The 72,089-nt window shown below is 37.5% G+C and overlaps 2 protein-coding genes and 1 non-coding gene across 4 annotated transcripts; 1 reads left to right on the top strand and 2 right to left on the bottom strand.

Annotated features, from left to right (window-relative positions):
- Positions 1-30,717: 30,717 nt before the first annotated feature.
- Positions 30,718-30,799, bottom strand: TRNAS-GCU (transfer RNA serine (anticodon GCU)). The gene has a single exon. It is a non-coding gene; the product is annotated as a tRNA-Ser (tRNA).
- Positions 30,800-30,891: 92 nt separating this feature from the next.
- LOC107802730 (G-protein coupled receptor 1) lies at positions 30,892-35,815 on the top strand. Of its 2 annotated transcripts, XR_001651876.2 has the most exons (10): positions 30,892-31,185; positions 32,729-32,760; positions 32,866-33,035; positions 33,147-33,250; positions 33,748-33,849; positions 33,971-34,027; positions 34,160-34,303; positions 34,776-34,846; positions 35,230-35,450; positions 35,620-35,815. XR_001651876.2 is itself a non-coding variant. In XM_016626281.2 (9 exons), the coding sequence occupies exons 1-9, from the start codon at positions 31,003-31,005 to the stop codon at positions 35,330-35,332; spliced, it is 966 nt and encodes a 321-aa protein (XP_016481767.2). In that variant the 5' UTR covers positions 30,892-31,002; the 3' UTR covers positions 35,333-35,815. The 2 variants fall into 2 exon arrangements, 1 of the variants encoding a protein (XP_016481767.2); XM_016626281.2 differs by having other exon boundaries at positions 35,230-35,815.
- A 1,379-nt stretch (positions 35,816-37,194) lies between these two features.
- LOC142162650 (copper transporter 5) lies at positions 37,195-37,647 on the bottom strand. The gene has a single exon (XM_075219047.1). It carries the CDS (start codon positions 37,645-37,647, stop codon positions 37,195-37,197), a length of 453 nt encoding a protein of 150 aa, XP_075075148.1.
- Positions 37,648-72,089: the final 34,442 nt, after the last annotated feature.

Below are 72,089 nucleotides of genomic sequence, written 5' to 3'. Positions count from 1 at the left end.
CGTGATTGCATCAATCTGAAAAATAGAACATTCAGCTTCAAATAATTTATAGTAGCATAGATAATATAAAGTGTTGTTAGAAACTTCCATTTGTACACTAATAAGATATAAATTCTACCTGCTAAAACAGAGTTAGTTAGGAAACTTGACCTTTTCTCTTGATTGAAAGGAACGCTACTCCTTCCTCACAGTTCCCATCTACCCCTCTTCCCCTCACTCTCGAGTCCGAAACTGAAATAATGGATTTTTGGACTCAAAATATGTTTATACAGTTAAAAAAAAAATTACATTTTTAATTAAAACGCAATATTATACTGCGTTTTAGTTTAAAGAAAAGTTAGTCGTTAAAGTAAGACGCATTATAATACTACGTTTTACTAAAAAGTTAATCTTTTTTATAGGAACACACAGTATAGTACTACGTTTTAGGAAAACGTAGTATTATACTGCATTTTCCTATAAAAAAGAAATATAACCCATTCTTCTTCTCCACGACAGAACCACTGGTTCTATTTTAAACCCCCCTTTTGTTCCCCCCCCCCCTCCTCCGATTAAAAAAAAATTTCTTGGGCCCCACCCGTCACACAAAAGTGAAGAGCGTAGGTCCCGCATACAACCCAAGCCTTCGATTGTTGTGGATTCCTTCTTTCGGGCTCAAAATTTTAAATTTCCGACATTTCAAAAAACATAAATCGAGGTATTCCGATTTAGATTATGTCAAAACTCGTAGAGCATATGCATATTTGTTTTCTTGAATGTGTTTCCACGTTGATTTGTATTATGTTTGCGATTAAATTTGTATGTTATTTTTATCCGGATTAAATTATTAGTGTTTTAAAAAAATAGTTAAAAGTTGAGAAATAATTTTTATTGTTAATAAAATTGTTCATAAATATCTTTTACTGTTTTATATGTAATTTCGTGAATGTTATGTTCATATGTTTGTGGTTTTTATTTAGTTTAAATTATTTATTTGCTTAAAGAATAGTGGTCTTTTAGCATAGTAAAATATAGAGTCTTTTAGCATAGTAAAATATAGAGTCTTTTAGCGTAGTAAAATATAGAGCCTTATAGCGTAGTAAAATATAGAGTCTTTTAGCGTAGTAAAATATAGAGCCTTTTAGCGTAGAGTCTCTGTAGTTTAAGTATCTACTAACTACAAATTTATCCAATTACACTTTACAAAATTAATTATTTAATTTATAAAACAAACTTACAGAACTAACAAATTAATATGTGTTGTCAAATTAAATATCAAGTATGGAACTCATAGTTATATACCCTGTCCAATTAAAAATTAATTATTTAATTTATAAAACTAACAAAATTTTAAAAATATTAAAAGTGACATACATAAGAATTCAGGATAACTTGGTGCTACTGGGTCTCAAATATCGAGCCTGGAACCCATAGATATTTACTCTGTCCAATTAAATAATTAATTATTTGATTTTTTAAACTAACAAATTCTAAATTTTTTGAAATTGACACACATAAGAATTCAGGATAGGTTGGTGCTACTGGGCCTCAAATATCGAGCCTGAAACCCATAGATATTTTTCTGTCCAATTAAATAATTAATTATTTGATTTATTAAACTAACAAAATTCTAAATTTTTTGAAATTGACACAGATAAGAATTCAAGATAGCTTGGTGCTACTAGGCCTCAAATATCGAGCGTGCAATCCATAGATATTTACTCTGTCAAATTAACTAATTAATTATTTAATTTATTAAACTAACAAAATTCTAAAAATTTTGAAATTGACACACATAATAATTAAGGATAGCTTGGTACTACCGGGCCTCAAATATCGAGCCTGGAACCTATAGTTATATATTTTGTCCAATTAAAAATTAATTATTTAATTTATTAAACTAACAAAAATTTAAAAATATTGAAATTGTCACACACAAACACACAATTAATATTATTTAATTTACAGTAGACGACATGGACTTGCCGCATGTGCATCCTGGACCAGCCTCGGATCAGATATTAGTATTACAGGGAGACCATAGGTCCACCACGTATGGGAGGGACATCTATTGGATCAGAGTCTCCGCGCCAGGAAACCGGACGACTTGTGGGACTTTTTGAGGCAGAGAGATTTACATCCCCGCGTAGTCCATCGCATGCGTGCTACGAGCTTCCTTAGGATTTTTGAGATTGGGCGGCTACAGCTCGACTGGTCTTTCATCATGGCGTTGATAGAGCGGTTGTGACCTGAGACGCACACTTTTCACCTGCCCTAGAGAGGCCACCATCACACTTCAGGATGTTCAGGTTTTATATGGGCTGCGTGTTGATAGATTGGCCGTTGCACTGCCCCAGTATATGAGAGTTATGACGCGTGCCCAGTATTTGGATTTGCTGGGGCAGTATACTAGTTTCAGGCCACAGGGTGAGGCTACAGTTAGAGAGCGCAGTCGCATTTCTGTGACAGCTATCAGAGAGCATATGGAGGTATTGCACCCCGACATTACCGGTGAGACAGGGGATCTCCATATTTACCGGTACACGAGGTTGGCGTTGTTTCTTCTTTTGGGGGGGTGTCTTGTTCCCGAATACTTCGGGAAATCTAGTGAGTATGCGCTTTCTACATCATCTCTAGTAGCTAGATGAGTTATCCCAATACAGCTGGGGTGCTGCTATTCTCGCCTACCTGTACAGGAATATGTGCCAGGCTAGCATGGGCTCCTACGTGGACATATGTGATTTTCTGCCGCTTCTACAGGTGACAACATATTCGAATACTCTGTTCATTATTTTGAATTCTATATAGTCAAAATGACTCTTAAATTTTATGTCAACCTTTTATCTTAGGTTTGGGCCTGGCAGCGGATCCTGCCGTTGCAGCCACCTCTACCACCATTAGAGTCAGGTGTAGCACCTCTGTTTCTCCCTCTAGCTAGGAAGTGGGTTCTACGGCATGGGAACTACCGAGGCACTAATGCTCATCATAATCTCCCCCTTATCAGGGATGTCTTGGATATGCTAGAGGCCGGATAGGTAAATACGTACCTAAACTTACTTGTTATAAATTCACTTGTGTTACGCATACTCACTTTTATGTTATTATTTTATAGTTCATCTGGACGCCATACAGCGACGAGTTGCTAGCTGATCTGCCCGATTATTGCTCGGTCGACCGACTGCTTTGGAGCACTTCCGTCCCAATGATGTGCCTCGATGTTGTGGAGCATCATACCACAGAGCGTGTACTTCGCCAGTTTGATCGTCCCCAGACTATATCGAGGGAACCTGCATGGGTGGTTAATAAAGGATGTCTTGATTTTATAGGTTTTTTTTAATTTTTAGATGGTCTTCTTTAATAACACCAATAAGTTGAATATTTGAACCACCATATCAGCATCCTAATTCAAAAGGCCATGTTAAAAAATAAGATGTAACAAGATTGTGGAACATAATTTTATTTGATAGATATTGCAACATACAAAAGTACAGAAACGTATTACAAAAAACAATACAAAAACAAAAGACAAGGTATATCCTTGATAGTTGGGAATATTCGACGAACTTGCACCAAGAGCTGGATTACCACCGCCACGCACACCACCTGAAGGACATTTACTACGGTTGTGTCCTGTTTGCGAGCATATGCCACATTTACGCGCATAAACGGTGTCACCAGCATCCATTTGGTTCCATATACGCGTTCTCTTTTACACTTGCAGCTTGTGCAAATAGTCCTTGTTACACACCATTTTAAAAGGTTCCGACGGCCAATAATGCTCAGCACCCAATGGCTGCAACTGCCCACTATACGTGTCTACGTATGCAGCAATATTGTATTGCCTATCAATATAGTTGGTTGCCCCTAAACCAACTTGTTGAAAGCATTTCAAGGCATGTGCGTAGGGCATGTGGTAGATGGTCCATTTCCTACAAGAACACATCATGCTGGCTTCATTCACCGTCTGTAGATTATTCCTCCAGTGTCCGCGGATAGCAGTCTTAACTTCAAAAACACCCTGGTCGTGATCGTACTATAAAAATGAATACCAATGTGCTCGCCTCATGTAATTTTCAAATCTTCTCATCGATATTGGCATAAATTGAATACTCATGTCCATCAATACCGATGTAGCTCTATGCCTTTCAACAAACCTCTCCGCAATCTGTTTGAATGTCATCTGGACCATGGCAATGACAGGCAATCCACAGGCAGACTTCAACAAGCCGTTGAATGACTCTGACACATTTGTAGTCAGGGCTCCCCACCGTCTGCCACCATCAGCATGCAATGTACACATGTGAAGCTCATGTCCCATCAGCCAAGTATAGGCTCGTGGATCTAACTACCGGATCGCTTTCATGCGCCTCATAAATTTGCACTACTGGTGCTCAGTTGCAGCCATCCATATTAAATCATGTAAGGCCTTGTCGTGATATTTTTTCTGGAAATTGGCCTTCAGGTGCCTCACACAGTAATGGTGGTATGCATAGGGTTCCTGCCATTCAGGCAAATGCCGTACATAACATATAATACTACCATGTCAATCAGATATTAGGCAAATACCTGAACGTTGTTTGACAATGTGCTGCTTCAAGTGGTTAAAAAAAACGTCCACGTCTCTTCGCTTTCGTTGGCACAAATGGAAAAAGCTAGTGGAAAGATTTGTCCAATGGCATCTACTGCAACTGCAATCAAAAGCTTAATATCATACTTTCCATAGACATGAGTACCTTCTATGGAAATTACAGGACGACAATGCACAAAACCATCAATTGTTGGTTTAAATGACCAGAACACATAGTTGAAAATATATTCCGGTCTGTCCGGACTCCGCTCATGCCTCCATTCAACAATAGTCCCGGGGTTAAAGTGTTACAGTGCGGCCATGTACATGGGCAGAGATGAAAAAGACTTATCCCAATCACCATAAATAAGTTCAAAGGCACGTTTGCGCCCGACATATGCCTTTCTTTTGATTATAGTACAACCATACTCCTGGTGGACGGCTGTAATATACTCTTTAATCTTAAATCTAATGGACACTTCCAAATATGGAATCAAGACAAGAGAAATCAAGTCTACATCTAGGTTGAAGTGATTCTCATTGAATGTGTTCATTTCACATTTGTGGGTGCTAATATATTTACCCACTTTCCACAACCCTGATTTCTTCTTGCTGGCACGCAACATCAAGTGACAACCCATAAAGTCTCTACGGCATACAACCTTGTACACCTCCGTAGTTGAATCTCTTATCGTCATCTCACTGCACTCTCTTACGCTGTAGATTTTTACAGCCATGATTAGGCGAGCTTTATCGGGGAAATACATGCCCTTTGTCAGCACCGCTGGTCTTGACTCATCCCATATTGCTGACCGAATTTCTTCATCATCCCTTGTTAGGGCATCCACGTCCGGCATACTTGGAAAATTATCAAAGTAGGGAATGTGAGCACGTGATTTTTCCCTCATGAAAACTACTCCAAAATAAATCAAAAAATAAAATAAATTTCTTTTAGTATGCAATTTTTGAGTTTGCGTGGTGTGTGTTAAATATTTGTGTCATATCCGTAAATGTTTACTTCGTCATAACAAAATGAAAATTAAAATAAAAATATATGTTTCATGCATATCTAGGATTTAATTATGCATTTAATAATTGATTCAAAATAAAATCACAAAATGCGCATTTGTTCTATTTTAAATATTTCACTGTGTGATTAATGTTTGGTTTGTGTGTTAAATAATTGTTAAAAGGTAATTAATATCTTTGGAAGGGTAATTTTTGTTTTTATAATTTTAATTAAGATTTTAATGATTAATAATAAAATTAGAAAATAAAAATATAAGTTGTAAAATGAAACTCGGACCTGGATTAAAATCCAGGCCCAAAACCAAGTTACCGTTACCCCCCTCAGCCCAATCCAGGCAACCCAGGACCGGTCCAATTCAAGGCCAAGACCAAACGACGACGTTTGGTCACATTTTATCAAGGACCGTTGGATCAAAGCCAACCAACGGCTGAGATCCTACGAACCTAACCCATAATCTTTACCCGACCCTTTGACCCGATCCAGCCTGACCCCGAATTTCAACCAAACGACAACGTTTGGTTAAGTGGATTGATCTCAACCGTGCATCTTAATTGATCCGACGGATGAGATCAATCCACCCCACCCCTATATAAGGCCCAAACCCTTACCCCGGCCCCTAACTGAACACCCCCCTCCTCTCTACTGTTCATCATCCCTTCCGAAACCAAACCCCTAACCCTAGCCGCCCTTATTCCCCACCGCCTGAAACCCGGCGGCATCAACGCCGCCGGTCACCACCTTAACACCCCAGAACCCTCTGAACACCCTCTATCCGAATATGTTATCCGCTTGGCTCGAATCTCCCTGAAGGTTCTCGAATCTTCATTTGAAGATTCGAGCCAAACTCAGATCCAAACCAAACAACCCCTAGTTAACACCAAATCACCCCTAGACTTCCCTCACCCTTGTGTCGTCTTTGTTTCCCTTCGAATCTACCCGAAAATGTTCGTATTTAAAATCCAAGATCCGAAACCCTAAATTTCCAATCTTGGAATCTTTTTCAATACAAATGAAGGATTGAGGTTTAATCGACCTTAGTCAAAGTATTTTCAGTTGAAAATACTTCGACTAAGGTCTGTTTGATTTCAAAAAAAAGTCAAGTGGAATTCTAGTCTGAATAAATTTGAAGGATTCAGAGGTATTTTTCTATTTCTTTTGTGTATTCTACGTGTATTTTTGTTTGTTTTAATAACCTGTTAATTTTTCATATTTTTGTTTGATTAATTATGTCATTTTTGTCTCATACCCGTATGTCTGATCAAATAAATGAATTGTTTCTGTTGGTTATGTTTGTTCACAATGTGTGTAATCGACTCGATTAATTCGTCAATTAGTTACATTATGAATTCCCGTTTGTGATAATACTGATTGAAATAATCTGTTTCTATAGACTGTTTGTTGACAATTGTTGAAGATAATCAGTTTGATTAATACTCATCAGATTAAATCATCCTCGATTATATTTCAATAAGTCTGTCAAAAGAATGCTGCGTGTATGTTGAATTTTAAACCAGTTGGTTCCAGGGCATTGTCAGTATATTGACAATGCTCCTGTATTTGTTTGCTTTTTAGTTCAGTTTTGAATTTCAGTTGAAATAATCCTGCATGTTCTGTGTAATGTTAGTGTGTTTTATTCAGGTTCAGTATTCAATTGAGAATCCTCTGTTTAAATTCAATTCTTGTGAATAAATGTGATATACTGTCTCAAATCATAGGATTGGTTATAGCTGTGAGAACAGATTGTAGAATCTGTTCTGATTTTTTCGTATAAAGACAGTAAAAAACAGTAGGTCAGGGGCATTTCTGGGAATGAAACAGTAAAAACAGTGTGTTAGTGCTAGTGTATTATAATGAAATGTTAGTGGCTATAGTTTAAGATAATAATGGGGAACAAGGGATAATGGGGCTGCTTAAAATCAGGATAAGATCATTTAAAGTATTCAAAAACAGTTTTTAATGGAACTTTCTGATTTTAAAAGAAGAAGGGGGTCCAAGAAGCACTAAAAGGAAATAGGACAGACCTGTATAAGTACAGGGACTGGAAATTTGAAAAGAGATCAGATTTTAAGAGGGAATTTGGAGAGAGAGAAATCAGTTTTCAGACAGAGATTTTAGAGATCAGTTTTCAGAGAGATTTAAGGAGATTTAGATCAGATTTTGAGAGAGATTTTAAGAAAAAATACACCTAGAGTGAGATAAAAAGAAAGAGAATCAAGCAGAAAATCAGAAATGAAAATCTGAAGAGGAAGAAGAAATATAAAAGAAACCAAAAGAGAACATTCACACACACACACACAATCTGACACAGATACAACAGCAGAAACAGAAAAATCAGAAATAGGAATTTGAAACAGAAAAGAAACTGAAATCTGAAATATTGTTCTTTCGTTGAATCTGTTCGGATTTATTTGATTCCATTGTTCAGTTAAAATCTGAAGTTTTTTTAAAAATACTGTTACTGTGCATCTTGGTTCCTCGGGTCTTATTATTGCTCAAATCTGTGGAAGTACTGATATTCTGCCAGTATTTTGTTACTGCTGCAACTGCTGAAATTTACTTCTTCTACCTTCATTTCCAGGTACTTATCTTTTAAATTCTATGTTGGAAAGAGATTCAGCATGACAAATCAATGAAGCTTGAATTGCAATTCTATTTTTCCATTTATCTAAGTTTGTTATTATAAATTTCAGTTTTGTTTCATGTTGTTTAATATAGTAGTATGCTTGACATGTTAATTATCAGCTGATCATTCTCTTTTGAAATTCATATAAGTGTTGTAATAATATTATCTATTCCAGAATTTCATTAAAGTATAGTTATGATTGAATTGTCAAGATAGGAAATATGGCATGAAGTTGGCTATTAATTAAGTTTTACGACATTGTTAGGAGGTATAAAGTATTCTGGGAATATCAAGAAAATGCGTGGTTAGTGTATTTCGATTATTTGGTTGTGGATTAAGGCTAGATGATGATTGGTTGCATTTTATCCATATATGGCGTAATAGTGATTATGGTTAACATCAATAGTCGAAAGTGGCATTAGTATATTCCGCTATGTTTGCAAACGTCAAAATATGACGAATAATGTTGTATGCAATATCATCTTATTAAGTCAATTATGTGGATTTGTTCTCTCTCTTAATAACAAATGGTCTGGGAATTTTACAATGCGAATGTTAGTGTTTAGCAATGATTCACATAAATTGAGAATCAAATCGGTTAGATTATATATATACCTTACGTTCAACCATAAGCAGAATTAACAAAATAATTAGGCCTATTAGATTAAAAGCAAGTATATGAGAATAAGATGAGATGTACAAGCACAAATTGCAACACTTTATATCAATGGTAATTAGAAATAGAATTTGCACTAAATAAATAATGAAAAATTGTTCAAAAATACTTCTTCCCTTCATAAATCATTTTTGTTAGTTTCATATACAATTCATTCTTTGGCATATATATATGTTGTATTTGCTAAAAATCATATTTTTATTCTTTTCTTTGAATTTGAATAGTTGGGATGAATATAATTTATACTCAAAAATTATAATCGACGGGCAACATTTAATAAATTGTGAATTCTTTTAAAAGAATTTAAAGGCATCCCTTAAATGTGAATTTCTCAGGAATTTCTTATAAAATGTGTAGATATAATAAACAATTCGTGGAAAACCCATAATACCATTAAGAATATTTGGCGTAATTAGGGATACGTTCGCGTAACCTGATTATATTGATAAAAGCAATTCGAATTATGCGTACGCGCAATTTCGAGCGAATATTTAATAAAAGGGATTTCTTCGAGGATGTAAAAATAATTTCATATAACCCGGGATGTGCAGTTCACGGTTTAAATATAAGGGTGGTGACGTTCTTAATTCTATTTTAAATCACGAACATATGAATTTGTAATAAAGGATATAATATGATCAATTATATTGTGTACATGTATGCATGACATGATCCCCGTAATTATGAAAGGTATATAATACGAATATACGTACGCGTAATTCGTTTATATAATTGTAAACAATAAGTAAAAGCGGTAGTAAAATCATGCAATAAAAACGTATTTAGTAAAAATCAAGATAATTAAGCCAATAATAAAAACAGTTGAGCGACCGTGCTAGAACCACGGAATTCGGAAATGCCTAACACCTTCTTCCGGATTAACAGAATTCCTTACTCAGGATTTCTGGTTCGCAGAATAATAAACAGAGTCCTATTCTCCTCGATTCAGGGATTAAAACCGGTGACTTGGGACGCCTTAAAATTCCCAGGTGGCGACTCTGAAATAATTAAAACCCCGTTTCGACTGTCCTTCAATTGGAGAAAACTCCTTACGCGCCTCGCGGGCGCGGAAAAAGGAGGTGCGACAGCTCTGGCGACTCTGCTGGGGACGTAAAACCCAGAATCTCTGGTTCAGGGTTTAAAGAATTCAAGCTTAAAATAACTGTTATAATTGGCTTTATTTATTGTCTGATTTTTACATGATATATGCTCAATATGCTAAATGAAATTTTTACTGCTTTAATATTATTTGAATTATGCATATACAATTGCTACGAAACCTCCTTCTTTCTGAGTCTTCTAAATTTATGGTGCACACGTGCGCGTGGCCCACCTTTCTATTAAAGTCATACCAAATAAGACGAAGTTGGGACAAGTAACTAGGTCGGGTAGACTTTCGTGCTCCCGGTACGTTGTCCCCGCTTCAGCTCAAACTGTTCGTTTGGGTAAGCCAGGTTTAGAACAATCAACCTCAGGTTTTTCACCTAGAATAACTCAGCCATGTACAGGATCCCTAGTAGGAACGTTTATTTGCATCATGTACATTTGGCCTTGGAGACTTAACACAGGGGTTGGGTCTGTCTAGGACAGGTGAACCCGAAACAAAAAGACCATCATGATGCATCCTACTTGCTACTTGTGCATTCATTTGCCTTGAACATGCTTGTTGACCAGCTTAAATGAAATCATGGTGAGAACCAAGGAATAAAATGGGTTGTTTTAAAAATTTCCAAAAAATAGTTTTAAATCTTGAAATAAAGGTTTTAATAAATAAAAAATTTTGAAAATGATTTTTTAGTGTATATTTTCAAAATGAGTCTTGACTTTATTAAATTAAATTTCAGATACAAAATGAGCACCACGCAAATCCCCCCATCCACGAATACAGAAGAGTTTCTATTTCAGCTTCAAATGTGGTGGTATGATTTAGGCGAAGATGGTCAAAAATGGGTCGTCAAGCATTTGGGAAATCTCACGGATATTATGAAAGTTAAACCCCGTGATGATCTGATTGCGGTGTTAGTAACTTTTTGGGACCCTGTTCACAATGTCTTTCGTTTCTCTAACTTCGAGCTTACTCCTACATTAGAGGAGATAGCTGGATATGCTGGTTTTGACGGAAGTCTAAGAAATCAAAGCTTGATATTCACAAAGGCTCCTTCGGTACATCGATTCTTCGGTCTTCTGAACATCAGCAGTCAAATCAGGAAAAGCAATGTCATCAATGGATGTTGTTCCTTCAACTTTTTGTATTCAAGGTTCGGAAAGTTAGATGGGTTCGAAATTCATGAGAAAGGCCTTACTAACAAGCAAAACAAAGACACTTGGCAGATTCACCGTCGCTTTGCCTTCATGGTGGCTTTGCTAGGAATCATGATCTTCCCAAACAAAGAGCAAACAATTGATATCCGCACCGCGAAAGTTGTGCAAATCCTCACCACCAAAGAAAATCACACCCTTGTCCCCATCATTCTCTCAGACATTTATCGGGCTTTGACTTTATGTAAATCAGGAGCAAAAGTCTTCGAAGGATGCAAAATTTTATTGCAAATGTGGGTGATTGAACATCTCCAACAACAGCCCAAGATCATACAGTATGGGTCAAACAATGATAATTGCATCGAGAATTATGAGGAAAGAATAAAAAATTATCAGGCTCCAGAAGGGATAGAAGCATGGGTATCTCATCTAAAGGCTTTAACGGCAAATCAGATTGAATGGACTTTGGGATGGCTCCCGATGAGGGAAGTGATACACATGTCAACCTCAAATAGTTATCTGCTACTATTGGGATTGAGAAGCATCCAGTCGTATGCGCCACTAAGAGTCCTAAGACAACTAGGGAGATATCAAGTAGTTCCTGATGATGAAGATTTGAGTATGCAAGTAATCGAATTACACCCAGAAGCCATTATTCCCGAGGCTCTACTTCAGCAGATGTGGAATGGATGTCGATACTTGAAAAGTGATACTCAAGTCCCAGACACTACAAAGGGTGAGATAAATCCTGGATATGCAAGGTGGTTTGAAAAACGGTCTCGCGTGGATGATGCACCAGAGCCTGAGCTAAGAAGGCCAACAAAAAGACCCCATGTTCAAAACTTCAATGATAAAATCCAAGAGCGGTTGATCTGGGGAGAAAAGGAAAAAGGGTACAAAGCAACTATCCATGCCCTAAAAGAAAATCTGAGAAGCCTCAGTTTGGAGAAAGATTTGCAAGCACAAGAAGCCGAAGGCGAGAAGAAGAGTCTAACTTGTGAGAATGAAAATCTTCATGCTCGATTTCAAAAAATGAAAAGAGTTTCTGAGACACCAAAGAGGAGCTGGAAGGATCAAAAAACCATCGCCAATCTTTTTGAAAGAATGCAAGATTATGATTCCATTCTTGCGGAAAACGAAAGGGGCGTTGAGCAAAGCAAAAGAAAGGATCCAACAATTAAATGAAGAGGCCAGATCTAATAAGGAACGCCAAGTAAGGCAATCCGAAGAAGACAGGGCACAATTCAAGAAGGAAAAAGACCATTGGATACGATCAGAAGATCAGCTTCGTGCACAACTAGAAGAGGCAAGAAGATGCAACAGAGAACATCAACAAGCAGACATCGACAGGGAAAGAGCGCATGCAAGATTAGAGCAGGCCAGACTCCGAGCTCTATTAGAGTCAGCTCTAGATCGTGAAAACCGTGTCAGAGATATAGCCACCACTCGCCAGTAGCAATTGCAGGACCAAGACCAACGTCTCCAAGATTTCAGGACACAAATCCACGACCTGGCGGTCTACACCTCTCAAAGTTACGTAAACTGCCAAGGAATAGATTATGAAAGGTTTACAGAGCATGCACCCATTTTTGCCCGTCATCTAGCAATGGAGTTGGAAAGGATGTATCGTACGCTGGGAGGTCATCCAGGTCAAGCCCCACATTGAGCAAATAATCTATTAATTTACAACACAAGTGGAAAGTGGGGCACGTTGTGAGATGTTAAGAATTGTATCTTTTATTTTGATTTAAGTGTGTGTGTTTCAAGCCATTTTCTTACAAAGTTTTCAAATGTAATGTCTGTTCATCTTTGTATAATGAATAAAAGTGTTTGCCTCATGTCCGAACTGCGCAAGGTCTGATTCATACGGGGACATGATACGATTCGACCACCACAATAAGGAATATAATAAATAAAGTAAAAGTGAGTAACAATAAAAATTTCAAGAAAGCTGGGACGACACAAGCAGCCGAGCAAATGCATAATAGAAAGGGGATATTTGTCTAGGAGCATTGCATCTCAACGTGTAATTATATATGTGTTAAACTCTCAAGACTAACAAGTTTGTTCATTTCCAGAATTCAAGCAGTTAGTTTCTCTAAAGAGTATACTGGCATATTATCATTATCACACGAGATCAAAAGGACCAATACCCGAAAGTATGTCTATCCCAGATGTTGACACAGGTATTGAGCTAGAGGAGATGGATGTCGGGAAAATGAAAGAAGAGATGTTTAAACTCAAGCAGCAAATGGCTGAGATGTACCAAGCCTGGTCTACAGGACAGTTACCCCCATCTTACCCAAATAACCCTGCTCCATCAATGACCCAAACTCAGGATAATATTACCACTGAATTATCCCCAAACTTCCCCATTTACCAGCATTACCGAGGCACCACCTCTCAGACACCACAGTCTCCACCTCCAAAACCAGTTTCATACTTTCCTCCACCTGTGACTCCTGTTTTCGTAGCACCTCCCCCGGCTACATTCCACAAATCTCCTAGTGAGCCTACATTCCAGGCCCAAGACAACCAATATTACCCCCGGAGCCCACCCTCAAAGCCTCCGAAATCCATTCAACTGCTCCTCGTTTTGATCTCCCAACCGAAATTGACAAGCCAGCCAAAAATGCTGAACAAGATGAGATGTTCAGGAAGGTCAAGAGTCTAGAACAATCGTTCAGAGACATGCGAGGATTAGGTGGGCAAGTCAGTGTAGCATACAAAGATTTGTGCTTATTCCCCAATGTACAATTACCAGTTGGCTTCAAGATGCCCAAATTTGACCTATACAACGGGCACGGCGACCCAGTAGCCCACTTAAGGGGTTTCTGTAGCAAGATGCGAGGAGCTGGGGGAAAGGACGAATTATTGATTGCTTATTTCAGTCAAAGTTTAAGCGGATCAGCTTTGGAATGGTATACACGCCAGTACCATGGGAGATGGTACACCTGGGATGACCTGGCACAGGCATTCGCATACCATTTCCAATACAATCTGGAAATCATCCCAGATCGACTATCTTTGACAAAGTTTGAGAAGAAACACAATGAAAGTTTCAGAGAGTATGGCTTTCGGTGGAGAGAACAGGCAGCAAGAGTAGATCCTCCTATGAAGGAGAGTGAAATGGTAGACTACTTCCTCCAAGCCTTGGAACCAACTTACTATGCCCATTTGGTTTCAGCGGTTGGGAAATCATTCAACGAAGTAGTAAAGATGGGAGGTATGGTGGAAGAAGGCCTCAAGACAAATAAAATCATGAGCTATTCTGCGATTAAGGCGACTACTCAAGCTATTCAAGGCGGGGTAGGAGGAATCGGAAGAAAGAAGAGGGAAGAGGCAGCAGTAGTTGATTCAGGAATTTGGTCAGGACCAAGAGGTTCACCGCCTTACTATAATCAACATCGACCTCACCAATCAACTCACCACCACAATTCATCTCAACACTACTATCACCCTTTGGAGCCTCATTTTTCCATTAACCATGCTCAAACATACAATCAGCCACTTGTTCACGCCAATTGGCGTGCTCCTGCCATACCAAGTACTTACCCACGAGCCTACCCCGGACCAGGTTTCAGGCCTAGGCCAGCATTCAGGGGAGAAAGGGAACAGAAAAAGAAAACTTACACCCCATTGGGAGAGTCATACACCAGTCTGTTCCACAGGCTGAGACAGCTAGACATGCTAAGACCAATACAATCCAAGCTACCCAATCCTCCTCCAAAGAATCTGGATTACACCATTAGCTGTGAGTATTGCTCCGGTACACCAGGCCATGATACGGAGAAATGCTGGCATTTGAAAAATGCAATACAAGAGCTGATTGATACTAATAAAATCGAGGTTCAAACCCCCGAAGCTCCCAATATCAATAGAAATCCAATGCCAGCCCATCAAGAGGCCAATATGATAGAAATCATACAAGCTGATGGGGAGACAAAGAAGCCGTCACAAACTGTCATGATGATCAAGTCTCATGAAGCCAAGTCAGATAAGCAGTTAACAGAGGAGAAGCCGGTACCTAAGCAGAGCAGAAATGGTGATGAACCATCTCTGATAGACAAGAAGGGGTCTTCGAGCAAGGTTGCCACAAAGCAAGAAAGGTTGAAAGTGATAGTACCAGGGGTGGTCAGTAAACCCATTGTAGTCGTGGAAGGAGTCCGTGTAGATCGGGTTATTATCACACTTGTAACCCAGCTACCAGTGATCAACAACAAGGCCATTCCATGGAACTATGAACGGGTGACTGTAATGTACAAGGGAAAAGAAGTCAAGGAAGAAGTGTGTGAGGTGCAAGGCTTGACTCGTTCGGGAAGATGTTTTACTCCCGAAGAGTTAAGAAAAACTAAAAATAATCCAACACCAATAAAGAAAGTTGTGATGGAAGAAGAAGCGGAAGAGTTTTTAAGAAAAATGAAGCTCCATGATTATTCTGTTGTGGATCAACTAAAAAAGACGCCCGCTCAAATTTCATTATTGTCATTACTGATCCATTCAGAGGAGCACCGTCTGGCTTTGATGAAAATCCTGAATGAAGCTCATGTTCTTGAGAAAATCTCTGTAAATCATTTGGGAAGAATAGCCAACAGAATCTTTGAGGCAAACAGAATTACATTTTCTGATGATGAATTGCCTATGGAAGGTACTGAGCACAACAGAGCTCTTTACCTCACCGTGAAATGTGAAAACTCCGTAGTAACCCGGGTATTGGTTGACAACGGGTCAAGTGCAAACATCTGCCCTCTCTCCACTTTAAGCAAATTAAAAATTAAAGAGGAGAGGATCCAGAAGAATAGCATCTGCGTAAGGGGGTTTGACGGTGGAAGCAGAGATTCATTTGGTGACATAGTGTTGGAACTAACAATAGGGCCAGTTGAATTCACAATGGAATTTCAAGTGTTAGACATAACTGTTTCTTACAACTTGTTGTTGGGTCGACCATGGATCCATGCTGCTAAAGCAGTCCCGTCAACACTACATCAGGCTGTCAAGTTTGAATGGGATCATCAAGAAATAGTTGTGCATGGGGAAGAAAGTTTAAATGCTCGCAGCAGTGCCATTGTACCGGTCGAGGGAATAGAAAATGACCAGGGACCATGGGTATACCAAGTGTCCGATACAGTGTCGGTAGAGAAAATTCCAGAAGGGAAGTACCTTCCGAATCCAAAGATAACCTCTGCTTCAGTCATGGTAGCTTATGAAATGTTAAAAAATGGTTTTATACCCGGCAAAGGTCTGGGCTCATCTTTGCAAGGAATTATACAACCAGTATCTCTCCCCGAGAACTGGGGAACATTTGGTTTGGGATTTATACCCACTATCACCGATGTGAAAAAGGCCAGAAAGCTGAAACACAAGGCATGGGATCTTCCAAAACCAGTCCCACCTCTATCAAAGTCTTTTGTCAAGACCGGTGCTAAAAATCGCCCGACAACAACAATTCCTAAATCCCGGGTCAATCCTGAGGAGGAATTGATTGAAAGATTCGAGAAATTGTTTGATGATGTGAATATGTTGGAAAGCGGAGAAGGGTGTAGCAACGCAGAAGTTCAATTCATTGGGCCAGAAACAAAGCTTAATAATTGGAAAGCCACTCCTCTCCCCATTCGAAAGGAGTCTTGGTAGTTTATTTTGATTTTCTTTCAGTTTGTTTGGGTTACCTCAGGGTTGTAATCCCAATGCTTATCTTACAGTTTGTTTGAAGTGTGCAAACCTTGTTATCTTTCATCATCCAATAAAAGCAGTTTCCTTTTTAGTATCATTCCTGATAGTTTTCTTTTCTTTTTCTTCTTTCTTGTACAGTTCTTTTTACGCTGGCTCTAGTGATATGGTATGCATGAGGAATCCTCAGCCCAGTCTTAAAAATCAATCTAGTTCCGAAGTAATAATTCAAGAAATATATTGTGATTATGAATCGGAATATGATGAAGATGAGATTTTTGAAGAGATTAGTAAAGAGTTGATTCATTTTGAGGAAAAAACCAAACCTAACTTGAGTGATACCGAAGACATCAATATAGGGGACACGAGTAATGTCCAGGAAACTAAAATAAGTGTCCATCTCGAACCAGAGATCCGAGAAGAGTTAATTAAAGCACTCATAGAATTCAAAGATGTTTTTGCATGGTCATATGACGACATGCCGGGCCTGAGCACTGATTTAGTGGTTCACAAATTGCCCACCGATCCAACGGTGCCTCCTGTCAAGCAGAGACTGAGAAAATTTAAGCCTGATATGAGTATGAGAATTAAGGAAGAAATTACCAAACAGTTGGAAGCGAAGGTCATTCGAGTCACTCGATATCCTGTTTGGTTAGCTAATATCGTTCCTGTACCAAAGAAAGACGGCAAAATTAGAGTATGCGTCGATTACCGCAATCTCAACAAAGCAAGTCCGAAGGATAATTTCCCATTACCCAATATCCATATTTTGATCGATAATTGTGCCAAGCATGATATAGGATCTTTCGTGGATTGTTATGCTGGGTATCATCAAATTCTAATGGATGAAGAAGACGCAGAAAAGACGGCATTCATCACACCATGGGGAACTTATTGCTACCGGGTAATGCCATTTGGTTTGAAGAATGCCGGAGCCACCTACATGAGAGCAATGACCACAGTGTTTCATGATATGATACACAAGGAGATTGAGGTATACGTGGACATGTGATCATAAAATCAAAGCATCAGGTCGACCACGTTGGGGATTTGAGGAAGTTCTTCTTAAGACTTCGCAGGTACAACCTCAAGCTTAACCCTGCCAAATGCGCATTTGGAGTTCCATCTGGAAAGTTGCTGGGATTCATAGTCAGTCGGTGAGGCATCGAGCTAGACCCATCAAAAATCAAAGCCATCCAAGAATTGCCACCTCCAAGGAACAAAACTGAAGTAAGGAGTTTGCTAGGAAGGTTAAATTACATCAGCAGGTTTATTGCTCAGCTCACAACAACCTGTGAGCCAATTTTCAAATTGTTGAAAAAGGATGCTGCGGTCAAATGGACTGATGAGTGTCAAGAAGCGTTCGATAAGATAAAAGGGTACTTGTCGAACCCACCCGTGTTGGTCCCGCCAGAGCCAGGAAGACCTTTGATTCTTTACTTGACGGTCTTGGAAAATTCATTTGGTTGTGTATTGGGGCAACATGACCTCACTGGCAGAAAAGAACAGGCCATCTACTACCTTAGCAAGAAGTTCACAGCTTATGAGGTCAAGTATACTCATCTGGAAAAGACATGTTGCGCCCTAACATGGGTGGCTCAGAAGTTGAAACACTATTTGTCGTCCTACACTACTTACCTCATTTCGCGTTTGGATCCATTGAAATATATTTTTCAAAAGCCTATGCCAATGGGAAGACTTGAAAAGTGGCAGATTTTGCTCACAGAGTTTGACATCATCTATGTGACTCGGACTGCAATGAAAGCCCAAGCACTGGCCGATCATTTAGCCGAAAACCCGGTCGATGAGGAATACGAGCCGTTGAAAACCTATTTTCCTGATGAAAAAATAATGCATATCGACGAGGTGGAGCGAATTGAAAAACCTGGCTGGAAACTTTTCTTTGATGGAGCCGCTAACATGAAAGGAGTCGGGATAGGAGCTGTAATCATCTCTGAAACAGGGCATCACTATCCTGTTACGGCTCAACTGCGATTTTATTGCACCAATAATATGGCTGAATATGAAGCTTGTATTATGGGTTTAAGGCTAGCCGCAGACATGGGTATCCAAGAAATCTTAGTCATGGGAGATTCGGATCTTCTGGTACATCAAATTCAAGGAGAATGGGAAACCCGAGACTTAAAGCTCATACCATACCGACAATGTCTACATGATCTTCGTCAGCGGTTTCAATCAGTGGAGTTTCGGCACATTCCAAGGATTTATAATGAGGTTGCCGATGCATTAGCTACTTTGGCATCAATGTTGCACCATCCAGACAAAGCTTATATGGATCCCCTACATATTCGAGTCCACGATCAACACGCTTATTGCAATATGGTTGAAGAGGAATTGGACGGTGAACCGTGGTTTCACGACATCAAGGAGTATATCAGAATGGGGATATATCCCACACAAGCCACAGGAGATCAAAAGAGGACCATTAGGCGATTGGCAAATGGATTCTTCTTAAGCGGAGGAGTTTTGTATAAAAGAATACCAGATCTTGGATTATTAAGATGCATAGATGCCAGACAAGCTACAGCTGTCATGTCTGAAGTACATTCGGGAGTTTGCGGACCCCACATGAGTGGATATGTGTTGGCAAAGAAAATCCTCCGAGCTGGTTACTATTGGCTTACCATGGAGCGAGATTGTATCAGTTTTGTGCGCAAGTGTCATCAATGCCAGATACACGGAGATTTGATTCATTCTCCACCATCCGAGTTGCACACAATGTCGGCACCATGGCCCTTCGTTGCCTGGGGCATGGATGTGATTGGAACAATTGAGCAGGCAGCATCCAATGGGCACAGGTTCATTCTGGTAGCCATTGATTATTTTACCAAATGGGTTGAGGCCAAGACATTCAAATCGGTGACCAAGAAAGCTGTGGTCGATTTTGTCCACTCAAATATCATATGTCGATTCGGAATCCCAAAGGTGATCATCACAGATAACGGTGCTAATCTTAACAGCAACTTAATGAAGGAAGTATGTCAACAGTTTAAGATTACACATCGCAACTCTACCCCATATCGGCCCAAGGCGAATGGAGCAGTCGAGGCAGCCAACAAAAACATAAAGAAGATACTTCGGAAAATGGTAGAAGGTTCAAGACAATGGCATGAAAAATTACCATTTGCATTATTGGGATACCGCACTACTGTTCGCACTTCAGTAGGAGCAACTCCTTATTTGTTGGTATATGGCACTGAAGCAGTAATTCCTGCAGAAGTTGAGATTCCTTCCCTTCGGATCATCGCCGAAGCAAAGATTGATGATGATGAATGGGTCAAAACCCGTCTAGAACAGTTAAACTTGATTGATGAAAAACGATTGGCCGTAGTATGTCATGGTCAATTATATCAAAGAAGAATAGCAAGAGCATACAATAAAAAGGTGCGTCCACGGAAGTTCGAAGTGGGTCAACATGTGCTGAAACATATTCTTCCACATCAGGTTGAGGCAAAAGGCAAATTTGCCCCGAATTGGCAAGGACCATTCATTGTGACCAGAGTATTATCGAATGGTGCACTATGCTTAACAGATATTGAAGGCAAATACATAGACATGGCGATCAATTCTGACGCGGTAAAGAGATATTATGCATAATTCTTTGAATGTTTGTATTTAGCATTATTTCGAAGATTGGAATGACAAAGACAATTTATTCTGCTATCCAAACACTATACCCTTTGCTTTCCCTTTTTGAGCCATATTTGTTTCTTTCCTACCCTCTCTTGGAATCAATGAAAATCAAATATGAAATAATATTAATAAAAAAAATCATCACTATTATTTGGTGAACTACGTTTGACCTGATTCCTCAAAGAAGGATACGTAGGCGCCTCACGGCTCGGTCATAGGGTGCACAATATGCATAATGTGCACAAAAAGAAACATCAAGAGACCCCAAATCAAGAATCTGGGGCAAAGAATTGTATTGGAAATAAGAAAAAGATTCCAAGAGTTGTAATTTTAAACCCATACCAAAGCTATTTAGCTTTTAATACCTTTTCCATTTCTAACCACATACCAAAAAGACCTTTCGATCAATCTTAGAAAAATGTTGAGTCAAGCAAATGAAGATGGTTCATAACACTCTGGTACAAACAAGAAAAGAAAGTAAAAATGAGAGAGTCTTATAGGTGAAAACCCACACGGGCACCATAAGGCGACGAAAGTTGAGAGAAAGTAAAATGAGAGAGTCTTATTGGTGAAAACCTCTATAGGCACCATAAGGCAAAAAGGAAGCAAGAAATGAACAAATGAGGAAAGTTTGTCGGTGAAAACTCTTTGAGATATTGCAAGTCCAACAGGTCTGTAAAATGAAAAATGAAGTTGGATTACGGAAATTTTGGGGAAAACAAAAATGAGACAATTAAGAGAAGATTGATTAAAAGACCGGGTTGATTAATCCGAAATGCATACGTTGATCATTGGCGCCAGTAACTCCAATCAGATAAGTTTTTATTCTTTCTCCAACAGTCATCCAAACTTGGGTTTTTCTTTTCATTCTATAATTGTCGAAATCAGCGCGTTTCGTCACTAATAATCTTACTTTTCTAAAGCTTTGAGATAAGTTTTATTCCAAACAAATAAGAAGGAATGTCAGGGTATACTACCAAGATTCAGGATTACATGAAAGGCAAAAAAAAAACGGCCATGAAAAGAGGGAGATAAAAATAATAAGATATGGGAGGAAGAAAAGTGAAATCAAAAGTGGATCAGCAATGTCAGGAGAGACATATGATTACGGTTAAAAGGGTTTGAAGGAAAACATACAGAGGGGAATCCTATAGTCAAGGATCAATTACAAGGACAAAACAGTCTTTTTCAACCATTCCAAGGCAATAAAACAAGACGAAGAAGAAGCCCCACCATCGGCAAGAATACCCCAGTTAACCACCATGCTTTAAACTAACGAAGTTTTCTTTGATTTAAAACAGGGGCAAAAACAACATTTGTGTCAGGAAACACTTGGTAGAGGATGAAGAATTGAAGAAGTCAGGCGTCCACCTGGAGAATGAGGATGAGAATTAAAGAAGTCAGGCGTCCACCTGGAGAATGAGGATAAGAATTGAAGAAATCAGGCGTCCACCTGGAGAATAAGGATGAAGAAGTTAAGAAGAAATCAGGCGTCCACCTGGAGAATGAGGATGAAAAGAATTAAAGAAGAAATCAGGCGTCCACCTGGAGAATGAGGACAAAGAATTGAAGAAATCAGGCGTCCACCTGGAGAACGAGGATGAGAATTAAAGAAGGAATCAGGAAAAACCCTATGAGAAGAATTAAAGAAGGAATCAGGCGTCCACCTGGAGAACGAGGATGAGAATTAAAGAAGGAATCAGGCGTCCACCTGGAGAACGAGGATGAGAATTAAAGAAGTCAGGCGTCCACCTGGAGAATGAGGATGAGAATTAAAGAAGTCAGGCGTCCACCTGGAGAACGAGGATGAAGAATTAAAGAAGGAATCAGGCGTCCACCTGGAGAACGAGGATGAGAATTAAAGAAGTCAGGCGTCCACCTGGAGAATGAGGATGAGAATTAAAGAAGTCAGGCGTCCACCTGGAGAATGAGGATGAGAATTAAAGAAGTCAGGCGTCCACCTGGAGAATGAGGATGAGAATTAAAGAAATCAAGCGTCCACCTGGAGAATGAGGATGAGAAAAGAAGAAGTCAGGCGTCCACCTGGAGAACGAGGATGAAGAATTAAAGAAGGAATCAGGCTTCCACCTGGAGAACGAGGATGAGAATTAGAGAAGTCAAGCGTCCACCTGGAGAATGAGGATGAGAATTAAAGAAGTCAGGCGTCCACCTGGAGAATGAGGATGAGAATTAAAGAAGTCAGGCGTCCACCTGGAGAATGAGGATAAGAATTGAAGAAATCAGGCGTCCACCTGGAGAATGAGGATGAAGAATTAAAGAAGAAATCAGGCGTCCAACTAGAGAATGAGGATGAGAAAAGAAGCAGTCAGGCGCCCACCTGGAGAACAAGAGAATACAATTAAAGCAGACAGAAGTCAGGCACCCACCTGGAGAACAAGGGAATACAATTGAAGTATTGAAATCAAAAGCCCGCTCATATGAGAAAGGATCACATTTAGAGTCAATAAAGCAGAGGAGTCCAACAAAGTCCCCAGCAGGAAACGACAAGAGTCCCAAAAGATGAAGAAAATACGGGACACAATGAAAAGGAATACGGAATAAGCCAAATGCCCAAGAGTCACCAAGACATCAAGACAACAAGGAACGCAGGGCATGATCTAGATAAGATTTTATAATTCATGTACCATAGTCTAGTTTAGTTTTTCTTTGTATTACCTTTGAAGCATGGTGTAATAAGGAGGTCAGCAAGCAGTAAAAGCAGCACAAAACAGCAGTAACATCACAGTCCCACGGTAGTCCCAGCTACCCAAAACTTCCCGAACTACATTGACCTGATTCCTTTATAGCCAAGGATATGTAGGAAACCTTTGAAGCAGGGGTTCAGTCAAATCTTTCAAAAAATGCTTCCCACGGAGTATTTGAACGGGAAAAAATCGCTCGTATCCGCTCACTTTATCTTTGCACGAAAACTCTTCGAGTTTCCGCACAAAGAGGGGCAGCTGTGAGCACGTGATTTTTGCCTCACGAAAACTACTCCAAAATAAATCAAAAAATAAAATAAATTTCTTTTAGTATGCAATTTTTGAGTTTGCGTGGTGTTTGTTAAATATTTGTGTCATATCCGTAAATGTTTACTTCGTCATAACAAAATGAAAATAAAAATAAAAATATATGTTTCATGCATATCTAGGATTTAATTATGCATTTAATAATTGATTCAAAATAAAATCACAAAATGCGCATTTGTTCTATTTTAAATATTTCACTGTGTGATTAATGTTTGGTTTGTGTGTTAAATAATTGTTAAAAGGTAATTAATATCTTTGGAAGGGTAATTTTTGTTTTTATAATTTTAATTAAGATTTTAATGATTAATAATAAAATTAGAAAATAAAAATATAAGTTGTAAAATGAAAATCGGACCTGGATTAAAATCCAGGCCCAAAACCAAGTTACCCCCCCCCCAGCCCAATCCAGGCAACCCAGGACCGGTCCAATTCAAGGCCAAGACCAAACGACGACGTTTGGTCACATTTTATCAAGGACCGTTGGATCAAAGCCAACCAACGGCTGAGATCCTACGAACCTAACCCATAATCTTTACCCGACCCTTTGACCCGATCCAGCCTGACCCCGAATTTCAACCAAACGACAACGTTTGGTTAAGTGGATTGATCTCAACCGTGCATCTTAATTGATCCGACGGATGAGATCAATCCACCCCACCCCTATATAAGGCCCAAACCCTTACCCCGGCCCCTAACTGAACACCCCCCTCCTCTCTACTGTTCATCATCCCTTCCGAAACCAAACCCCTAACCCTAGCCGCCCTTATTCCCCACCGCCTGAAACCCGGCGGCATCAACGCCGCCGGTCACCACCTTAACACCCCAGAACCCCCTGAACACCCTCTATCCGAATATGTTATCCGTTTGGCTCGAATCTCCCTGAAGGTTCTCGAATCTTCATTTGAAGATTCGAGCCAAACTCAGATCCAAACCAAACAACCCCTAGTTAACACCAAATCACCCCTAGACTTCCCTCACCCTTGTGTCGTCTTTGTTTCCCTTCGAATCTACCCGAAAATGTTCGTATTTAAAATCCAAGATCCGAAACCCTAAATTTCCAATCTTGGAATCTTTTTCAATACAAATGAAGGATTGAGGTTTAATCGACCTTAGTCAAAGTATTTTCAGTTGAAAATACTTCGACTAAGGTCTGTTTGATTTCAAAAAAAAGTCAAGTGGAATTCTAGTCTGAATAAATTTGAAGGATTCAGAGGTATTTTTCTATTTCTTTTGTGTATTCTACGTGTATTTTTGTTTGTTTTAATAACCTGTTAATTTTTCATATTTTTGTTTGATTAATTATGTCATTTTTGTCTCATACCCGTATGTCTGATCAAATAAATGAATTGTTTCTGTTGGTTATGTTTGTTCACAATGTGTGTAATCGACTCGATTAATTCGTCAATTAGTTACATTATGAATTCCCGTTTGTGATAATACTGATTGAAATAATCTGTTTCTATAGACTGTTTGTTGACAATTGTTGAAGATAATCAGTTTGATTAATACTCATCAGATTAAATCATCCTCGATTATATTTCAATAAGTCTGTCAAAAGAATGCTGCATGTATGTTGAATTTTAAACCAGTTGGTTCCAGGGCATTGTCAGTATATTGACAATGCTCCTGTATTTGTTTGCTTTTTAGTTCAGTTTTGAATTTCAGTTGAAATAATCCTGCATGTTCTGTGTAATGTTAGTGTGTTTTATTCAGGTTCAGTATTCAATTGAGAATCCTCTGTTTAAATTCAATTCTTGTGAATAAATGTGATATACTGTCTCAAATCATAGGATTGGTTATAGCTGTGAGAACAGATTGTAGAATCTGTTCTGATTTTTTCGTATAAAGACAGTAAAAAACAGTAGGTCAGGGGCATTTCTGGGAATGAAACAGTAAAAACAGTGTGTTAGTGCTAGTGTATTATAATGAAATGTTAGTGGCTATAGTTTAAGATAATAATGGGGAACAAGGGATAATGGGGCTGCTTAAAATCAGGATAAGATCATTTAAAGTATTCAAAAGCAGTTTTTAATGGAACTTTCTGATTTTAAAAGAAGAAGGGGGTCCAAGAAGCACTAAAAGGAAATAGGATAGACTTGTATAAGTACAGGGACTGGAAATTTGAAAAGGGATCAGATTTTAAGAGGGAATTTGGAGAGAGAGAAATCAGTTTTCAGACAGAGATTTTAGAGATCAGTTTTCAGAGAGATTTAAGGAGATTTAGATCAGATTTTGAAAGAGATTTTAAGAAAAAATACACCTAGAGTGAGATAAAAAGAAAGAGAATCAAGCAGAAAATCAGAAATGAAAATCTGAAGAGGAAGAAGAAACAGAAAAGAAACCAAAAGAGAACATTCACACACACACACACAATCTGACACAGATACAACAGCAGAAACAGAAAAATCAGAAATAGGAATTTGAAACAGAAAAGAAACTGAAATTTGAAATATTGTTCTTTCGTTGAATCTGTTCGGATTTATTTGATTCCATTGTTCAGTTAAAATCTGAAGTTTCTTTAAAAATACTGTTACTGTGCATCTTGGTTCCTCGGGTCTTATTATTGCTCAAATCTGTGGAAGTACTGATATTCTGCCAGTATTTTGTTACTGTTGCAACTGCTGAAATTTACTTTTTCTACCTTCATTTCCAGGTACTTATCTTTTAAATTCTATGTTGGAAAGAGATTCAGCATGACAAATCAATGAAGCTTGAATTGCAATTCTATTTTTCCATTTATCTAAGTTTGTTATTATAAATTTCAGTTTTGTTTCATGTTGTTTAATATAGTAGTATGCTTGACATGTTAATTATCAGCTGATCATTCTCTTTTGAAATATAAGTGTTGTAATAATATTATCTATTCCAGAATTTCATTAAAGTATAGTTATGATTGAATTGTCAAGATAGGAAATATGGCATGAAGTTGGCTATTAATTAAGTTTTACGACATTGTTAGGAGGTATAAAGTATTCTGGGAATATCAAGAAAATGTGTGGTTAGTGTATTTCGATTATTTGGTTGTGGATTAAGGCTAGATGATGATTAGTTGCATTTTATCCATATATGGCGTAATAGTGATTATGGTTAACATCAATAGTCGAAAGTGGCATTAGTATATTCCGCTATGTTTGCAAACGTCAAAATATGACGAATAATGTTATATGCAATATCATCTTATTAAGTCAATTATGTGGATTTGTTCTCTCTCTTAATAACAAATGGCCTGGGAATTTTACAATGCGAATGTTAGTGTTTAGCAATGATTCACATAAATTGAGAATCACATAATACCATTAAGAATATTTGGCGTAATTAGGGATACGTTCGCGTAACCTGATTATATTGATAAAAGCAATTCGAATTATGCGTACGCGCAATTTCGAGCGAATATTTAATAAAAGGGATTTCTTCGAGGATGTAAAAATAATTTCATATAACCTGGGATGTGCAGTTCACGGTTTAAATATAAGGGTGGTGACGTTCTTAATTCTATTTTAAATCACGAACATATGAATTTGTAATAAAGGATATAATATGATCAATTATATTGTGTACACGTATGCGTGACATGATCCCCGTAATTATGAAAGGTATATAATACGAATATACGTACGCGTAATTCGTTTATATAATTGTAAACAATAAGTAAAAGTGGTAGTAAAATCATGCAATAAAAACGTATTTAGTAAAAATCAAGATAATTAAGCCAATAATAAAAACAGTTGAGCGACCGTGCTAGAACCACGGAATTCGGAAATGCCTAACACCTTCTTCCGGATTAACAGAATTCCTTACTCAAGATTTCTGGTTCGCAGAATAATAAACAGAGTCATATTCTCCTCGATTCAGGGATTAAAACCGGTGACTTGGGACGCCTTAAAATTCCCAGGTGGCGACTCTGAAATAATTAAAATCTCGTTTCGACTGTTCTTCAATTGGAGAAAACTCCCTACGCGCCTCGCGGGCACGGAAAAAGGAGGTGCGACAGGGAATATTCCGCTCATAAAACGGCACGTGGGACTCGTACACTCTTGGTCTAATGGGAAGTGGAGGAGCATGCTCCCTCGTCATCTCAGGTTCGACATACACTTCCTCCTCGTCATCACCCTCATCAGGGAAGGGTGTGTCATCTCCAGACTCATCGGCATTTGTTGTCATAATCACTATCATCTTCCTGATTCAGCGCATCTGCCAAATCACGAGTCAATATGTCATCTATGGGCAACTGTGTGAGGTCAGGAACATCAAGTTGCTCGTTTTCACTGCACAAAAAGAATAAAATGATAAGCTACTCAACTAGATAAATAATTTACATATAGCTATATCACTTTACTTACAAGTCATACTGTGTTGACGTTCTATGATGGACATTTTCTTGTTGGTGATGACTCCCGGATAGACCACCGTGGTCCAACATGCCAGAACTACGCATAATCCAACTAGGAGCGGGGTCATAACTTGTAAAATTTATATCCGGACGGTACCCCTATGAAAAATATGAGTGTTAATACAAATCCAATTCAAAAGACTTAAAATAAACATCACTAAAGCGTAAAAAAAATGAAGTTTACCAGTCGTCTTGTGAATTATATAAAGTCAAAAAATTATTGTGTGTCTGCTCATTCGCCGATGGTGACAAGTTTAAATCAATGCAAGCTCTTTCATCAGGAATCTGTCCGGCAAAAACTGCTCTAGAATAATCACCCGATGACTGGGGGTTATCCCTACTATGCACACCCTCATTATCGGGAACGTCTTCAACCTTGACGTACATTTCCAACAATTTTATTACAATAAATTCCATGTATTCATCCGGAATCCGCAAAAAATCTCTAAGAGTTTCATCATCTTTGATGTTAAACTCAGAATAATAAGCAAACTCCTGCGGAGTCACAGAATACGGAAATCTACCGGTTACTTTAAGGTTCACCGAACGTTTCTTCACACTCATTTTTTACGTAACAACGATACCAATTTATCGTACTCCATTGTAAGCGGCAATTTAACATGACATTGTGGAGGTGAACTGTACCTCACAGAGTTATTCTCCATTACAACCTCACCCCCCTCCATATAATGAAACCCTTATTTTTGGCTTTTCACACATTATAAAAAAAAATGGTTGATAAGAAGAAGAGAAGTATGAACGAAGGAAAGTTTTGAATGGATTTTCATAAAATGCTAACGCCTTTAAATAAGGTAAGTCCTAGGTTGGGGTGCAGAATTTTTTTTATATAAAATGCATTATAATACCACGTTTTATGTATTTGGATCATTGTTATGTCAGTTATCCGCAGAACACTTATTGGTGGGCCCAAAAATTAGTGTAAAATGCAGTATAATACTACGTTTTACACTAAAAAATAATTATTTATGTCAGTCCTGCAGAACACTTCTTATTGGTAGGCCCAAATTGAAGTAAAATGTAGTACAATACTATGTTTTCCTAAAACGTAGTACTATACTGCGTTTTCCTATAAAAAAAATAATTTTTTAGTAAAATACAGTATTATAATGCGTTTTACTTTAACGGCTAACTTTCTGTTAAACTAAAACGCAGTATAATACTGCGTTTTAGTTAGAAACGTAACTTTTAACGTATTTTGAGTCCAAAAAATCATTATTTCAGTTTCGGACTCCAAAAAGAGAACGTTATACTTTTTGAAGTTAAACCTTGTTTCACTTGTTAGCAAGATGCCGAAAAATTACACTATATATATAAGATAAATTCTAATTTTTATCTTTAAATATTATGTTTTGAATCCCCTTCAAATAGCCCAAAAGCATAGCTTAGTGGTCGAGGGGGTTCAAAATCTTTGTAAGGTTTCAATTCCCACTAGCTACAATTTTGCTTAACTTTTTTTTAACTCCCTTAACGGAATTTCTGCCTCTGCCACTACTTGTTAGATTAGCCCCTCGTATTGTCTTAATTGCAATTCTTTTTGATCTTCAAGTTTGTATTTGACTCCAACATCCTCGAAAACATATATCACAACATTGCAAGAAATCAAGCTAACACTATGTTTGGATCATTGCTACTCATCGTTTTATAATGTATTATATTGTACTATACTGTATTATATTGTATCATTTTATGAATACAACGTTTGAATAGATTGTATCGTTTGCTGTTGTTAAATAATATTTTTGTTGTTTGGTTTAACTGTATCGTATTGTACTGTAACTGATAAGTTCACTAAAAAACCCCCGATTATTTTAATAAAATTTATCAAGAATTACGTATAAAATAATTTAAGACAACCTCTTTCTACTAATTTATCGTTAATAACGTAGCTTGAAAACAAGAGCAAAAACCTGGAAAAGAAAAGGTTAACTAATATTAACAACAACAAAATGATAGAAAGAGACAAAGAATCGAACAGAGACTTGGATAAAAAGAACGAGTGAAACTAACTCTAGAAAAGATGGGAGAAGACAAAGTAGGTCAATAGGTTAGAGATTTGGAGTTAAAATAAAATTTAAAAAATAGAATTATAGAGTAATAAGTAAGGGCATAATTGAAAAAGGAAATAGAAAACGATTCCACCACATTAAATTCGTTGTTTCATAAATGGGGCTTTTGGTTGTTCTGAAACAATGGATTTAACAATACGATACGATTTAATTTTAAATAAATAATCAAAATAAGCATTATTTTGGGATAACAATACAATACGATGCAATGGGTAACAACCATCCAAACAAGCTGTAAGTATTTTCTCACCTCCCATCACATAAACAATTAATTTGGGCCATGCAAAACATAGAATTAATCCAGTTAAAACTTAGTGAAGAATTAAAAGTATGTTTGATGTCCAATCAAATACCGTCATATAACATGAAGGGGATGAAATAATATATATTTAGTTGTGGATTATAACTCGGGTAATGAAATGGATGAAATAGTATGTATTTGTTTGTGGTTTTGTGGATTATAACTCGTTTAGACAAGTCAAAACCACTAAATTTGATAATTTTTTTTGTTACAATTAGGTCAACAAGTTTCTCTCTCTATCCATTTCTCTTGTTCTTTGTTTCTAGTTTTAGCCCAAAATATAAGGTTGAGAATAAACCCAAGAGTTGCACTACTTTAGTCCAGAATTTTGATGGGTCAATTTGTTCATATTTACAACTTATGAGCTACTAATAAATTATTAAAATGATATCATAATCATAAAAAGGGAAATGCTAAAACAAAAACATATAACCCAGAAAAGGCAAAATGAAGGACGTCGCCTGAGAGATTCGAACTCTCGCGGGGAAACCCCATGTACTTAGCAGGCACACGCCTTAACCACTCGGCCAAAGCGACGCTTACTGACATGTAAAGCATATGATTTTATATAATCGTAGCAGTCGTTGAATTGGCATATTCCAGGAAAAGCCCTTGGACTTCATATTGCTTTCCAGCAGAAAACTTCCTTTTGCATTCTTCGATCCCAAGCTTTTACCGATCAACACAACGAATCATAACGCGATATTTGTGGTTTCAAAGTATAATCAGAAGCTTGAAAAATGGCGACAGTTAAAGCAGTGATGGGGAATTTGACGGTGGCAGAACGACAAGTACTGACGGCAGTGAACAGCGGAGCATCAAGTCTATCATTGGTCGGTTCCGGATTCATAGTGCTCTGTTATTTGCTATTCAAAGAGCTCCGCAAGTTCTCCTTCAAGCTTGTCTTCTACCTCGCTTTATCCGTCAGTAAATTTGCTTTCACCTTTTGTCTACTCTCTCTTCTTTCTCAATTCTTAGGGTTAGTTTAATTTTTGATAAATTTACCGAGAGCTAGTCAATTATTGTAAAATTGCATTTTACATTTTTCTTCCTCAAAATGTGGCTATATTTGAAGTAATTTAGTTTACGTTTTTTTTTCATTGAATCGAGTAAAATGTGTAGATGTAGTAGATCAGGAGTTTGATTCAGTGAGCTTGGAGGTTTGGAATGGAAATGCAATTGAATAGTCAAAATACTTCTTCATTTTTAAATAAAGTACCTAATGACGCAAGCTATGGAAAATTTTCTTATCGCGGGTGGGCTTAAATACAAAAGAATAAAACAATGAAACAAAGTACTTGAAAGTACATATAAAAGAAAGAAGGTAAAAAGAAGAGAGAAAGAAGAAAGAACATGAAAGAAGTTGATATCTTTAGTCGAGGTGCACGCAAGCTGCACGGAACACCATGGTTATAAAAAAATAGAAAAAGAAGAAGTTGCTATCCATGTTGGTTCTCTACAATTAGTATTGTGACTGTTCCAATATTGGTACATCTCTCACTGTCCCACCGTGGGTAATTCAATTGTTGGATCAAATGTATGTAGCTCAATTGGATGAGAACTTGCATAGATGAGCTAGTAGCTCTAATGTAAATGCTGTTGACTGTATCTTTTACAAATAGATTGTAACTCCATACAAGTAGTTGTCCCATCTGCTTGGGCTTCTCAAAGCTTTGATACAAGGGATCATTTTATTTGGCAAGTAATGCGGAAGTTTCTTGTAAATGAAAAAGAAAAAAAGATGACGCTTCGCAAAGTTAAAAGAAAATGAAAAAACAAGAAAAAAGTTTATATGCATATTGGTTATTTTGGATTAGTTATTGTGATTTGTGACTGCACTGTTCCCAGAATCTCGTGGTCTCTCTCCCACTGTAGCTACACTGAAATTAATCTGAATTCAATTTAGATCGTTGATCAAATTGATGTAGCTGCAGCGGGGATTAGAATTTTAGTTACTGAGCTAGTAGTTCTAATGGAAATGAAGTTGACTTTGTGTCTTGAAATTGTAGCTTAAACAGCTTAAAATCAATCAAGCTGTTATCTCATATCCCTGGATAATATTATATCTCTGAGCAATTTATTTCGGTAGGAGTCCAGATTAGAGGTTGCTGAATTTACTCTGTTTTAAGTTTAGTTTTTATTTCTTGGTTAATATATTAAAAGGAGATTGTTGCTGTGTTTACTCAAACCGAAGGGCTAATGCGAAGTATTCCAATCAATAGAAGGGAAGAATAGGAAGAAAAAATGCATCTACTATAAGAGCATAAGTGGTAATCATGTGTATGATTTTAGATAATGTATTATTAACTAATGGTGTGTGCCTATCAAGAAGATTGAATACTCAAATGTTCCTTTTTTTATTATGACTTGCAATCTGTCATACGTAGTCGTTGCTTTAGTGATTTCTGCTCTATATGGTTTAAGTTTCTCTCATTTGAAGACTTCTTTTAATTCATTTGAGTGCAGGACATGTGCTGCAGTTTCTTCAGCATAATTGGGTATGGCCACCTCTCTTCTATAAGTTACTTGTAGCAGGCCACAGGGAATTGTCATTCTAAATGGTTCTTCTTCACTGTTAACTGTGAGTTCTTTTGGTCATGTAGGGATCCTTCCAAGGGGTTCTTCTGTTATGCTCAAGGCTATACAACACATTTCTTCTGCCTAGCCTCTTTCTTGTGGACTACAACAATTGCCTTTACTCTTCACCGAACAGTTGTTAGGCATAAGACAGATGTTGAAGATTTGGAGCCTATGTTTCATTTATTCGTTTGGGGTATCTTTTTTATCAGAGACAACAAATTGGCTTCTATAATTGGTTACTATGGTTCCTTTCTCTGTTTCTGAATGCATAAACCATCTTGTTTAATACTGATGCTTCTCCCAGGAACTTCAGGAGTAATGACAGTTATACGATCAATTGCCAATAATCATGAGCATCTAAGTCGGTTAGGCACTTGGTGTTGGGCACAAACAGGACATGCAGGAAAGGCAAGTATTTAGTGGTCATAATCTCTAGGTATCTGCTTTGCATTTTTCATGGTAATGTCTATTGAATTTTATTTGAATGTCATTTCCGTAGTTTATGAGCTTCAAAAATTGTGATAGTTTTGAAATACTGAAAACTTTATGGGATGGATTTCTATTACTTTCATGAATAAAGTTGACATCATAAAGAAATGCACGATGTAATTGATTGTTGATTGGCAAAGGAGTTCTCACATTTAATCACTTATTTTAATTCATTTTCCTTTTAAAGGAATCACAAGATAGGGGTAAAGTCTTCCCGTCTTCGTACATATTACCCTCCACTTGTGGGAACACACTGGGTATGTTGTTGTTGTTGTTCCTTTTTAAGGAAAAAAGACTTCTGATTTTGGTAAAACAGTACAGATAGATGGTCGTATTTCAGTTGTTTGGGCTATTATATTCTCTTTTAGCTTGAAAGAGCTTTTATCAAATTAACTTTGCCATGTTCTTTACTGCAGGTTACCCACTTCATCACATTTTATGCACCTCTTTGGGGTGCCATTCTTTTTAATGGTGTCACCTATTTTCAAGTAATACGGATGCTAAACAACGCAACTCGTGTATGTTACTCGTTGTCTTTGCCCTTAATAATTTATGATTCCTTGTATCGTTCATGAAAAATTGGGTTCTGAAGATAGTTGTTTCATTTCAAGTATGCTGATTCTTCTTCTAATATTCCAGATGGCAGTGGGCATGTCAGAGAGGTCATACCAACCAGATCCTCGGTCAGATAAGAAGGTACACAGAGCTTCCTCTGCTAAGTGAAAGTAAATCAAAATAATATCTTTGAGTATGGGGCAGAGCCGTCTCATTTACTTTTCTTGTTATATGCTCTGTTTATCAACTGTTACGCTGTTGGACATCTTGCAGGCACTAAATCGTTGGGGTTACTATCCCCTCATTCTTATAGGATCATGGTTTTTCGGCACAATCAACCGTATACATGATTTTATTGAACCAGGTCATAAGATATTTTGGCTTTCTGTTCTTGACGTTGTAATGGCTCAGCTCATGGTAAACCCTACTATCTCTTGATGAATTCTCTCTTTTCTCTTCTCTCTCATGTGGTTGTGGAAGCTGTACAGAGGGAACTGTTACACTCCTCAAATGAGTATTTTATGTCCTTATTGTACATCAGATAGATTGCAGGCAGTCATATACCTCTTTGTAAACTAGTACTAACAAACAAATTCTCTCTGGAAAGAATGCTTTAGATCCTCCACTTCCACAATAAACAGAATTTCAAGAGTAATGCCACTAAGTATTTGCTACAACTAGATGGTGAATTTTAAACTGATTATTTTGTTAACCGAAAGCTGATTAGTTTGGTCTGAGTGCCAATGTTTATGAGTTAGGATTCTTGGTGGATATGAAGTTATCTCTGATTTTATGCTGATGTTTAGTTTTGTTCCACTCTTCCTTATAACAAGTTGGACTCGAAGTATTGACATGTTCTTTCTTGACAAATCTTCTATGCTTTGTTTAGGGTCTCTTTAACTCAATAGCATATGGTCTTAACAGCTCAGTCCGTAGAGCAATTTATGAGAGATTGGATCTGTAAGTCCTCCAGTTCTTTCTGTATTATACTATTCGTTTTGCGTTCAGTTTTTTGCAACATTAAATGGTATAGACCCTATTTGCCCCCATACATCTTTGCTTCCCTTTTTTCTTTTTCTCTCTCTTGGGTATTACTGTGTGATGGGGGAACCGAAATGGCAGTACCAAAGCCAGTATGCACTTTTATCTCTTAGTAACATTTGGTTTCAAGAGATTATAACTTGTCAAGATCGTTTGTGTTTTCTGCTCAATATTTTGATAGAGTTTTCCTTGTCTGAAGATGAATATCTACAGTAGTATCTAACTGTATGTTTATTTGCTCAAATCACCTTCATGTGTTTACTCATAGGTTTGTGGTTCAATATGTGTGTGACCTTTTCCAGATTACCAGAATGTTTTCAAAGATGGATTCCAAAGAGCTCGAGGTCAAGAGGCCAACAGCAGGATAGTGAATTAGTCTCACTAAAGATTCAAGATCAGCAATAAGCAATTAGTAGAATTTTGTGCTTGTACATTCATCCCAGTGCTTCTGCCACCACTTCCCTCATTGGACCAGCTTGACAATTGACAATTGCATTGTGACAGCTCCATTGCTCGAACCCAGGTTTTAGGCTCAGAACCTTCCACCAAATCTGCTTGCTCCATTTGCTTAATGCTTGGTCGCTTCTCCCTGATTTCTGAGTCTACATTAGTGCCAAAGTTGTTTTGTTGATAAGTTGGGGAGTATGTATCATTCTTTTAACCTTAATGCTGTCTTCTGATTGTTGCATCAGTAATATACTCCAGGAAATTGACCCAAGCGATTTCAGTATGATCAGCAGAAGACACATGACATATGATTTGCGTATGAAGCCTTCAATTTTAGACAAGGCTGAATATTTGTTTCTGATGTACCCTGAAAGAAAAAGAACTAGTGCTTTGTTATTTACTGCCAATGCTTGTTTTGAAATTACTAATTTCATTTATGAATCTCTTGATGATGTGAACGATGTAGGTCGTGGTTGAGGAATATTAGCAACTTGCCTGACTTGTTGCAATCAAATTCTCAAAGAATTTTTGCATAAAGCCTTTCTTTTTATTCTTCAGCATATAAGTATCGTGTCACTGCAACCAATCGTCAAAAAAAGAATGTCTTTTCAGACTGAAATTTCTAAAAGATATTGGACTTCAATTAGTACAAGATTACTCATTCTAAAAGCAATATGGAGACTGGGAAAGCGAGAGCAATTTGTTTTGATCTGCGGGTAAATATTTATTTCTTAAAATTATACTGTAAATGAACTCTTCTTATTTAGTAACAAAACTAAAAAAATTATAAATTTCTGGTATTTTAAATTTTGAAAACTCGTAATAAAAAACATAATAATAATAATGTGTTGGAGGATTACAACTAACATTTCTTTCTCGTCCAATCTTGAAATATAAAACTGAACCTGTTAGTCATTACTGTTTTCTTCTTATTGGAAAATTATATTCTTTTTATGGGAATTATTCTACTCATATTATAGCCCCACCCCACTCGCCAAGTGGGGTAATATACCCAGAAAAATCACACATCAAAAGTTTGTCCATGCGGTAATTACTAATTACTAACGGGGAAAAGTATTATTTGCAGTTCTGTCATGCTTCTCATTTTTGTCCATCCAAATAAAAATCACTCTACAATTTTTCCATTCAGATCACTTCGCATTGGTGTTAAAAAAAATTCCAGAAGCCAAACAACAGTTGGTTGGTTTGTCATTATTGCTGTTTTTAATATGTATAATGATTGGTTGTATCTCTTTCTCAGTAAATGCACAGAAAATTCAACTGTTATGGCATTATCAAGTAAAATAGCAAAAACAGATTTTACTTATATAGTAACAGAACCTTCAATTCCTATTGAAGCCAGCTAGCGGTGGAGTTTGCCTCAAAATTTTCAAGAATATTTTTAGCAAATATTTTCAAATTTTTTTAGAAACTGTTTTAATAAAAATATTTTTAAATAGTGTTTCGATTTATGCAAAAAGATAAAAACTTTTCTTTCTTAGTAGCTGGTTGAAAACATTTTGCTAAAATTAAAAAAAAAAAAATCAAAATTTTAAAGCAACCACCCCTAAATGAGACAAAAATTTGGGACAACAATAATAATGAAAATGGAGAAATGTAAATTTATAGTATTCAGATCCAGAAATACACAACAACAGAAGGAAATGAAAAAGATCAACAGGTTTACAAACCACAGATCCAACAATCTAAAACCCCAAAAAAAAAAAAAAAAAACATCTCCATTATCATTCTTCCATATAATTTCTATGGGTAAAACAAGAACCAAACCCATTACAAGTAACATTAAAATTCAGAAAGTTTCAAGCACAGGCACATGGATTATCAACGACCACAACATCCTCTTCACCGGTCCTAAAAAGCAAATATCCGATCGACAGACCCAAAACCACGGCAACAAAAACGCCGCCGTTAAATGACATAATAGCTAACATAAGCATATACCCAATCGCCGAATTAATCCCAAATAGAATCGCCGTAGCAAATCTCGCCGAATTCCACACACCGCCGACGGTCGGAAAAGAGTAAAGAAGAGGTGTATTCACGGCGGCGTTGGACGACGGCGGAGGGTAGTTTTTCTTGGAATTTGAAGACAGAATCTTGAATCGCTGACGGCGATCTTCCATGTACTGGTAAAAAACGGAGACGATGAAACAAGCGAGTAAAGCGAGGGCATAGCTTGACCAAGAATCGGTTTTCCAAAAATCGAACAAAAGGGTCACTTTGTTACCCCAGTAAAAGGTCATGTGCATCATTTTTGCTTTGATTTTGAGTTTTTGGAATTGTGATCGGAAGAGAAGGAGTTTTGAGGTGGGGTTTTTTAGGAAGATGATGGGTTGATTTGTTGGAAAAGTATGGACCTTTGAATTTGTTGTTGTTTTTTTGGCGGGGGGGGGGGGGGAGGGCAGGAGGGAGGGTGTTGGAGTGAGAATGATGAGAAGGTGAGGAGATTGGTTTGTTTAGTTTAAATTGTACTATTCATTTGCCTTGTACTGTACGTTTTAGGACAATAGTTTATGTCTATCCTATAAAGTTGTACTACTAGTTATCTTTGTCCCAAGTACGTCTTCGATTTTATATTGAATAAACACTTTCATTTTAAAGTCCAAGAAAAATTGCATTAAAAAATATTGCATTTCTTTTGCATACTTAATATTTTATCGTTTGTCCACAAACAAAACAAAAATAAAGTTAGTTTTTAGTAGTAGTTTACAAGATCTCGAATTCTCACAGTGACCTTTGGATTCTTAAGTAGTGGCAAGGAGGAGCACATAGGAATGCCGACCACTACATAAGTCATTAGTGGCTGAGAGAAAGTGAGCAGCACCTTATATAGATTGGGCGGAGCCAGGGTCAGCTCAACCATAAGGCCACTAAAACAATGACTTAGGGCCCTAATTTTTTGGGGATCTCATTTTTAAAAAAAAATGCATTTTATATATTATTTTTTAAAAAAATTATACATATAAAAATATTTTTGGTTCTTATATACAACAACATCCCAGTAATTTTTGGTTCTTATATAGTGGTAAAAAAAAATAAGATCACTAGATGATGAGAAATTGAAAAGGCATTATCTTAACCTTGAATTTTCTTTAACACATAATAGTTATTCTGATGGTTTAGATTTATTTTTTGAATTAAAAGTATTAAGAGAAATAATAAAAGTAGAAGATAATGATCTAATCAAAATAAATCAAATAAAAAAATAAATTCATTTCCAAATACATATATGGCTTATAGTATAATGTTAACAATTCATGTAATTGTTGCCTCAACTGGAAGAAGTTTTTCAAAACTAAAATTAAATGGATTAGCTATATCATCAATTCAAAAGGAATTAGTAGAACAAATTGATTATAAGATAATAATTAATGATTTTGTATCTAAAAAGGCTAGAAAAGTAGACTTAAATAAAAATATATATGACGATCTTTCCTTTTTTTAATTTTTTTTTAAAAGTTAGGGCCCCTCGATGATGTTTGGCTTTGGCCCCCGATTTTGTTGAGCCGGCCTTGGGCGGAGCTAAAAGAAGCAAGCCCCTATCAGAGAAAGCAATTGTTGGAAGCTAAGCAAAGTCACGAAGCTGGCTGACTACGCTCAAGCAGAGCTTAGACTCGGAGGGGGTGACTGATCTCGCCACAGAGTTCAAGAGCGAGCAAGACTATCTTGGTAAATGTAATAAGAACCGGCTGCGATATGAGAGTTAGCCCGTCGACGACTGGTGATTCGGCAAGCGATTGATTCGGCACATCTAAGTATTCTCTGCTATGAGGATGAGGGAGAGGTGATGCGAATAGTGGAGAAAACTATAATATGGGATATCGTACCACACTGAACAATATTGTGAAAACTTTTTACAATATGAGTGTATTTTTAATTGATTACTGCAAGTTAATTATTTTATTTTTTAGGTTACTAAATTAGAAGTATCATAGAGTTAATTACATGTTGTTACAAGTCATCTTAATCATATGTCTACAAAATATACATTGTGGTCATAAGTTACACTTTTCTTTTTTTACATAACCTTCACAAATTTTAAGAATTCAATTTTATTAATTAAATTACGGAAAAAGGGTCAAAAATATTCCTTTATTATGTGAAAAGGATCACGTATACCCTTCGGTATACTATTGGTCTACTATAGCCCCTGACGTTATAAAATTGGTGCAAAAATACCCTTAGTCCGTTAAATTGTCCACCATGTCAAGCATTATCACACATGACATGATTTTTTGATGATGTAAATGTCACGTGGCAATGTCACTTCACCACTCCAACCTCATTGTACCTCCTCCTACCACTTATTTCTCTCTATAATTGCCTAAACCCTTAAGGATCTATAACAAAAAATTTCCAGAAAATAAATTAGCTAAACATGAATACTAAATTTTCTTTACTTTCTTTTCAATTTTTTAAAGATGACAGCCTTTTACTTAGTATTTTACAAGGGGAGAAACGACTTTTGGAATCAAGAACATAAATTGTTGAAAAATTCATACCAATTAGAGAGAGAAATAAAATTAAGCTGGCTTTTCTAGCCAGTAATTATGAAAAACTTATCACACAAACACTAATTAAATTTCACATGAAAAACACATATCTAGAATCAATCAGACAACTTAATTATGAAACAAACACTAATTCATTACCCATATAATATATACATTTTGAATTTTCACATAAGAATATGACAATAAGTGTAAGATCCCTTTTGGGTTATTCTTACACTTACTTCCGCCAATCTTAAAACTATGAAATTAACAAAGAAAATATTAAAAAGGAAATTAACCCTCTTGTTACTATCAACAAATACCCATAATATTTGACTTCATGATTACTTTGCTATAGATTTTCCTTTAGCAAAGTTTATATTTTTTTACCCCAACCATAGATAAAGAAATTAACCAAAGATTTTTGACCTTTTTCCCAAATATGTCTCTTTATATGTTAACAGCACGAGTAGAAATTCAGTGGCATCTCGCCGCCGGTGATCCGCCGGAGACCATTCTCTCAGTGGCAGTACTAGTTGAAGAAGCTGAAGACTTCATTGAAAATCCGTTATCGGGAGACCCGAATAGATGTATATCCGACATCTCGAACCGACCCGAATCGCCAGGAAATCTCATGTAAGAACCCAACGGCGATTCATTAGTCATTCCGCCTTGTTTAGTATTTTTGTAATCTATTATTGCTTTGTGCATAAATGGAATTAATCTCTCCATTTTTGGGTTATTCATGTTTAGCTAATTTTTTTTGTTATAGATTTTAAGGATTTATGCAACTATGGAGAGGAAGAAGTGGTAGAAGGAGGTAAAATGGGGTTTGGGTGGTGAAGTGGAATTGCCACGTGGCATTTACATAATCAAAAAATCAGGCCATGTGTGATGATGTTGGATATGGTGGACGATTTAACGGACTAAGGGTATTTTTGTATCAATTTTATAACGTCAGGGACTGTAGTAGAGCAATAGTATAATGGAGGGTATATGTAATCCTTTTCACATAGTAAAAGAATATTTTTGACCCTTTTCTGATTAAACTATTTAAATTTTGAATCTAGGTGTGATAGTTTTTATTGAGCTAATTTTTCAATGAATATTTTCTCTTCTTTTTCGAAATATTTCTTCATCTATAATTATATTTATGTATACGCACGGTCGAAATCAGGCTCATCTATTGCATGACAGATTGGGATTAAAACGTAAGAGATTGAAGATCGACCCCGGGTCCCATCGAACCTGGATACGAGGTTAGAACGTCCGACTTCGAAAACATCGAATCCATGACCCCGGAATCGACCCTGACTTCGAATGAGCTCGAGAAAACATTTCCAGTTCGAATAACGGAAGGCCATAATATCTGTAACCTATCGAGTATCATGGCGGGAATCTTGACACATATCAATGAGAAACCAGCTAATTAGCAAATCATGAGATTTTTACCTTTTATAGAATTATACCTAAAGTAGGATTCCCCTACTATATAAAGGAGGTCTGATTATTTGTAAAGCATATTGTAACATCCATTCAGAAGCAATATATTGTTATTTACTCTTTAATTTCCTTTTCAACTATGTCTGTACACTGGTCAAAGTGCTTTCTGCTAAAAGGGTGGTTCTTCCTCGGGGCTGTTATTTTCCAACTCCTGTGGTTTGAATTTACTTTATCATACTTTATTTCTGATCATAATTTAACTTATCGCTTTGCGTCAATTTAATCCACGTATCCTTAAAATCACCTGCAAATTCAATTATTATTGTAAGCACGTGATTTTTGCTTCACGGCCGATCACTCCCAAAGAAAATAAAAATAGGGACAAATGACTTCGCTGTACAATTTTTCGATTTTTCCGTGACATGTGTTGTTTGTGGGTCTGTCCATTTCGCATTCAATCATTATCAAACAAAATACAAAAAAAATATGTGTCATTAAAAGAAAATGCAAAAAATATATATGTGCATCGTCCGTTCTAGGTTGTGATTTAACTTACTTAAACATTTTAATTTGGTGTGATAATTATGTTGAAGTACTACATTGTTGTTGTTTTAATTTCATTTGTTTTATTATTTATTTGTTATTTTTTATTTTTTTAAAATTAGAAAACAAAAAGAAAAGAGTTGAAAATCGGTTTGGACCCAAAAATGAAACAAGAAAACAGGCCCAAACCAAGCACTCAAGTCCAGTCCAAATCAGGGCTGCCCAGGCTCATCCCAAAACGGCGTCGTATAAGGCATCTGATCTGAGCCGTTCAACCACACTAATCCAACGGTCCACCTCAACACCCGTAACCCGACCTGTTTAGCCGGTCCAACCCAACCCACCACTTAAACCCAAACGACCCCGTTTTAATATCAAACGACCGCGTCTCACCCCTCACCATCAGATCCAAGCCGTTGAGATCATCTGATCTAACGGCTCAGATCCAATCCCCTACTCCGTATATAAACCCTCTATCACACCCCACGCCCCCTATCCGAACCCCCCCTTCACTCGTCTCCTTCCCCAAGCTTTGAACCCCCAAACCCTAGTAGCCGCCTTGATATCCCATTCACCAGAACCCGGCGGCACGAACGCCGGTGACCACCCCCTTCACACCCCTGAAACATCCAACCACCCTGAGCACGAATCCACTAACCGTGTACCTCGAATCACCTCCCATCGTCTCGAATCTGGATTTGAAGATTCGAGACAAAACTCGATCTATACCAAACCTCACCATCTTCATACCAGACACTCCCCTGACCCCCCTCGTGACCAAACCAGGTGTGGTTTGGTCCGAATCTACCCACAACTTCTAAAAAACCAGATCTGAAAATCCAAACCCTAGAACATATGAACCTGGGAAATCCGGCCGGTCTTGACAGGGGTTTGAGGTCTAATAGACCTTAATCAAGGTGTTCTCATGTGAGAACACCCTGATTAAAGTTTGTTCGGCCTCAAGGGTTCAAAGTTGAGTCAGATTTGGGTCATTTTGATTTCAAACTTTTTCGGTAAGTTTTCCTTTCTCTTTGTTTTAGTTCTAATTAAGTTGTCAGCATGTTTCGTTGTGTTTGTTTGTTATTTTGGTATTTTTCATTCGAATTTCTTCCATCTCTGTCAAAGGCTTTTTTATTTGGTCAGTTGATTTTCTGTGTGTTCTGAATGTATTCTGTGGTATACATGATCGTCAATTAGATTATTCGTCAAATGAGTTAATTCATATAGGCTCCCAGTAATTGAACAAAAGTTGTCTGATGCCCTTTAGGTCCCTGTATGTATTTGTTTATATGAACGACTGATTGTTACCTGTTATAATTAGTATAGTCGACTCGATAAACATCGTCGATTAGTTCTCTATAACTAATGGATCAAATGAGCTAATAATTTCACATGACTAAATGAACCATGTCACTGACTGAATGCCCGACATTGTTTGAAATGGGTTGGTTTGCATTACAAAACGACTGAAAGGTTCAACCCATGGGCAGTTCTGGATTGGAACCTTTAGAAATTCAAAATACCCTGATGCTACAATGGGTTGGGGCAGTAATAATCAGAGTTTAACAGGGGTAGTCTGGGGTTTGAAAAGAACAAAAAAAAACTTAGTTTAAATGAGCTGACAAGTAGGGTACTAATTTAGGATTAAACTAATGCCAATAGGGAACAAGACACAAGAGTATGGGGTTTAAAATGAATACTTAAATGAGCCCATAACTCTTGATTAAAGAATGAGCCAGGCGTGGGGAACAAATGGCTGGCATCAAAAAGATGCTTAGGCATGGGATTTAATAGGTATGGGCAGTCTGCAAATTGGCAGAATCCGGGCAGCTGAACTGCACTGGTTGTTTGGCTTATAAATAGGCCATTCCAGAACTTAAAAGGGGTTGGAAAAAATTTAGTCTTAGGAGAGGTCTTGTGAGTTAAAGGAAACTGAAAATATAAGGAAATTTCCAGAAATACTGTAACCCAACACTGTCTGAAAACGACAAAGGAATTCACATTGGTCAAGCTGTCTTGGCCAAGTTCTGTTTGTTTGCTCTGGTGGAGCTTCTTGTGATTGTCGAACTGCTGGTGTTGCTGCATTGAATACTCTGTTATTTTTGTTGCTTCACTACTCTTTTCTGGGATTGTTTGTCTGGGGCTCGACCATCTGTTGGTTTTCTTTGTTCTGGAAACTATTGCTGTTTGTCTGTGGACTGTGGAGAACATTTGTGGTTGTTGGTTTGCTGCTGTGTTGTTGTTGTTTGGTTGTTGTTGCTGTTGCTTGTTGCATACTACTCAACTGATTACTCTCCTTCTTCCTTTCCTTTCCTTACTAGGTACACGATTAATACCACCAATGTAACTTGAAAATTTGAGCATGAATGCCAAAGAGAAGACCTGCAGATTGTTTTTATATATACATGGATTGTTGTATTAAATGTCGTGTAGTATATAATAGTTACATTTTCGTTTGGGCAATAGAAGTAGCCTGCATGCTTAGTATATCAATGTAGGTTAGTGAATGCTAGCTCACATATGTATGCTGTTAGATGAAAATATTCCCATTGCAATAAGTTATATCTTAGACTTAGTTTGACTGTGTAGTATATTCTCTAATGTAGGCCAAGTATGAAAACTATCCACTACTAGTTAAGTTCTTTCCCTTCTGTCAAATTGTCGCATATAAATTGATAAACTCAATTTTAGAACAAAGAACCAGTTAAGGGCCTCAACCTCATGAAGGTCGAGCCCAGATCGAAATAGACCAAGCAGGCCCGCATCGGGTAAACAGTGGCCTAAGTCTGGCCCATCTCGCATGAGTTGGGTTCGGGCCCATAATGTTCGATTAGTTGTCCATGGGCGTAATCACGTTTTTTATTATTCTGTAAAAGCATTTTGAATCCTGCTATAAATAAGCCTGCTGTCACACCTCCTTTTTCCGCGCCCGAGGGGCACAGGGGAGTTTTTTCCAATTAAAGGACAATCGAAACGGGATTGGTTTAATTATTTCAGAGTCGCCACTTGGGAGATTTAGGGTGTCCCAAGTCACCAATTTTAATCCCGAATCGAGGAAAATAATGACTCTATATTACAGTCTGCGTACCAGAAATCCGGATAAGGAATTCTGTTAACCCGGGAGAAGGTGTTAGGCATTCCCGAGTTCCGTGGTTCTAGCACGGTCGCTCAACTGTTATATTTGGCTTGATTATCTGATTTTAAATACAATATGAACTTATGTGCAAATTTTATCTTTTAACCGCTTTATTATTATTGTTTTTACGAGAATGTGAACGTCGCTTAAAACACGTCTTTGGACTGCGTCACATGAAATGCACCCACAATCCGGAACGCATTTTATTTGATGTTTTGAGATTTGGATTTGAGTCGCATGAAATGCACACCCGAGTTTAAGAAAATTAAATTATTAAAGGCGCGCCTAAAGCAACTAGCGCATTATTACTTTGCGGAGGCTGTGAAATTCGCTAAACGACCCTCCTGAATTCTAAGTAATTTTAAACAAGTATTTACTGAGGGCCCCACGCTTTGTGTTGTTATTCGGCGAGGCTCATCTCATGCTTATTTTTTAAAAAGAATTTGCAACGTCATGGAAATGCATCTCATACCACGTCACAGTCAATGTACCCGTGATTAGAGGCACATTTTGATTTCGTTGAGATTTGGATTTGGGTCACATAAATGTGCACCCGAGTTTAGGGAGATAACGTCATTAAAGGCGCGCCTAAAGCAACTAGCGCATTATTATTTTTGGGTAGGGCCGTGAAACTTGCTAAACGGCCCGTCCCGGAATCTAAGTATTTAATATATACATTTAGAGGGCCCCGCGGCTTGTGCATTTTTTTTTCTTTTTATTTTTTTTTACTTTTGCGAGGCTCGTCTCATTTTCACTTTTTAAGGGCAAACTTAAAACAACTACGATTTCCTACTAGTGAAGCCATCCGAGATTAAACAAAAAAACGATTCTAACAGGTAATAATATCCATGGTAAAAATGAAAAATAGAATAACCTCGTTCATATGCTCACATTTACTTTGAGCATGCAGTAACTAAACATAAAATACCATTTTTAACACAACAACAAAATTGCATTGTTGACATTCATACATATCGAATATTTTCATTTATTGCCTTGAACCATAATATGCAAAATGAATGAAATGAAACAAAGGATGAAGAACACCAACCTTCGAACCTCGACAATCCTAGAACGACAAACAGTGCTTCCTACGGAACTCGGACCGGACTTCACTGAACAAGGAACAAACAACGAAAACCCCGGAACAAACTCGACGCACCGGACCTCGACTCAACCTTTGGACCTTGGACTGGAACTCGACCTCAACACAAGGTCGAGCAGCTCACCTCCATGAACTCCGGCTCAGCTAGTGGCGTGAAGCTGACGGACTGTTTAGTCGACGATTGCGGGGGTCGACGGGCAGTGTTTAATGGTGACGGGGTGATGGTTGTCGACTGGAAAATGACGAGGGCGTTGGTTGCGACAGTAGGGTGGGTTGTTTGGGCAGTGGTTGACGCGGGGAGCTTAGAGGTGGTAGGCTAGGTAGCGGGCAACAATGGTGTTCGGACGTAGGGTCGACGAAGCTGCTGCTACTCGTCAGACTGGGTAGTGATGATGGTGGAGGAGGGTGGTCCGCGAGGTTGAGTTGGTGGTTTTGTTGGCGATGGAGGTGGTTATGGTCATTTGGTGGTGGCGATGCAGTAGAGTCGACTGGTTTGGGTAGTGGTCGACGGGCTGTTTGGAGGTTGACGACGGGTGAGTAGGGGTTGTTTGGGTGGTGGTGTTGGGCAGAGGTTGACGGAGGGTGGTTGGACGACGGGAGGAGCTGGTGGGTTTTCGTCGAACGTTGGTGGTTATGGCATCGGGGCAGGTGGTCGACGGTAGGGTCGACGGGCCTGTTTGGTTGACGATGGTGGAAGGCGATGAGGAGTTGGGCTGTAGGCATTGGAGGGGACGTCGGGAATGGAGGGTCTTTTTCCTGGTTTTACCGTAGGGTTTTTTTTTGTTTCTTCAGAAAGAAGAAGACGAGGCTACAGTCCTTTTTCCAAATTTTTTTCAAGTCCCTCCTTTAAAAATGTGTTTTGTCCGTATTTTTGTAATACAATGCCCATGAAAATGAGCCCCACGCGTGGTGGGGTTCGAGGCATATGTCCCCCACGCGTGGTGGGGTTCCCCACGTGTCCTGGACACGGTTTATTGTGGGCTAGGTCCGAAAATTAGACCTAAAACCGGGTAGTTTGAACCCGAATATTATTCTTTTGCCCGGACCCGAGAAATAGGAACACGTTGCTTAACTAGTCCTATGCAAGCAAAATAACTACCAAAAATAAGACTAGTATTTAAACAAAACTATATCTTTTTTTTAAATATTTTCAAGATTTAAAATAGCTACAAAATATTAATAAAACTATTTTTTTGTAATTTTTTTTTTTAAATATTAAGATAAAATATGAAGTAATGTTTTTTTTGTATTTTTCAAAGTTAAAATGACTATAGGATATTAATAAAACTACCTTTTTTGTAATTTTCGTTCTTTAATAAAGGTAAAAATATGAAGTAATATTTTTGTATTTTTTCAAAATTATAATGACTGCAAACATTAATAGAACTATATTTTTTTTGTAATTTCCGAATTTATATAAAGTACCAAAATAAAGTACAATTTTTGTATTTTTCAAGTTTATGAGAGATACATAAACTAAAATTTATATATATATTTTTGAAATTTTCTTTTGCAACGAAATAAAGTAAAAATAGTTAAAATAGCTATATTGGACCCAATTTCACATATTCATGCTAAAAATGTGAAAATTCTCGGGGAGGGTCAAAAATCACGTGCTTACAGCTGCCCCTCTTTGACTGGAAACACGAAGAGTTTTCCGACAAAGAACGACTAGACGTGTTTTTGACCCGACCATTACTTGGACGGACTACACTTAAGGAAAGGGAGGGAATGTGACCGAGCCCTGGTATCTGAGCTGCCTACATATCCTTGGTTATACAGGAATCAGGCCACGTGTAGTTCGGGAATGAGAGAGATAGTGAAGTGTACCGAGGTGGAGAGCCGATCGAGGTGCCGTTCCGTCGAGGTTCCGGTCCGCGGTCCTGTCATTACAACAAAAATGAAAACTGAAAAAGACTAACTAAGCCTATCAGCTACTAGTTACAAGGATTCCTATCTCTTAAGTCTTCTGAAACTTGGTCTTGAGTCTTGAATGGTGCTTCATACAGACTTTGGATCTGAACCTTGATACTTGCTAGTTGTAGGTGCTAGTTCTTGAGCAGACCACATTTGTTCTCCACTTCCGTAATTTGGGTTCTTTTTCTTTTTTTCTTTTTTTTCTCTTTTTCTTCTTGTTTTTTTTTTTGTTTTTTGGTGACCAGCTTCTGTTGATCATCCCAGACTGTGGACTTGCATTCTTGGGGCGAGCTTCTTGTTGCTTCTGTCTTGGATTGAGTGCTGGGGATTTTTGTTGTAACCTTCTGCTTTCCAGTGGGTCACTGCTTGATCTTGAAAAATGTTTCCCCGTTCTACAAGCGGACTCCTGACTTCTTCTATCTTCGACACGCAACAACCTCCGTTCTACAGGCGGGTCCCTGACAATCAAAACAAACAAAACAAACAAAATTTCCTAACCCAGTTTGTACTGGGAAGATTTGTGAGTCGTTAGCAAAATCGTAACTCACTTACACTACTGATGCAATGATGAGAGTAAACTAAAGACTAGGCTAGGATGTGCATCTCCTATGAGTAAAACCAAAACTCTTGCTAGCAAATGTGTCTGCTAAAATAAAAACCTCAATGACTCAAACTAGAAAGTGTGTCTTCTATGGTTGAATCGGAATGAGCTAAACTAGGAAGTGCGTCTCCTAAGGGTGAAAACTTCAGTGACTAGAACTAGGAAGTGTGTCTCCTATGAATAAAATCTCGATTAGGAAGTGCGTCTCCTACGGGTAAACTTCAAAAACTGGACTAGGAATTGTGTCTCCTATGGTCGAACTTAAAATGAATCAAACTAGGAAGTGCATCTCCTAGGGGTGAAATCTCAATTCCGGAAGTGCGTCTCCTGAAATAAAATATAATCTAAAAAGCCAAACTCGGGAGTGTGTCCCCTAAAGCAAAAGTATAACCTGAGTGAACCAGACTAAGAAGTGTGTCTCCTAATAATGAAAACTTAATTCAGGAAGTGCGTTTCATGTGCATGGAATTAAACTTAGGAAGTGCGTCTCCTAGGGGTAAAACTAAACTTTAGGAAGTGCGTCTCCTACTGGTGAAACTTTTTAGGAAGTGCGTCTCCTACTTGTGAAACCTTTTAAGAAGTGCGTCTCCTACTTGTGAAACTTAGGTTAGGAAGTGCGTCTCCTATTGGTACAATGGACTTAGGAAGTGCGTCTCCTATTGGTGAAACTGAACTTAAGAAGTGCGTCTCCTATTGGTAAACCTATTCTTAGGAAGTGCGTCTCCTAATGGTAAAACTGAACTTAGGAAGTGCGTCTCCTATTGATGAAACTTGCTTAGGAAGTGTGTCTCCTATTGGTGAAACTTGCTTTAGGAAGTGCGTCTCCTATGGTGAAACTGAACTTTAGGAAGTGCGTCTCCTATGGTGAAACATATCTTAGGAAGTGCGTCTCCTATGGGTGAAATGAACTTAGGAAGTGCGTCTCCTATGGTGAAACTGAACTTTAGGAAGTGTGTCTCCTATGGTGAAACTGACTTAGGAAGTGCGTCTCCTATTGATGAAACTTGCTTAGGAAGTGCGTCTCCTATTGGTGAAACTTGCTTTAGGAAGTGCGTCTCCTATGGTGAAACTGAACTTTAGGAAGTGCGTCTCCTATGGTGAAACATATCTTAGGAAGTGCGTCTCCTATGGGTGAAATGAACTTAGGAAGTGCGTCTCCTATGGTGAAACTGAACTTAGGAAGTGCGTCTCCTACTGGTGAAACTTACTTAGGAAGTGCGTCTCCTATTGGTGAACTATTCTTAGGAAGTGCGTCTCCTACTGGTAAAACTTGCTTAGGAAGTGCGTCTCCTATTGGGTGCGATAAACTTAGGAAGTGCGTCTCCTATTGGAAAAACTGTTCTTAGGAAGTGCGTCTCCTACTGGGTGAAACTATTCTTAGGAAGTGCGTCTCCTATTGGTGAAGCTGAACTTAGGAAGTGCGTCTCCTACTGGTGAAACTTGTCTTAGGAAGTGCGTCTCATACTGGTGAAACTTGCTTAGGAAGTGCGTCTCCTACTGGTGAAATATTTTTAGGAAGTGCGTCTCCTATTGGTGAAACTGCTTAGGAAGTGCGTCTCCTACTGGTGAGATATTTTTAGGAAGTGCGTCTCCTATTGGTGAAACTGAACTTAGGAAGTGCGTCTCCTATGGTAAAACTGAACTTGGGAAGTGCGTCTGTTATCTGGGCGGGCTCCCAATTTCAACACTTAAAAGTAAAGACGTGGAATGTATGCCTCTGTTATCTGGGCGGGCTCCCAATTTCAACACCTGAAATAAAGACTGAATTTATGCCTCTGTTATCTGGGCGGGCTCCCAATTTCAACACTTGACAATAAAAAGACTGAACTTATGCCTCTGTTATCTGGGTGGGCGCCTGGAACATAAAATGCAAATATTGGAATGTATTCCTCTCGTTATTCAGGTGGGCGCCTGGTACATGAAATGCAAATACTGAAATGTATTCCTCTCGTTATTCAGGTGGGCGCCTGTAACTTAAATGTATTCCCGCATTATACTGGTGGGCGACTTAGAACTTAAAAGTATTCCCGCATTATACTGGTGGGCGACCTAGAACTTAAATGTATTCCCGCATTATACTGGTGGGCGACCTAGAACTTAAATGTATTCCCGCATTATACTGGTGGGCGACCTAGAACTTAAATGTATTCCCGCATTATACTGGTGGGCGACCTAGAACTTAAATGTATTCCCGCATTATACTGGTGGGCGACCTAGAACTTAAAAGTATTCCCGCATTATACTAGTGGGCGACCTAGAACTTAAATGTATTCCCGCATTATACTGGTGGGCGACCTAGAACTTAAAAGTATTCCCGCATTATACTGGTGGGCGACCTAGAACTTAAATGTATTCCCGCATTATACTGGTGGGCGACCTAGAACTTAAAAGTATTCCCGCATTATACTGGTGGGCGACCTAGAACTTAAAAGTATTCCCACATTATACTGGTGGGCGACCTAGAACTTAAATGTATTCCCGCATTATACTGGTGGGCGACCTAGAACTTAAAAGTATTCCCGCATTATACTGGTGGGCGACCTAGAACTTAAATGTATTCCCGCATTATACTGGTGGGCGACCTAGAACTTAAATGTATTCCCGCATTATACTGGTGGGCGACCTAGAACTTAAAAGTATTCTCGCATTATACTGGTGGGCGACCTAGAACTTAAAAGTATTCCCGCATTATACTGGTGGGCGACCTAGAACTGAAATGTATTCCCGCATTATACTGGTGGGCGACCTAGAACTGAAATGTATTCCCGCATTATACTGGTGGGCGACCTAGAACTGAAATGTATTCCCGCATTATACTGGTGGGCGACCTAGAACTGAAATGTATTCCCGCATTATACTGGTGGGCGACCTAGAACTGAAATGTATTCCCGCATTATACTGGTGGGCGACCTAGAACTGAAATGTATTCCCGCATTATACTGGTGGGCGACCTAGAACTGAAATGTATTCCCGCATTATACTGGTGGGCGACCTAGAACTGAAATGTATTCCCGCATTATACTGGTGGGCGACCTAGAACTGAAATGTATTCCCGCATTATACTGGTGGGCGACCTAGAACTTAAATGTATTCCCGCATTATACTGGTGGGCGACCTAGAACTTAAAAGTATTCCCGCATTATACTGGTGGGCGACCTAGAACTTAAATGTATTCCCGCATTATACTGGTGGGCGACCTAGAACTTAAATGTATTCCCGCATTATACTGGTGGGCGACCTAGAACTTAAATGTATTCCCGCATTATACTGGTGGGCGACCTAGAACATAAATGTATTCCCGCATTATACTGGTGGGCGACCTAGAACATAAATGTATTCCCGCATTATACTGGTGGGCGACCTAGAACTTAAAAGTATTCCCGCATTATACTGGTGGGCGACCTAGAACATAAAAGTATTCCCGCATTATACTGGTGGGCGACCTAGAACTTAAAAGTATTCCCGCATTATACTGGTGGGCGACCTAGAACTTAAAAGTATTCCCGCATTATACTGGTGGGCGACCTAGAACATAAAAGTATTCCCGCATTATACTGGTGGGCGACCTAGAACTTAAAAGTATTCCCGCATTATACTGGTGGGCGACCTAGAACTTAAAAGTATTCCCGCATTATACTGGTGGGCGACCTAGAACTTAAAAGTATTCCCGCATTATACTGGTGGGCGACCTAGAACTTAAAAGTATTCCCGCATTATACTGGTGGGCGACCTAGAACATAAAAGTATTCCCGCATTATACTGGTGGGCGACCTAGAACATAAAAGTATTCCCGCATTATACTGGTGGGCGACCTAGAACTTAAAAGTATTCCCTTATTATACTGGTGGGCGACCTAGAACTTAAAAGTATTCCCGCATTATACTGGTGGGCGACCTAGAACATAAAAGTATTCCCGCATTATACTGGTGGGAGACCTAGAACTTAAAAGTATTCCCGCATTATACTGGTGGGCGACCTAGAACTTAAAAGTATTCCCGCATTATACTGGTGGGCGACCTAGAACATAAATGTATTGAAATTGCTTCCCCGTTTTTCGAGAAAATTTTCGACAATCGGCAGAAAATTTTCTGCCCCGGTTTTTGGTGACTTCCATGGCGTTGCATCTTGCTGCCATCATCAATTCTTTGCTCTCCTGCAACAGACAAAAGGGTTTAGTCAGTTTTAATCGTGGTGGTAGAGGGTGCCTTTCTGGCGAGCCATTTTTCTCTCTTCCCCTTTTCTTGCTCTTTGTCCCCATAATTGGTTGGCGGGCAAAGTTGCCTGTTGGGGGTCTCTAGCCTGCTGGGGATTGGTTTTCAATTTATCCCCTTTTCTGCTTTCTCTTTAAACACATGATGTGGGAGTCTGCTTCTAACTCCCGAAACCACTCCCTTTTGGAGCTTACTTCTTCCAAAATTTCCGGGCACAATCACTGCATTGCCTGGGACCGGCCTTTAAGACTATTTGTATTATCCTGCATTGGGATGAATTCCCCTTCGGTTTCTGGTAGTAAGCTTTGAAAAATCCTTTCAAGACACATTTTAGGAAAAGAAATAAAAGATATGGAAAGGAGAAAATCTTTCTGAACCAATATTTTTGTGGGAGGAGACAATCAAAAGAACTTATCTGGAGGACACAACTGGTCCCCATGATCATGGCGTGCACCATAGATTCCCGACCCAGTCTATTTGTATCAATTGATTTGCCCGATGGTTTGACTTGCTGGGGATGATAAAGGAGTGTTCATTTCGTTTCGAATGTGGTAGCTTTGCTGATCTGTCTCGTCGCCTCATAGTGCCATTCGAGGGGTTTTCACTAATGAGACTCTCTCTTTTCTCTCATCTCCCGGCGCCTTATGGTGCCTGTGAAGGTTTTCACCAATAAGACTCTCTCATTTCATATCCCTCATCTTACATCGCCTCTCGGTGCCTGTGAAGGTTTTCACCGATAAGACTCTCTCATTTTATTTCTTTCGAGGATTCGGGGTGTTGTAGATACGACCCTCTCTTCTGGGGATTCTTTTGACTATCAACTCATTCCCAGTCTTACGATCCTCTTCTTTGCTGGGGATCAGTGTATTATTCTCGGCCTTATTCGCCGGATTTGGCATCTCTCGAACATCGATCGGGAGGTCTTTTGGATGTTGATGTTGGTTTTGGTGTGGGGTTAAAGAAAGGCTATAAAAATGAAAACAATTTGGAGGGTGATGTGCTACAACTTTTGGAATCAAACCTTTGTTGGAACTTAAAACATAACCTCTGCCCCAGTTTTCTTGCTTGGGGAATTTATTTTTTTACGCTTATGTTGAGCTACGTGCGTTACGCACATTGTGCTATATTGTGCACACTATGTACATTATGCATCCTATATTTGCTATGATGCATATTATGACCGAGCCGTGAGGCGCCTACGTATCCTCTTTGAGGAATCAGGTCAAACGTAGTTCCCACCGAGGGCGGATGAACCCAAAATATCCTATTCGAGGGCAGATGAACCCAAAATATCCTATTTGAGGGCGGATGAACCCGACATATCCTATTTGAGGGCGGATGAACCCAACAGATCCTATTCGAGGGCGGATGAACCCGAAATATCCTATTCGAGGGCGGATGAACCCGAAATATCCTATTCGAGGGCGGATGAACCCGAAATATCCTATTCGAGGGCGGATGAACCCAAAATATCCTATTCGAGGGCGGATGAACCCAAAATATCCTATTCGAGGGCGGATGAACCCAAAATATCCTATTCGAGGGCGGATGAACCCAAAATATCCTATTCGAGGGCGGATGAACCCAACATATCCTATTCGAGGGCGGATGGACCCGAAATATCCTATTTGAGGGCGGATAAACCCAAAAGATCCTATTCGAGGGCGGATGAACCCAACATATCCTATTTGAGGGCGGATGGACCCGAAATATCCCATTCGAGGGCGGATAAACCCAAAAGATCCTATTCGAGGGCAGATGAACCCAAAATATCCTTAAAACTTGAAAATGTCTTACCCCGAATACTTTCTGGGGATTGGGATGGATTTACCTTTCTACCTTCCCCATTTTATTTTTTATTTTTTATTTTTATTTATTTATTTTTATTTTATTTTTTTTAATTCCCCCTTTTTTTGTTTTTGCATAGCTTCTTCCTTCAAAGACTACCTCCCTTGATTTACTTACCTGTTGGGGGGTAAAATGTTATCAGCTGGGGGTACCTGACTTCCAGAAAATTTTCTAAATGGAAGGAAAATTTTCTGCCCCAGTTTGATAATATCCCTTGTGGCACGCAGTTCTGGCATCAATGCCATTTCCTTTACCTGTTTCAAATCAAACAAAATTGTTAGTTTAAAACATGGTGGTTGGTTGTGATACTCCTACTGGGATGGCTTTCCCTTTCTCCTTCCTTGCGCTGTGCTCCACGACTTGTTGGTGATGATATTATGTGCTGGGGATAATCCCTTCCTGCTGGGGATATCCCTCTTCTTTTGTGGCATAGCTTGGAAATGGCATTTCCCCGACCTTTTAGTCTAGTATGGATTTCGCCAAATCATGCGCACTGCTCTCCTTGCTTCGTTTATGGGCCTTGGCCTTGGGATTTATAACCTTTGACTTTGGCAAGGGTATCCCTCTTGACATTTGTCAATCTTTTTGTCAATCTTGCTGGGGATATCTTTATTGACACTGGCCTTGCGCTTGTTCCTTGCTGACTATACCATTTGGATGTACTAGTCAGATCTCATCTTGAAAAGCTGATGGCATATTTGAAGTCATTTCATACTTGTTCTGGCCCAACAGACTCTATTGGGGAAAATTTTATGAAAGGAGAAAGATAAAATATACAAAATAAAAGACAAAGGAAACGATGACTCTTTTACAAAGAAACTATAAATAAAAACCTATCAAACGCAAATACCGACTCTAATGGCCATGACATGCGTATGTGGCCTATCATTTACCGTCAATCATCTTTCAAGATCTTCAATTGGTGATTCCCCATCTGATTCTTGATCTTATTCGACTTGCAGTGCCCGAGGGGTTTTCATTATCAAGTCTCTCTCATTTTTGGCTTTTCTCTCAGCTTTCATCGCCTTATGGTGCCTGTGAAGGTTTTCACCGATAAGACTCTCTCATTTGTATCACTTTCCAGCTGGGGAGTTTGGAGTGTCACCGGTATGACTCTTTCTGTTGGAGATTAGAGTCTTTTCTGCTGTGGAACAGAATGTTATGTTCGCCGGTAAGACTCTCATTTGTCTGACTTGGCATCTTTTGAAGACTGATCGGAAGGTCTTTCTTTGGACCGTAATGTGGGTTTTGGATAGGGCTAGAAAGAAAGGGTATAAAAGGCTAAAAAAAATGCATTAATTTTGGGTTATTAATTACAACCTTCGAAATTAGATTTATTTACAACGGACGCAACCTCTGCCCCAGTTTCTTGCTTGGGGATATCTTAATTAAAAAATTTTCATTTTTCAAAACTATGACCGAGCCGTGAAGCGCCTACGTATCCTCTTTGAGGAATCAGGTCAAACGTAGTTCCCAATTCCTCTTTTTCATTTGACTTTCCTTTTTTTTTTTGTTATCATTTTTCTTTTCTTTTCTTTTCTTTTTTTCGTTTTTTTTTTTATTTTTTTTTTCTTTCTCTCTTTTCCTTTTATTCTTCTTTTTCCATTTTGTTGTTTTCTTTTCTTTCTTTTCTCTTACCTGCCATGCTCGTGTATTTTATTCGTTGCTACTAATTCCGAACGAGGGGTATGAAAGAAAATAAATAAGGCTCAAAAGGGGTAACGAAGGATAAAGTGTTTAGGTAGCAGAACAAAATGCCTTCGTCATTCCAGTCTTCAAAACATGCCAAGTGCAAACAACACAATTTAAATTTGTAGTCTCTTCTGATGGTGCTGGACTTGACAATTATATTCGCATTTGCTTTTTCATTTGTCATTTCTAAAGCACCGTTGGGCGACACGCTCTTTCTCATTATTGTGAACGAACCTCATGCCAATTTGGCGAATCTTGCTTTTAAACGGTTTTCTTTTTGTTTAACCTGCCCCAGTTCTACATGACTCGAGCTCTGAATAATCTCAAACCGTCCTTATTTCTTTAAATGGGTTGATCGCCTCTCTGGGGTTTTATGATTAACTTTAAAGACTAGGCCCAAACTGTGTGCGCAGGTCACGTCCCTAGAATCGGCATGGAATCACAAAATGATAAAAGGACTAAACAAAAAGATGACTGAAAATAAATAGAAGACCGGATTTTGTATTAGAGTACCGGTGAAATGGTTTGAAAAAATAAAAACAAACCGGAATAAAAATCCTAAACAACCTGGACAAAACTTAAACAAACTGATATGACAAAAGGAAAAGATAAGAAGGTTTGACACAGGACAAAATCCACATTACAACCTTAATAATCCGGACAACAGAAATGACAACAGAATAAGCCACCAACTGCTTCTTTCTTGTTAACCAAGGAACGGAGCGTCCTTCCATTTTATCAAACGTGGTATCGTAGCCACTGAGCTTTGCATTAGTATTGCAATGACTTCAATATCATTATCCTTAATCAACAAGTTCCCAATAAGACTCGAATGCTTCTGTCATCAGGCCTGATCCCCGGAGAGTGTGCATCATGAGGTGCAAGTAAAGGATTCCGGGTGTCATTGTCCGGCTTACCACAAACCAACCACCTTAACTTTCTTGCAAAACAAACAGGTTAGAATGGACTCAGTCGGTCCTCATTATTAACAACATCTTTTTTCTTTTTCTTTTTCGATGTTTTTCTTTTTTCTTTTTTTCATTTCTTTTTTTCATTTTCTTTTTTCATTTCTTTTTTTTCCATTTTCTTTTTTCATTTCTTTTTTTTTCATTTCTTTTTTTTTGTTGTGGTCGAATCTTATGGAGATTGCCTATGTATCATGACCCCGCATGAATCAGACCTTGCGTAGTTCGGACCAATAAAAGATAAACAATAATGAACATTTTTTCAATTTTCATATTTGAAACAAACTGGGTTTCAAGGATTTAAAGATGACCCGCAAACTTGAAAATCAAACAAACCGCATGTTCTAATCAAAAGATTGGTAGACTCAAAAACAAAATTCCAGCTCCCTTTCTCTGTTCGACAAATGCAACCAAATGGTTATTTTTTGCAAATGTGGCCCCTTCCAAATTTCACATGAATTTTGAGGCCGGGGAGGATTATTTTATGACACTTTTACAAACTTGTCCGTTCTTTTACGAAAATAACCTTTCGACAACTGAAAGATACTCTAAGGCTATTTCGGCAAGAACGGTTTAAGACGCGACCGAAACTGGCTCGGCTTATTTTATTTTTTCATATTTTTTTTTTGACTAAACATCCAAACGGCACTCACCCGGCCGTTGACTCTTTGTTTTTTTTTTCAAATTATGATAAAAAACTTGGTGTTGCAAAACACGGCCCTTCAGCGTCTCGGGGACGAAGCTTTCTTAAGGCTGTGTGGGTCCATATCTCAGAATGACCCAAAGGTGGCTGTTTATGCCAAGTCAGCCTTCCGGCGTCCCTTTCGGGAACATTCGGCTATGTCTTGATAAAACAGCGTCACCTGATTTCTTTATGACAAAATTGAAATTTTGACATGTTTTTTTTTATTATTATTCATTTGTTTTTTTGGCTTTTTAGCAAAAGAGGGGTTGAACCCGATGAGGGTTGCCTACGTATCTCACATCCAGTGAGAATCAAGCCCGTGTAGTTCGGGCGAATAAACTATTTTTGAGAGGACCCTTTTCCATTTTCTATATTTTTTTTGTTTTTATTATTTTTCCCACAACAATCAAATAGACTATTATTTTTCGTTCATAACAAACAAACAAATTAACGAAAAACATAAAACATTCCTTCTTCTTCTTCTTTTTTTTCTTTTTTTTTTTGAGAAGGTGGGGTTGGACCCGATGAGGGTTGCCTACGTATCTCACATCCGGTGAGAATCAAACCCGCGTAGTTCGGGCAAATAAACTATTTTTGAGAGGACCCTTTTCCATTTTTATTTTTTTTATATTATTATTCTTCTTTCTCAACAATCAAATAGACTATTATTTTTCATTCATAACAAACAAACAAATTAACGAAAAACATAAAACATTCCTTCTTTTTTTTTGAGAAGGTGGGGTTGGACCCGATGAGGGTTGCCTACGTATCTCACATCCGGTGAGAATCAAACCCGCGTAGTTCGGTCGAATAAGAATAAGTAGGCAAATAATAATAAGCAGATGAACTAACCTTTTCTGAATTTTCGTTTAAAAGAACTACTTTAAAAGAAGCAAGGAAATATTATTTTTTTGATTGATTTTCTTTTTAAAAGAAAGACTAATATTTTTTGAATTTTTCGTTTTTTTATTCTAAAGAAAAGAAAAAAAAAATATTTTTGAATTTTGAATTTTCTAAAGAAGAATCAAAATATTTTCGGATTTTTATTTATCTATTTTATCTTTTTGAATTTTGAACTTTCTTTTGAATTTTTTTTTTGGATTATATATATACTTATTTTTGGAACAAATAATAAAATCACTTTCAAAGCCCGACTCTTTTTGTTTTTATTTTTGGCATATTCACAGACAAATAAAATAAAATAAAATAAAACATTTTAAAACCAGACTCTTTTTCATTTTCATTTTCATGGCAAAACAAACTATTTTCTTTTATATATTTTCTGAAAAAAACAAGACAGAACAAAGATGATTTTTTCTCTATTTTTCCTTTGTTTTTAATATAACAAACCAATAAGACATTTCTTTTCATTTTCTCAAAATTTCGGCAGAGTTTCGATACTACTTGGACATTGGTTTTTTCCTTCTAAAAATAAGTAGTTATATCTCCACACTGCCATTTTCTCATCTTTTCACGATTTTCTAATTTGTGGAAAATGATGACAACATACAAAATCTTTTTGAATTTTCCAATGCTTTTATTTATTTGTAATTTTATTTTTTTTATATTTATTCTTCTTTCAAAAATGTGGCATGGGAGACATAACGATTTCCAAGACTTCTTGGATTCCGCAAATGTTCCCCATGCGCTTTTCCCAACATATGAAGCGTGGGGGACATATGGGAATTCCAAGACTTCTTGGATACCACAAATGTTCCCCATGTGCTTTCCCAAAAGCAAGCGTGGGGGACATAGGGAATTCCAAGGCTTCTTGGATTCCACAAATGTTCCACATGCTTTGATTAAAATAACATCATGCTGGAAATGACCAAATGACCCATACGCCCTTGACTAAATACAACATGTAGCACATAGGATGCCGAAAGATTATCTATTATTTTCAGGTTGCTTGTCCTAGACGGACCCAACCCCTATGTTGAGTCCCCTAAGTCAAATGCACATGATGCAAATAAACGTTCCTACTAGGGATCCGGCATGTGGCTTTGTTATGCTAGGTTCAAAAACCTGGGTCGGTGTTCTAGACAGTGTACCCGAGCGGACAACTCGAGCTGAGGAAGGAGCTCCTTTCCGGGAACCAAAAGGCCAGCCGGCTTAGAAACTTTCCGAGCCTCTTTTATTTAGGGTATGACACTAACAGAATAGGGAGTCTCAACCAGTAAGCACATCCCCGGAGGTAAGAAGAGAAATGTTTCGGCACAGTTTATATACAGTTCAAATAATATCAAAGCGGTAAAAGCAGCATTTAGCACATTAGGCTCAAAACATGTAAAAATCAGATAAAGCCAAATATAACAATTTATCTAAGCTCGAATTCTTAACCCTGAACCAGTGGTTCTAGGGATATATCCCCAGCAGAGTCGCCAGAGCTGTCACACCTCCTTTTTCCGCGCCCGAGGGGCGCAGGGGAGTTTTTTCCAATTAAAGGACAATCGAAACGGGATTGGTTTAATTATTTCAGAGTCGCCACTTGGGAGATTTAGGGTGTCCCAAGTCACCAATTTTAATCCCGAATCGAGGAAAATAATGACTCCATATTACAGTTTGCGTACCAGAAATCCGGATAAGGAATTCTGTTAACCCGGGAGAAGGTGTTAGGCATTCCCGAGTTCCGTGGTTCTAGCACGGTCACTCAACTGTTATATTTGGCTTGATTATCTGATTTTAAATACAATATGAACTTATGTGCAAATTTTATCTTTTAACCGCTTTATTATTATTGTTTTTACGAGAATGTGAACGTCGCTTAAAACACGTCTTTGGACTGCGTCACATGAAATGCACCCACAATCCGGAACGCATTTTATTTGATGTTTTGAGATTTGGATTTGAGTCGCATGAAATGCACACCCGAATTTAAGAAAATTAAATTATTAAAGGCGCGCCTAAAGCAACTAGCGCATTATTACTTTGCGGAGGCCGTGAAATTCGCTAAACGACCCTCCTGAATTCTAAGTAATTTTAAACAAGTATTTACTGAGGGCCCCACGCTTTGTGTTGTTATTCGGCGAGGCTCATCTCATGCTTATTTTTTAAAAGGAATTTGCAACGTCATGGAAATGCATCTCATACCACGTCACAGTCAATGTACCCGTGATTAGAGGCACATTTTGATTTCGTTGAGATTTGGATTTGGGTCACATAAATGTGCACCCGAGTTTAGGGAGATAACGTCATTAAAGGCGCGCCTAAAGCAACTAGCGCATTATTATTTTTGGGTAGGGCCGTGAAACTTGCTAAACGGCCCGTCCCGGAATCTAAGTATTTAATATATACATTTAGAGGGCCTCGCGGCTTGTGCATTTTTTTTCTTTTTATTTTTTTTTATTTTTGCGAGGCTCGTCTCATTTTCACTTTTTAAGGGCAAACTTAAAACAACTACGATTTCCTACTAGTGAAGCCATCCGAGATTAAACAAAAAAACGATTCTAACAGGTAATAATATCCATGGTAAAAATGAAAAATAGAATAACCTCGTTCATATGCTCACATTTACTTTGAGCATGCAGTAACTAAACATAAAATACCATTTTTAACACAACAACAAAATTGCATTGTTGACATTCATACATATCGAATATTTTCATTTATTGCCTTGAACCATAATATGCAAAATGAATGAAATGAAACAAAGGATGAAGAACACCAACCTTCGAACCTCGACAATCCTAGAACGACAAACAGTGCTTCCTACGGAACTCGGACCAGACTTCACTGAACAAGGAACAAACAACGAAAACCCCAGAACAAACTCGACGCACCGGACCTCGACTCAACCTTTGGACCTTGGACTGGAACTCGACCTCAACACAAGGTCGAGCAGCTCACCTCCATGAACTCCGGCTCAGCTAGTGGCGTGAAGCTGACGGACTGTTTAGTCGACGATTGTGGGGGTCGACGGGCAGTGTTTAATGGTGACGGGGTGATGGTTGTCGACTGGAAAATGACGAGGGCGTTGGTTGCGACAGTAGGGTGGGTTGTTTGGGCAGTGGTTGACGCGGGGAGCTTAGAGGTGGTAGGCTAGGTAGCGGGCAGCAATGGTGTTCGGACGTAGGGTCGACGAAGGGTGGTGCTACTCGTCGGACTGGGTAGAGATGATGGTGGAGGAGGGTGGTCCGCGAGGTTGAGTTGGTGGTTTTGTTGGCGATGGAGGTGGTTATGGTCGTTTGGTGGTGGCGATGCAGTAGAGTCGACTGGTTTGGGTAGTGGTCGACGGGTTGTTTGGAGGTTGACGACGGGTGAGTAGGGGTTGTTTGGGTGGTGGTGTTGGGCAAAGGTCGACGGAGGGTGGTTGGACGACGGGAGGAGCTGGTGGATTTTCGTCGAACGTTGGTGGTTATGGCGTCGGGGCAGGTGGTCGACGGTAGGGTCGACGGGCCTGTTTGGTTGACGATGGTGGAAGGCGATGAGGAGTTGGGCTGTAGGCGTTGGAGGGGACGTCGGGAATGGAGGGTCTTTTTCCTGGTTTTACCGTAGGGTTTTCTTTTGTTTCTTCAGAAAGAAGAAGACGAGGCTACAGTCCTTTTTCCAAATTTTTTTCAAGTCCCTCCTTTAAAAATGTGTTTTGTCCGTATTTTTGTAATACAATGCCCATGAAAATGAGCCCCACGCGTGGTGGGGTTCGAGGCATATGTCCCCCACGCGTGGTGGGGTTCCCCACGTGTCCTGGACACGGTTTATTGTGGGCTAGGTCCGAAAATTAGGCCTAAAACCGGGTAGTTTGAACCCGAATATTATTCTTTTGCCCGGACCCGAGAAATAGGAACACGTTGCTTAACTAGTCCTATGCAAGCAAAATAACTACCAAGAATAAGACTAGTATTTAAACAAAACTATATCTTTTTTTTAAATATTTTCAAGATTTAAAATAGCTACAAAATATTAATAAAACTATTTTTTTGTAATTTTCGTTTTTAAATATTAAGATAAAATATGAAGTAATGTTTTTTTTTTGTATTTTTCAAAGTTAAAATGACTATAGGATATTAATAAAACTACTTTTTTTGTAATTTTCGTTCTTTAATAAAGGTAAAAATATGAAGTAATATTTTTGTATTTTTTCAAAATTATAATGACTGCAAACATTAATAGAACTATATTTTTTTTGTAATTTCCGAATTTATATAAAGTACCAAAATAAAGTACAATTTTTGTATTTTTCAAGTTTATGAGAGATACATAAACTAAAATTTATATATATATTTTTGAAATTTTCTTTTGCAACGAAATAAAGTAAAAATAGTTAAAATAGCTATATTGGACCCAATTTCACATATTCATGCTAAAAATGTGAAAATTCTCGGGGAGGGTCAAAAATCACGTGCTTACACCTGCAAGCATGTAATTAACTAGGGCTATCTACTGCTTTCAATTAGTAGAGACAAACGCGACAAGAAACGTAGTTGCTATAGGATATCCTTTTAAAATAAGGACGAGATGAGCCTCGACAAAAATAAAGAAAAAAAAACGCACAAGTTGCGGGGCCCTCGTTAAATGTATATATATATTGAAGCACTCAGTCCCTAAGGTGGGTCGTTTAGCAAATCTCACGACCTCCCGGAATAATAACGCGATAGCCTCTTTAAGCGCGTATTTAATAATTTCACCTTCTTAAATTCGGGTGCGCATTTATGTGACCCAAATCCAATTCTCAGCGGATTCGAAATGTATTTCTAATCACGGGCACATTGATTGTGACGTGGCTCGAGGTGCATGTCCATGACGTCGCAAATTCCTTTTAAAAATAGAATGAGACGAGCCTCGACAAACAAAAATGTATAAGCTGCAGGGCCCTCTGAATGCATATATATTAAAATACATAGAATCCGGGACAGGCCGCTTAGTAAATTTTACGTCCTTCCCCAAAATAACAATACGTTTAGTCGTTTTAGGCACGTATTTAATAATTGTATCTTCCTAAACTCGAGTGCACATTTATGTGACCCAAATCTAAATCTCAACAGAGTCAAAGTGTGTCGACGATCACGGGTACATTGATTGTAACGCGGTCAGAGATACATTTTCACAACGTTGCAATTCTTGATAAAAATAATAGTAAATGATCAAAGCGGTTAAAAGATAAAAATTGCACACAAGTTCACATTTGTATAAAATCAGATAATCAAGCCGAATATAACAGTTGAGCGACCGTGCTAGAACCACGGAACTCGGGAATGCCTAACACCTTCTCCCGGGTTAACAGAATTCCTTATCCAGATTTCTGGTACGCAGACTGTAATATAGAGTCATTCTTTTCCTCGATTCGGGATTAAATTGGTGACTTGGGACACCCTAAATCTCCCAAGTGGCGACTCTGAAATAAATAAACCAATCCCGTTTCGATTGTCCTTTAATTGGAAAAAACTCCCTTGCGCCCCCTCGGGTGCGAAAAAAGGAGGTGTGACAATTATCCAATTTTTAGGGTAAAGAATTTATTAAGTCAAATAATTAACATTTTAGACTACGTGACTAATCAATGTAGATGAACATTAAATGAACGAAAAAACAAAGTATAGAAACCTAACTGCAGAAGATTCCGAGTCGAAACACTGATTTGAAATACAGTTTTAGCCATTTTACTCTTTTTGGATAAATAATTTCTGTGTTATAAAATAATAAAAGAAGAATAAGAGTATTGCAGAGAAAAGTAGGGAGAGAGAATTCTTATTGATTTTTGGGATGATTTACAATGGAATAGAACCCTCTATTTATAGGGAGAAAGTTAACTTAGCCACCAAGTAATAAACTCTAGAATCTCTCTAGAATATTGACATTCACCTTAAATAGAATTTTATTTATAATACTCTCTCTTGAATGTCTATTCAACAGATAATGTGCCTCGTTAAAACCTTAACTAAATAAAACCCAATGGGAAAAAAATTCTAGAGAAGGAAAAAGAGTACACATATCTAACAATACGCCTTTTGGTTGCCTCGTTAAAAACCTTGCTAGGAACACTCAGTGGGACAAAACCTTATAAGGGAAAAAGAGTGCAACGCGTATTAACTCCCCCTGATGAGAGCATCAATTAACATCATTGAGCCTTCACATTCCAATCTTGTGCACTAGCTTCTTGAAGGTTGACATCGGCAGAGTTTTGGTGAATAAATCAGCCATATTAACTCCAATGAATATATTGCACCTTGAAAATCCTCACTATCACATTATCATGCTTATAGTTATAGCAAGATACAAATGTGCACAAATTACACTGAGAAAGTGGTACTTAATGATCAAGAATTGTATATGCTTTAAGCAACTTAAATCCTTCATGGATTGTCATAAAAGCCATCTAAAGAGACTTTAGATGTATATCAAGTTTTCATGTCATGCTAGACATATAAGATATCGAAAACTGATTGCACATACCATTGACTTTATACTTTCAAGTATTTGAACAACATAGACAAAATTATATGTCTTTTATATGAAACCAATTCTATTCGAATTGTGTCTCTTCCATTTGGCCAATATTTTTGTGTCTATATTCGATAGACTTAAGATCCTCATCTATACTTAGCGTTATGATAGATGTCGTCGACAAACATTTTATATCGGTTCCAATATTTTTTCATAAAGACATAACATAGAGATCTCTTCATTCATATATTCAGGTACCTGAATCTCTCATAATATTTTATGAAGTATTATGTCATGTGATTTTCTAGATCACTTGCCTCCTTATTATGATCACTTTGATCATTTGCTCATCTTCTTTATCAAGAAGTTCTATTTGAAACCGATTTGTCTATACGCTTTAAGCGTACCACAGACTTTGTCCTTCTAGGACTTAATATGAGCATTTGCAATGAGAATATAATTACTTTCTTTGAGTCAGCAAATGAATTATCCTTTTATGAACTTCAGGTTCATATTATCCTATTCGAGGATCTATATGTATAAATAATAATCCATTCCATGTAATTTTTTTCTCAAGTAATGTATCTTGTCTCCCCCTCATGTTAGAAAAACTAACTTGTTTCCTCAACTTTGAAAATCCATCTTTGTGCATTATGGTGTTAATGAAAATATACACCGCACATGAGTAATAATAAGATGAAATTATTTAGTTCTTGACCCTGATCCACTTGTGAGGGGAGAATGCAATATACTTTCGTATATAACATATATCAAATTGATATATATAACTTTGTTCTCATAAGAAATAGTTTAGCTATTAAGTGGAGGCACTCAATAAATTATTTTGCTAAACCAACTGTGATGTAAACCAACTTATCAAGATGAATTTCTTGAATAGAAAATCTGAAAATTATGCTCGAAATTAAATTACTGAGCAAGTTACCTCGCAAGCACCGGCCAGGTTACGGGTTAATAATAATCGGACATATAACCATCTCATAGATGCATCTTATGTGGTATACATGGCAGGTGAATGGGCTCATATTCACCTTTGATATTTCCAGGATTCATGGGATTCAATCCCAACTTTAGTTGGTCAATTAATTAATGAGAACAAGCAATATAAGAGAATTCGTAAAGAACTTTCTAGTTCTTTAATATTTACCCATGTGAATTCTCTATTATTTTTGCACATCATACTTAAATTGATATGGCATGCCAACTGAATAAATTATCAATATTGATAAGTTCAGGTTTACACCATGACATGTGCAATTATCAATAAACTCCAAGTTTATTATGATATGAGTTTTTATATCAATAAATATCCACTTTAGTGTGGTGTTCTTTTATTTGTGTAGTACAAACTGGAGAATAAAGCGGGTAACTTTTCACATATATATTATCCCGCTACAAGTTGTAGTAATAGAAGGTATTAAATCTTTCTTTTATTTATAGTCTCAATATAATCAACCGTTTTCGCGTGTACTTTGGAAACTGAATAAGTTTCTTTGAGACTTACTACAACACAATAAATTGACATGATAATCAATTGTATTCCTCCAAAATAGTAATAATTAGCTCTTCCAAAGCTCTCAATTAATTTTGTACTACCACAGATTTATCAACATCCATGTGATGAATATCTCTTTTAAAGAAAAAGTTATACCATTGTGGTCATGGTCAAATTATATGCAAGATCTGTTTCTTGCATTACCATTGTCTTTTAATAATCACATTGCCATAATATTTTGGCGTACAATAAGTACATGACCAATGATCATTCATGCCATAATAATGACATTATTTTCTTATTTCATCTCAAACCTCCATCTAGAGGTGAGTGTGGTATATTCACTACCACTAGCACGTTCATATTCTTCCAAGAATGAATATGTATTCATAAATTAGATGTTGTCACATTCACATCATGAATGGACCATAATCATCTATATGTGCTTTATAAAATCTCATGTCAAATCGATGACAAATATTACTTTCGCAGAGTGAAGGATTATTTTGAGAATCCTTATTACTCTCAATATCACAATAATGACGATTATAATTTTGTCTATTATCACGTCACATCCATTGATACATTCATAGTAGTAATTTTGTCTTCTTTCAAACTTATCGCATACTGCTATCACATTCTCTAAAAGGAATGAGAATAGAGCAAATTCAATTGGACGGGTTTTCAATTCTTTGCCCACAATCATACATGAATTTGATCATGGCAATGCATAGAAATTTTACCACTTTGGGTGGTTATAATTTCTTTCAAACTCCATTAGAGTTGCAATCAAAATTTATCGTCTTTGCTTGTATTTAAAATCAAATTATAGAATGTCAAGAATTTGAAAGAGAAAAGTAAAATACTTACCTTAAATCCAGAATTTAATCATGAAGGAAGTTCATCGAACAATTGACAATCATTATGCTCAATCCCAAAGCTTCTACTCAATTGGTTAGAGTCTCGTGCTGATAACGTGTTATAAAATAATAAAAGAAGAATAAGAGTATTGAAGAGAAAAGTAGGGAGAGAGAATTCTTATTGATTTTTGGGATGATTTACAATGGAATAGAACCCTCTATTTACAGGGAGAGAGTAACTTTGCCACCAAGTAATACACCTTAGAATCTCTCTAGAATATAGACATTCACCTTAAATAGAATTCTATTTATAACATTCTGCATTTTGTAAAGAAATAATGAACAATTTCAAATCAAATGGAATAGATATATATAGATGCTTTATCTAACTGACAAACAATTAGTTGGGAAGTAAGATGTAATTATTTCAAATGTTAATTATCTGAACCATTAAGTAAAGTTAAAAGAGTTATACTGCCTTTATCATCTTGGGGTTAGTGAGTTAATCGAAATGTTCATCAACCATTCAAAAAAATACTGTAACTAAAAATGTTGACCAACCAGTCAACAAAATACGTAACTCTTTATGTGGTATACTAAATAATATGGTGATGAACTTATTTTATATGAAGCACTAAGCTATCAATTCATCAACCAACCATAAAAAATACTATTATATACCTAATTGTCTATGGTGGGACTAATGTTCAGATTTAAGAATTTTCCTTCTTAATCAATGAACGATAGTTAAGTCTTTTTCAACTCCCAAAGCAAAGAGACATTTCTCAAGCTTTGTTTTGTTTTCAGTACGTAGGTTATCTACGAAGTAAACTTTAATACTTTCATATCTATTTGGTTTCGTATCTTTCTTTTTGTTGGGTAAGAAAGTCAGAGACGGAGCCAAGATTTGAAGTTTATGGATTCGGAAATTCTAATCCTTTTAAGTTATTGGGTTCTACATGAATAATTTGTACAGATTCAATAGATTTTTAAAGATAAATATAGGGTTCTAACCAAAGCTACTGGGTTCGGTCGACATTGCAAACATGCTGGTTCCGCCCCTGAAGAAAGTATATTTACTTACAGATTTTTACATTTCTATACACTATATGAAACTATATTACCCTCCCTACTCAAGTTTTACTATAATTATATTTTATATACCCAATTACCATTTATGTACATTTTAAGGGAATTAATGATAATAATTAGTGTCCTAAAATTACTCTAACATATCTTCCACTCCCCCACGTTTCTCTCTCCACATCCCCTCCCCCTCCCCCACGTATCTTGCACCCACTCACGATTCCACCATTGACAACCATTAAAAAGCTTTGAAACTTTGAATTCGAATTTGGGTTTTCAAAAAACATTAATTGTTTGAATTGGATGTTGTTGCAAAGAATTGAGAATTCTCTCTATGTCTCTCTCTATCTCTCAATCCCTAATTTCAGTAATGTAAAGCAAAGGAAAAGAGAGCAGCAATTCCACCATTGACAGCCATTAAAAATTTTGAAGCTTTGAATTCGAATTTGGGTTTTAAAAAATCATTATTTGTTTGGATTGGGTGTTGTTGCAAACAATTGGGTTTATAGTTTGAAGTTTATATCTCAATTTTGAGGGGTTTTGGTGAAGAATAGACTTGGTTTTGACTGAATTTCAGATTGAAACTCGAAGAAGACGACATGATATATATTATATTTACGAAATTGTAGTAAAATTGTATTCTGTTGTTTATATATTTTTCTTTTATTTATTTAACTATTGTATGAAAGTTGAATAACATTGTATTAAAATCATATTTAAGTTGTATGATATTGTAGTTGTATATAACTGAGTAGAAATAATGTATGAAAATTATAGATAAGTTATATAATATATAATTAGTTGTATGAAATTTGTTTTTACTATGTATAAATCAGATACAAAATATACAAAAGACATACTGTATAAATTTTATATAAAATTTGTATTTAAGTTGTATATTATTGTAATTGTATTTAATTGGGTAGAAATAATGTGTGAAAGTTGTAGATAAGTTGTAGATGAGTTGTAGATAAATTGTATAATATATAATTAGTTGTATGAAATTTGTTTTTACTATGTATAAATCAGATACAAAATCTACAAAAGACATATTGTATGAAAGTTGTATGTTTAAGAAATCAGATATATATACAAAAAAAATTAAATACATGAAATATTTCTGTGTTTGACCTCTTCATTTTTGTATTTGACAATGCCACTATTTGTGTCATTAGCCATATGGTAGTATTTATTCCTTTTTCAAGCAACCAAGTGAATATTTTGAAATCACAGGTATGGACGTAAGATTGTTGGTTGGAACCTTAATTTCTGAAGTCAATGTGATACAATGTTCAACCATATTTTTATGGCATGACTTGTGTTCATGCCTCTTCAGTTCATCCATTAATGATTGATAATTTTTCTAAGTGGAAGAGATTTATACTCCCTCTGTTTTAATTTATGTGAACTTATTTTTTTTGGTCTGTGCCAAAAAGAATGACTTCTTTCTTTATTTGGAAACAATTTACCTTTATGCAATGATTTATAGTCACACAAAATATATGTGCCTTATTTTACACCACAAGTTCAAAAGTCTTCTCTCTTCTCTTAAATTCCGTGCCCAATGAGTTCACATAAATTGAAGCGGAGGGAGTATGTCATACTTAGGAATCTCACCGCCGGAAGACTTCTATGAGGTTAGAGTTACTTTTTCTTCTTTTTCTATGGTCCAATTGAGATTAAAAGTTAGCGCAGCAAAATTAAGTCGCAAAGAAGACGAATACATTGAATACGTCTCAGCGCTACTAGATAGGAAATATCCTTAGGAAGCTATAGATTAAACTTTTATCATGTAATTGGGAAGTAAATTTGGATGACTTGTTGGAATTGATGCAATTAGAGTCACTACTTCATAATTTGCAGTTTCTCAATTTCAAATGGAACAATGGTATCGAGGCATTTGCATCTATACTTATTTTTTGGGTTACGTTTTAACTTATATTTACTTTGTAAAAAAAATTACAAGCGTACCCACTTTTCGCATAACTTCAAGCATACGAGCTTGAAGTAACAAAGGCAATCACGCAAATTTCAGCATTCTAGTAGAGGGACCCTGAAGTAGCAAAGATTGATGAACCAAGTGTTGACTGAAATTTTTGTTTGTAATTGCTGAACTTAGCATTCTAGTACCTGAAGTTTTGTTCTCTATTTGCTGAACTTCAGCATATTTTAGCTGAAATTTTATTCTATATTTGCTGAATTTCAGCATGTTTTAGCTGAAGCTTTGTTATGTTTGTGATGAACTTCAGGGCTGAAGTTTGTTTTGTATTTGCTGAACTTCAGCATTCTAGAAGCTGAAGTTTTTGTTTATATTTGTTAAACTTCAGCATTCTTAAAGCTGAAGTTCTAAAACAACAATGATAAGTTATCATTAAGATCCAGTTGCTAATTATCAGGAAATTTAAAAAGCAATACTCCTATTCATCGCATACTTTGCAATTTTTAGGTCCCATTTTCCTTGTGAACCGTTTGACTTATCGTATTTTCTTTGCTAAAGAATCAAAACGCTGCTTATAAGTGATGAGCAGAAAAGAGAATAGTTCACAGCTGAGAGCCAAGAGGAAAGTTTGTAGGAATGGTGAAAAATATTTGGAGTTTTTGTCGTAGGAAGAAGGAGGCGCCTGAAGTTGTAAAAATTAGGGTGTGGGTTAAATAATTTTAAAAATATTGGTATAGGTTAAATGAGAGCGACCAAATATGACGCCGCGTGCAATTTTTACAATGGTATCATGTTAAAAAACAGTAGCCTCTTCGGAGATTCCTTCAAGATTTATAGAGCCCCCTCCCCCACGTTCGGAGGACTCGGCGATAGAACCAGCCGTGGAACGCTCGAATTTGTACTAAAAATGTGATATACATTTCGGTATACACGTTATTTGATAGGCTATATATTGTGATATACAATAAATAAAATTATTTTTGTGTTATACACTTAGATATAAAGACAACAATAAATTATAAATAATTATATTTATAATTTCATATTTTAGATATACAAAGAAGGAAATATATATATATATATATATATATATATATATATATATATATTATTGCGATATACATTTATTGACTACTTGATGTCAATATCTATAACTAGGCTTTTTTTTGCTAATTATATGAATACATTGTCACACCATGCCAAAATCCCTTAAAGCTAAACAAAATATTAACCATAATTACAAATCTACTAATATAGGCCTGACTACATCGGGCTGAAAG

This window comes from Nicotiana tabacum, chromosome 1, assembly GCF_000715075.1.
Source record: "Nicotiana tabacum cultivar K326 chromosome 1, ASM71507v2, whole genome shotgun sequence".
In the NCBI taxonomy this organism is placed as follows: domain Eukaryota; kingdom Viridiplantae; phylum Streptophyta; class Magnoliopsida; order Solanales; family Solanaceae; genus Nicotiana; species Nicotiana tabacum.
This window is presented reverse-complemented; position numbering and strand designations above follow the sequence as displayed.

What these genes read in the sequence shown, in the direction of transcription:
- LOC107802730 (XM_016626281.2), top strand. Translation starts at nt 31,003, where the DNA reads ATGGCGACAGTTAAAGCAGTGATGGGGAATTTGACGGTGGCAGAACGA. An exon ending in AAACAGGACATGCAGGAAAG is followed by an intron (nt 33,251 to 33,747) that starts GCAAGTATTTAG and finishes TCTTTACTGCAG; the next exon opens with GTTACCCACTTCATCACATT. An exon ending in ATCCTCGGTCAGATAAGAAG is followed by an intron (nt 34,028 to 34,159) that starts GTACACAGAGCT and finishes GACATCTTGCAG; the next exon opens with GCACTAAATCGTTGGGGTTA.
- LOC142162650 (XM_075219047.1), bottom strand. Translation starts at nt 37,647, where the DNA reads ATGATGCACATGACCTTTTACTGGGGTAACAAAGTGACCCTTTTGTTC.